The sequence below is a fragment of the Rutilus rutilus genome (genome assembly GCF_951802725.1).
Source record: "Rutilus rutilus genome assembly, chromosome: 8".
In the NCBI taxonomy this organism is placed as follows: Eukaryota; Metazoa; Chordata; class Actinopteri; order Cypriniformes; family Leuciscidae; genus Rutilus; species Rutilus rutilus.
In genome coordinates this window covers 23,633,512-23,705,600 of record NC_140222.1, presented here as the reverse complement: position 1 = coordinate 23,705,600, position 72,089 = coordinate 23,633,512, and the positions used below count along the sequence as shown (strand labels likewise).

Below are 72,089 nucleotides of genomic sequence, written 5' to 3'. Positions count from 1 at the left end.
CAAGTGCCCAAAACCCTTCCGAAACCAGCAAACTAGACCTACCTGAGTACCTGACAAATGCCCAAAGTCCATCTAAAACTACTATAGCTGACTTTATGCCCCAAAATCCCACTAAAACCAGCAAACTAGACCAGGCTGGGCTGCTCACAAGTATTCAAAGCCTCTCTAAAATAACAAACCAAACCAGCTTGACCAGCTAAAAAGTGCTAAAACCAGCAAACCATACAGCTAGAACATAGCAAACATTCTTAGGTTGTTTTAACCTAAAGTATGTGCAACATTAATAGTGATTGTCATTTGAATATCAAGTAACTTTATCATCTTACAATGATTACAGCGAATGGAAGTGGGAAAACAAGACCATTCAGAAGCAGATGATGCATTTATGGGTTCTTGCCAAATGCGGCAGACCACCCTTAGGCATCTCTGCCCGCTTGAACGGTGAAATCACATTAAAAAAGTCGATTTTTACCCACATCCCTCCATCTCAGGTGAGATGTCTGATCTTATGAGCACATATTCCAAAGCGGATTTAACTGACACATGCCTGGTTAGGTAGCTCCGATAAAGCTCTGCCCACAGGTATGTGTCTCTTTTCATTGTGTAGGCAGGCCGAAATCTCCTCTGAGGCATCCGCGAGTGGAAAGCGCCCGCACAGGCTGTCATATCACATGATTTTTCTTTTTTTTTTTTTACTTAAAGGAAGCAGCCATGTGACTGATCCTCTCCCCACATCTTGGACGGAATGACTCTGGCTGATTATTTCTTGTTGGGGTTTTTTTCGTCTTCATGTGCTTCCTCTCCAAGGAACGACAAGAGAGGGCCGTCGCATCACAACTGAGAAGTCCATGCTGTTTGGCAGAGAGGATTAATCCAGGGCTTACTCTTAGCTCCCGCTCTGTTTATCCATGGTGGAGAAATTGCTATTCATGAAAAAAGCGCAGTATTTCCATGGTTGGCTGAGGCTCCGGGCATCGGTGTGCGCATCTTCCCTGGATGTAAAAAAAAAGAAGAAAAAGAAAAAACAAATTGATTCAGAATCAAGTAAACAGCTCCAAATGTCAACACAATTACTGCAATTGGCATTAGTTTCATTACAGAAGTTGCTCATTCTAGATTGGAATTGTCATGCTTATCGAGACTAATTAAATGCTGCGTCCTGACTGCTTACATGTGGCCTAGAAACGGCTTTTTTTTTCTCACTTGTTTGGATTCAACCAAGTTTCTTTTTTCGTCTTGGAATGGAAAACAAACTGAATCCATTTTTACGCAAGGTATGTTTTTTAAAGGGGTGGTGTGGCGGAAATAGCAGAACCTGATTTCACCAAGTGCAACATGTTCCTGGATCGACATCTTTGTTGATCCTGGAACAACATTCCATTCAGCCAAGCAGATTTGAGGGACAAGTTGATAGTTTATGTCAAGGTTAGGCTTACAACCAGGGTCAGGTGATTCTATATCACTGTTATTCACTTATCTTGTCCCTCTGATTTTAGGGATACGTTATGGGTAGGGTCAGGTTTAGGGTTAGAGTTATGGTTAGGAATACATTTTCGGACAGGAATGTTGGATCAGTACCAACTGCTTGATTACTTGTATTATTGCCCAGATCTAATCTGCTAAATACGACTACAAAACATAAAGGTACTAAGAAATTATAAACATTAACATCATTATTTTAAGGATTCTTTAAAGAAAAATAACGACGAAGACATTTCTTTTTTTAATTACGAATTGTTTACAAAAAGACTAGAACAGTGTATTAAGAAAGTAAAGAGTCAATTTTCATTTCATTAGGGGCTTTCGCACCAGAGGAACCTTTTCATAGTTCCTAGAACTATTGGCGGAAGTACTGGCTTTTTGGCGTGTTCGCACCGCAGGAACTGGGAACGATTTTAGTTCTAGGAACTCCTTTTGGGGGAACTAAATTAGCTCCTACTTCAGAGTAGGGTCTAACCCAGTACAGTAGGAATTACCAGTGACATGTTGATTGGCCAAACGCACGCGAAACACCAGTACCCACCATTTTCAAAAAAGCTGTTTAAACACACAGATTATAGCCTATATTTTACTTTACGAACATGGAAAAAAGTTATAGATGGACCTCTCAACCTTTACGCTAAAGAGAAAACCCAACGCAACTTCGAGGGGACCAAGCGAAACATGATGTATTTCGGCTCAGCTAGCGAAATTGGAAATCAATCACACAGCAAACGCTAATGCTTTTTCATAAACTGTCAATTTTTTTTTGTTTAACAGTTCTATCTAATAATGTATTAGACAGGACTGTTAAACAGATCATAAACTAATGATGATGGAGAGCTTCGTGAAAAATAAATGTCCGCTGCACCGTCAAAATAAAAGTCACAACAACAAGACACTTATGTAGAAGTTTTACTTCTGAAACATTCTAGAAACTAAAAGAGCATGAAAGAATTCTAATCTTATAATAAGGTTTGTCCTTATATGACTTAATATAATAAAATATAAACCACATCAAATATAGCTCTAGAGAGTGGCCAATTTCCTTAGGCAGTTCTTTTCGTTTTGCCTCTCCAATCCGAAGCACTCTGAGCTGTCTGAGTCACCTTTACATCTCATCTGCGGCGGTTCTCCGGGGCCACAACCGTTTTTCTCTTGGGTTCAGCCTGGTCCTACCTCCTCTCCGACCTTCACAGGCCTCCCAGGCCTCAACGTCATCTCCAACATTAGCTGGAGAAAAATTAGTCCCCCCTCCTCTGTAGTCAGCTCATTTTTCTTGTGCTGTCAGAACGTATGCGGGCGTGCTGTCTCGGCCGGGTGTATACCTAAAGTACGTTCGGCCTTTATTTAATCTTAATAAGCTCATATCAGCTAGGCCTGGGTCGTATAAACTCAGACACAGTTTTTGGCAGGGTGACTGCGTTTCTTTTGCACTCTGATCTTCTGAATGCAGTTCTTAGAAACTGATGTTTCAGGGCTCAATATAAGTTTGACTTGATGGCATAAGCCAAGTGTTATTTCACTGTAAAAAAAAATTATTTAATGTAAAAAATAAAAATGAAAAAAAAAGATACATATTGACACACACACATACTGTACATATATATACTTTTTTACAAACTGTATGTGTTTTTGCACCAGTAACAAATGTTGGCAGGTTACATAAAAAGTACAACTAGGCCTGCAGATAAAAAAACATATATATATATAGTTGAGCCTTGCTCTTAGTTTTTCGTTTCTTTCATGCTGTTATCTGTTGTCTCCACTCTTGTTGGCTTAGTTGTCTCCTTTTTTGTCCCGATTGTACTGATAATAGCTCACCAGTGTCAAGAACACTTCGTTCCCTGCCTTGGATCACGGGTATCCAGGCTGCTGTTGAGCTCTTAAACTGATAACGTCATGTACAATATTCAGTCTGGGATGTATTCTTCAAACACTCAAGAGTTCTTTATATCCCTGTCACTTCCTCTCCAGCTAAAATATGCTAATATGAACTCTGCGATCTTGATGTTCTTCTTTGACAGGTACACAAAATGATTGTTCTCATCCATGCTGATTTTGTTCCCTATTTCACAGCTTAAGAAAGAAAATGCTACGCTTAACTGTGTTAAGGAACATATATACAACAATGATTCTTTCAAACTCTAAACTCTAAGTTTTAAGGCTTTTAGTACATGTATATTAGCTTGGAGGCTTTATTTGCTAGTGCAGTGGTTCTCAACTCCAGTCCTCGTGACCCACTGCTCTGCACATTTTGTATGTCTCTCTTATCTGACACACTCAGTTCAGTTCATGGAGTCTCTCCTAATGAGCTGATGATCTGGTTCAGGTGTGTTAAATAAGGGAGACATACAAAATGTGCAGAGCAGTGGGTCACGAGGACTGGAGTTGAGAACCACTGTGCTAGTGTATTCTTAAAGGAGAATTCTTTTTTGTAAATTTAGAGTGTTGTCAGTACAGAGAACAACGACAAAAATCGGTGTTGCCTACACCGTGTTATCCTCTTTTTAAAATTGGCAATTTTGACTTAAATGGGGCAAGTTTTAAACCTGCTTTTAGCCTCTTAACATCCTTGATGTGTCATTACAAGTGCCCAGCCATGTGAGTGCTTCCTTCCCGAGTGAACACGGTGAATCTGACTGCAGTAGATGTGAAAGATATGAATAAAAGTGATGTTAATTCAGCCAGCGCACATACCTGTATTTACTTCCTGTTTTCGGTCGAAATCCACAGTAGTCGATTGTCGAGTTCACGCGCGTGATCATAGGTAACTAAGCAACCGTATGAGTTCGACAATCGACTACTGTGGACTTCGACCGAAAACAGGAAGTAAATACAGGTATGTGCGCTGGCTGAAGAGGCTAAAAGCAGGTTTAAAACTTGCCCCATTTAAGTCAGCAGGGTGCAAATTTTAAAAAGAGGATAACACGGTGTAGGCAACACCGATTTTTGTCGTTGTTCTCTGTACTGACAGCACTCCAAATTTACAAAAAAATGAGCTCAATGTTAAAATTGACCGGAGTTCTCCTTTAAAGATTCACAAACTTATAGCAAATACATATTAAAGGGTTAGTTCACCCTAAAATGATCATTTGTCATCATAAAAAGGTCATCATTTACCCACCCTGGTGCTGTTGTAATGATAATTGGCCATTGGTCTTCTGTACACGTTTTGTGAGATTCTATTAGACTTATATATATATATATAAAAAAGAAAACAGGACGTGATGTCACAAGATGCGACTCTAAAAAGGACAGAATGCTGAAGCATACCTGTTTTTTCTTGTCATAGACCAGCAGATCTTCGTTTGTGTGCAACAGAGGAATTCCTGCCGCCGTTTTGATTTCTTTAGACATTTTATAAATGTTTCACGAATTCTCAGCTGGTCAAAATGCCATCATATGTGCGCACATACAATGAGCACATTTAGCCCAGCACACAGTTTTGGATGTTCAGTAAGTTCCATCGCAACATATATATATATATATATATATATATATATATATATATATACATTGCCAAGCTTTTCTGCAATACTGAATCCCCAAGGGAAGTGATTAAAAAAAATTAGATGGGATGATAAATTATATTTCTATTAAATTATATTTCAATAATTTTGTTTTCACTCAAAACTTTTGCATTCCCTTGAGAAATGTTTCAGTCGCTCACACAAGCTTTGTTTTTTCTCCCACCTCTATTTCAACCCGATTTAATGAAATGCGTCTCTATAGCACACATTGTATTTATCATGCAATTTATACACAAAAATTAGGTAGGATTAGTGATGTGGGGTACGTGCAAATTATATGCTTGGGTAGGATTAGTGGTGTGGGGTACGTGCGTATTACACCATATGCACGTAAAAACAAATTTTCGCGTATAAATTGCACGATAAATACAAATGCCTGCAATGGAGACGCATTTCATGAGTTCAGGCTGATTATTTTCATCATAAATGTTTTACAAGTGGATTCAAAGTTTCTTGGCGAATGCAAAAAAGTGAATCTACTGCTGCAATACACTTAAAATGATGACTAAACAAACATCCACTTTAATCCAAACGCGATTTAATATATACCACTGCACCTGGCTAATGCATTTCCAATCAGAGCCCACACATCAACTCCTCCTTCGTTCATATTGAGTTAATTTTACAAGTCATTTATCAACCGAAGTCCTGAAAGAGTCCTACATTCCTATTCTCATTCCATTAAACAGCATTATAAGCAGAACTTAATGCAACGTTTAATCAGCAATGCAGTTCACTGTGCGCAAAGTAGTTCAAGTTCTTTGGCAGACGCATCAAGATGAAACAGCTGAGGTTATCAGAGTTTGGAGTGGCTCCCGGAATGAAATGTAATGACAGAGAATTCTTCATTCAAGCCGACAGTATAACTTTGCATTATACATGTTTATTTGTGAAGAAATTGCTGATAAGTCTTTGAATTTAAGCTGGGGCCGAATTCATTAAACAGATAAAACACATTTACATGTGGTATTTCAATACAAAGACCCTACAGTATGTAAATTAAACTTATTATACACTTTATTCACAAAACTGAGTGCTAGCATGAGGCAATTAGCTGTGCGCTAACAAAACTCAGTACTATTAGCGCTATACGGAAAGTGCTAAAAAATTATTTGGTGGCCGAACATCACAAAAAACACATCTAAGATTATAAATTACAACCAACATTTACAACAATCTAAGTGAAACACTGGCTATTAGCGGTTTTCTGAGGTGTTTCCACACAGGTGTGTGGCAGGAACGAACAGGTGGTGTTTTGTCTACTGTGAAACCATTCATCATGAGTGACCAATGACTCGCACACACTGACCAGACACACCACTGCAGAATTTCATCCGCACCAGATGAGGAAGTAGGAAAATGGGTTCGCCAGCTAGTTTCTGAAACAAAAGATTATTTCCTTCTAACTTTTCTGTATCCTGCTGCAGTACTACAGTGGCATTTTGATATACAATGTGGTACTAAACAGCTTTTTTGTTAATAGTACTTTTTGGTCAAATTACATTAGCATGTTTATTAGGATTAGCATATTAGCCTCCCTACAAAACTATACTTTTTGTATAAAGTTTTGTAATCAAACAATATCATGGTTTATATCAATGGCAATTGACAGAGTAAGATACCAAATAAGTTTTGTGTGAGAGCTACTAATATGCAAATTCTAAGAAACATGCTAATAAAATTTTTTAAAAAGGATGTAAAATCACCTAAAAATAGCTTCTCTGTGCATATGGCTAACCACGTTCATGTCCCGTTAGAATTACTGTAATTGCGAGATAACTTGGAGATCCTACACAGTTCACATCTTTAGACTAAATTATTCGTTTCTATGGCAATGCTCAAAGGAAACTACTTAATTACTACATTAATCAGGCGCTGTATTCTCTCGCAAAATATTGAGGGCCCACCAGGTAACATCAGCTATAATAAAATGACACATGAAATGCTAATATATGTAAAGATAGATCCCTGGGGGTACAGTTAACTACTGGTACCCCTGTGGTTTGTTCTATTTATTGCTGGTTGGAAACTTCCATAAAATTCAGTTTCCAACTAGTAATTACAACTTTGACAAAAGGCTTTTTTATTGTTGTTTGTAAAGGAATTGTTCAGCCATGTTTAAAAATTGTCATCATTTACATCAATATCTAAGTGCAAAAGGTATTCAAAAGCTTCAAACTTAAAAGAGATAGCTTTTTTTCATTCTCATCCTCACATAAAGCTTTTGAATGAATTTAGAAATGTGGAATATAGCCGTTTTAGCTTTTCCCCCCCAATTAAACAAAACATGTTACACTTTATTTTGATAGTCCACTTTAGACTTTAGTTAATTTAACTACATTGGTTACCTATACGCTACAGAATTCAATACAAAGCGTTGTTGTATGTTTTTAAGTCTCTGCATGGTATAGCGCCTGAGTATGTTACTGATTTAATCAGCCGCTGTCAATCTAGTAGATCTCTGCGCTCAAATGATCAATTGCTTCTCATGGTTCCGCGATCCCGTTTAAAATGTAAAGGTGATCGGGCATTTTCTGTTGCAGCTCCTAGGCTCTGGAATGACCTTCCTCTGTCTGTAAAAACGTGTCCTTCATTGGGTGTTTTTCAGAGTGCGCTCAAAACTTATTTGTTTTCTTTAGCATTTGATAATGCTTTGTAAGTGTGTCATTTGTTTGTATTGTTTTTATGTTTTTGTTTTTATTTTCTCTTTTTATACCTTCTGTACAGCACTTTGGTTCCACTTGTGGTGTTGAAAGTGCTTTATAAATAAAGTTGAGTTGAGTTGAGTAGACATTCTTCTAACTATAAGTAACTTTGCACTACATGTCAACTGACTCTCATTAGAGTATTAGCAGACTGTTAAGTTAAGGGTTCGGGTTAGTAGATTTAGTTGGCATGTAGTTGCAAAGTTACTTATAGTCAGTAGAATGTCTGTTGGGGAACATCAAAATAAAGTGTTAGCAGATAAGCAGACAGTCTACTAATACTCTAATGACTGCTAGTTGACATGTAATTGCAAAGTTACATATAGTTAGCAGAATGTCTAAAGTGGACCATCGAAATAAAGTGTTATCAAAACATTTATTAAGCCCGATATGGTTTTGTTGTATGGAAAAGAGCAGCTTGAACTTTCTGCAAAACATCTCCTTTTGTGTTCCACTGAATAAAAGCAAGTCATATGGTTTGGAACAACACGAGGGTGAGTAAATGATGACAGCATTTTCATTTTAGGGCTAACTAACTCCTTAACAATGTGTTCTGGAGATCTAGAGTGGGAGAATTTGTATTCTCTCCACTGAACTGCTGTGCATTTTCTGTAAACAATGTTTCTGCATAATGACCGTTTCAATAAAGCTACGATTAAAAACTCACTATCACTTGTTTTCCATTCACCCACAAGAGATGAATACCTGTGGAAATTACCCACCGTATCATCCTGGTCTCTAATAACAGGCTCTCTCGCAGAATTTTCTTTTTTTTTAAATGAAAGCCGGATCTCAGGGGAGTTTATATCCTGCTGTGGGCGGCTATGTCCTCTGCACACGAGTGAAAACACTGGCCCTGCCGCAGGCTAAGCTCTGAGCATCTCTCTTGAAATTGCAGTTTGTATTTACAGTGCCCAACAGATCAAGCCCGGGAACATGAAGCAAATGTCCGATCCTTGTTCTGTGCTCTTTAACTGCTGCTGGCAGGTGAGGCATTAGATCAAGCATTCTTCATTCAGCCCCTGTTCATGAATTCGGGTTTGATGCGAGGTGACTTTCCCACAAATCTCTGGTCTGATTTATTTTCCAAGATTGAAACAGTGACCTGAAGTAATCTTTAATAAAGGATTTCTACTGTAGTCCAACTACATATTCTATAGGACAGAAAATTGCAGATTATATATCTTTAATCATTTACATTTTTTATTTAAATAATAAAGGATTAAAAGGGAGGGAAAAAAGAAATAAGATTGTTAAAAGAAGTTTTAGGTCTAATTGTAGTTGTAAAGTAATGCAAACTTATCTGCAAATAATATTTTATTAATATATTATGTAGAAAATGCAAAACATTCCTTGTCTTCTCACATTCAGTTATGAACTACATGAAGCAAGTAAAACATAGCATATTTTCCCCCATCATTTTCTATAGTTTAATATGCTTACCTTTTGTCCAACACCAATAATAATCACTAATGTTTGAAACCTTTCTCTGACAGATAGCAGTAACATTAACGTTAGCTAACATTATCGTTGATTAGCTACAATAGTTACCAGTTGACAGCTACTGTGGCTAATGGCATGTTAATGGCATGATGGAAGCCAGCAGTTTGGTCAAGGTTTGGCTACACAGTAAACGTAATATTAAAGCTTAAATTTCCAAAGCCTCTTTTTTTTGTTTGTTGTATAAAAAATGTCAAACATTTTTCAAATTTGCAGTTAAGTATTAATCATTTTTATTAATGCGAAAACGTAAATTGCATGATGTAATTTGGTTGCATTTATTTTCGCTATCATTTCTAGAACATTTTTTCAAATGCAACTGCAACCAAAATTTCGAGGTAGTAATTTCACATATTGCTCCACTAGAGTTGTACATGAGGGTAAGTCTCGTGCTGTTTACACGACACCGTTTTGAACTAAAAACGTAAAACTTTTATGCGTTTTGGCCATTCGTTTACACGACGTTGTTTTGGGTGCCTGAAACCCAAACTTTTGAAAACGGGTTTCAAAGTGCAAGTTTTTGAAAACGGTCTACAACAAAGACGATGATGTCATGCACATGCGTATTACATCAATCTATAGTGTTTCATCAAATCTGATGGCCTGGCAGCAGAATACAGCGTATTTAGTCGTTTTCGCGGATCCGTGTGAATGGGGATCGTTTTGACAATTGTGTCGTCTGTACACAGAAAACTCAAAGGAAAAACGTATCTGTTTTAATCATATTGTTGTGTAAACGTACCCTAAAGCCTGTTGGCTCTAGTTGGACGCCGTCTGGGTTTTTTTGGGCCGATTCAACATGTTGAATTGGCGTCGGAAAAAGGAAAAAGGAAACTCTGATTGAACGAGTCAGTGCACGAGAATAATAGCAAAACAGTGAGCAAAGAATTCAAAACGGTACAGAAGGCTGTTCTAATGTTACATCTTACCTGAGTGTTCCTTGGCGAATATTTCAATATTAACATGAGCGGAGTGGAAGTGTTTAGCAGAATTGATATTAAAAATGGTAAGCACGCACTGCTTTGTTTACGGTTTGTGTATTTGCATCTGCATCTGGTTCACCTCGTTATCTCAGGGAAGTGAAGTTACGTTAGTAACCGAAAGGTTTTTTTTTTTTTTTTTTCTGGAATGTTCTTTTGTGCCCACTAGGTAGCTAGTATACTCACAATTACATTTTCGTTACAATTTTCACAATTACATTACAAAACACAATCTATCTCAAATTGTGTTTAAAAGTCCTTAAAGGGATACTTCACCTCTGGGAAGATGAATGTGTATTTAAAATAGGTCATTTAAGTAGAAGAAATGTGAAGAAATTTTTGAATTTGGAGCTTTCTAGACTGAGAAAAGCCAGAAAATGTATTTTTGGCTTATGTGGATGAAAGACAACAACTCCCAGAATGCACTTGCTTCGCTGCCCTAGGAGGCCACGCCTACCGGTAAGAGTGCGCAGTTGTTGAAAACAACAAAGCTAGCCTACGTGATGAGTTTGCGAGGGATTTAGAGATCGTCCAAAATGTCCGGGATTCGGCTTTTGCGTTCTACAGTCGCCATTCATCATGTTTACTGTGGCGAGCAGGACGAGGCTGACGGCCGCGGGAGAACAGCGCGAGGCCGGTGGCATGATTACTGAGACGCGCCGGGTCTCCCATCTCTCACGGAGGAGCGGGAATTTTTCTTAGCAATGGTAAAACGCACATCAACCGATCACTTGTTTAGCGTTCATGTAAACACTACATTCAAATTCACCAATCGGAATGAATTCAGTTAGATTGAAAGGTGTGCATGTAAACAATGAATGGCGACCGCAGAAAGCAAAAGCTGAATCCCGGATATTTTGAACGATCTCGTCCGCCGGACAAGTCCGGGAAAAGGAGGATGGTTACTTACTCAGCTTTCTCCTACTATTCAGCTTTCTCCACAGGACAAGAGCTTGCTAGCTTAACTTCCAAAGAAAGGCTGACTGTGTGTACATTCTGTGAGTGAGATCCCACCCTGTATGGGCGGGCTGAAAACATGCGGAACAACGCCTTCTACTGGCTGTAGTCTTCAGCCTCTGGCCAGAAAATCCTCAGATGACGCAAAATTACGATTTTTGCGTCATCGGAGGATTTTTTCCAGACAAAAAATACATAAATCTCTTGTCTCAGGGTCATATGAGGGTGGAAAGCATGGTAATTCGAAAATACTACAGGTTTTCTACTAATACAAAGCTTAATGCTAAATCCTGAAGTAACCCTTTAATGTCAGCCAAGATTTTCCTAAGAAATCAATCAAGCTTTGATAAACAAACTGATCTGAGCTAAACTTTTACTATCGACAATATTTCACTCTTCAGTGGAACCAAAAAGAAGTTGTTCAGCAAAACATTAAGGCACTTTTCCCACATAGCAACAGTAGACGATGACCAGTAGCTGTGAAGATCCTAAAGGGAAACGAAAAAAATCATAAAATAGTCCATTTGATTTACTGCTATAACTGTATGTCTTATTTGCATCTACTTTATTCCACCTTAAGAACTTAAGTAGAAACAACTGAGACAAAGTTTTATAAATGAAAAATAACTGATTAAGGCTCCATTAAGAGCCATGAAAGAGCAATAAAATGTTCCTCTGGGTTTAGATGGTCCCCTGAGAACTATTTCCCAATACTAAAAGCTTTAATGTCTTTTTAAAAGCCATGAAGAACAATACTCCCAGCATGCCATAAATACTTCTTAATCTTTAGGCGACGTTTCACCCTTGTTGGGAAGAAAGGATATTTTTCTTTATAGTCATAAACATGCGGTCTGCCGGCCTGGCGAGACAGATTGATTGATCAATGGTCATAATGAGATGTTGGTGTGATTAGTGACCGGACGGGCATCTGGCCGCTCCAGATGTCTCGCACCCAGCAGCATCTGATAGATTCTAGCCAGCTCATTGCTCTGCCTCTCTCTCCAGGAACACACCATTTCTGTCAGCATCTCACGTACACCCCGAGTTCGCCACCGATCGTGCTCACACACAGTCACAGATTCTCACTTGGGCTTGCTTTCTCTTTTCTCAGTAGCTACACATACATTTTTAGGACAAACTGCAAGATGATCTGTGAAATGAAAAAAGATGGTTTCATATTCCACAATTTTGCAAAGCTGATGTGGGAAACTGAAGCTATGGGGAGTAAAATGTGTGTGTGTATGTGTGTGTGAGAGAATCAAGGACAGGTCTATCATTATCTGCACTGTAACAGGACCATCATTCATTTGGGAACAGCACATACTGAGCCAATCAAGTTGGATCTGATTTAAAATTGAAATCAGTCAAACATTAAAGCCAACCATGGTAAAACATACTATATATGGGTATTGCATATTTATTATGCCATTGGTTTTTGGTGCCTAATTTTACACTTTTATATCAACTATCAGTGGTGATACAGTATTGACATACTAATCAAAAACTACGAGTACCAATACGGTTTTTTTTTTTTGTATACTGCCCTCTTAAAAAGTACTGTGCAAGTAGCATGGTATAGATATAGTATCAGATTGTAAAACCAAGGTATTTTGTACTACCATGTTTCTAATATCAATATACTATGACAAGGTACTTCCAAGAATACCATGGTATTATGATGGTAAACATCCGATAGTACAATAACACTTGTCTGTGTGTGTCTTGGAGCACAATACAATGTTTTTATATAGAAAAATATCTGTGTTTAAAAACTGTCATTCAAATGTGAAGCTTTGGAGCACAGACTTAAGTTCGGTCTCATTTAAAAAAAAAGAGAAACTCTTTTCAAAGAAAATTAGACAAAGACAAGTTTAAGAATTCTTTTATAAACATTATTTTCTATCAAATATAGATTTTGTAATACATGTTGAACTCAATTTGAGATTATCAAAAAAAAAAAAAAAAAAAAAAAAGCTTTCAGTAAGATTTTTTTTTTTTTTTTTTTAAATGTTAATTTTGAAGCCTTGCCAACAGAATGAATGCCTTTTAACAAAGACTGCATCATTTTATAGTTAAATGTCCCTGGGTTTAAAAAATTCATTTTTAATGGTTTCAATAGGGACATTTTTGTGCTTAAGGTCCTAAATTCAGTCAGCTTTATTTTACTGATAAAGTGTGTGTGTAGTCTATATAAAATCTGGGGTGTAACATAATCCCTCCTCCATTTTCTTTGTGTCTTTCAAATATAGGGTGCCCCAAATCCAGCCCTGGGGGGCCACTGTCCTGCAAAGTTTAGCTCTATCTGCAATTTACTGACTCGGAAGACCTTGTTAGCTTGTTCAGGTGTGTTTGATTAGGGTTGGAATTAAACTCTGATGAGCAGTGGCCCTTTAGGACCAGATATGAGGAACCCCTACAGGATACTTTTCTTATTGTTTTTGTTCTCCACCCCTGTACATTTATGAGAACATGGTGCAATGTCTCGATGTTATTAATGATATCAAACTACCCGAAACAAATAGGCCTCAGTACTTGGTAACCTTCAGATCCTTGTCTGGGTGAGAGATTCTTAAACATGATGAAAAACATTTGAAGACGCACACTTACTTAAACATTTCGATTCTACCTGTTTGAGGCATCTAAATATTGCCATTTGTGTTATCAGCGCTATTCAGCGGTCCCCGGGGAACCTCCTCTATCAGGGGTAGCGAATGACAAGATAAACAGTTGAACAGGACAGGCAGGGATTGATTGCGCGTTTGTGCGATTAAAGCGAGACAGAGGTACATGCAGTCGGGAGGCAATTCGAAAATGGTAATGAAATTTAATGATGCGTGAAGATGGGTTTGGCTTTTTTGTCAGTGAAGAACACAAGAAATAAATGCTTGGCACTAAAGCGATTCGTAGCTGTGGGAAATGGTTGACCAGGGTTGTCGTCAGAGGGAAGGACAAATGGGAACGTTGTTCCGGGTTCTGTGACCCATCAATATAAACGTCGCATGCATGTGGTCACACACGCAGGCTATACATTTAGACATGCTGTGGATCTCCTGAGATGTTTTTTTAATGCATTTGGCAGAGTTGAATTCATTTACAGGATATCTCTGGGACAAAGCAACACCTCTTAAGTGAATGAAAGTCATTGATTTTAATGAAAGTGTGGACCTGCACTGGCAATACCAGATTATACTTTGATAGAACTTCTTAATACCCTTTGAAGGTCAGAAAGCAGCCAGGGGGTTTATCATTAAACTGATCAAATTGAAATCAATATATTATAAGCTAACGAAAATCCAGTTAAAAAAAGGAGGAATATTCTTTGAAGGGAAAACCTGGGAATCTGTCATTAACTCACCCTCATATTGTCTAATGTTTTTGGTCTTCGGTGGAAAGTAAAAGGAGATATTTAACAAAATGTTCACGCTCCTTTTTTCTATATGAGAAAAGCAGATGGTGATCAGGAGCTGTGAAGATGCTAAAAAATGTAAGTCATAAAAATACCCCAATTGCAGCAGTTACATGCAAAGTATCTTCTCTTGTGTTCCAATCCAAGCAATTATATTTCTTATAAATATACTGTATATGTTTTAAAACATTGCAATAATGACTTTGTATGTAATGTTATGTATTCATTTCTATTATGTTGTCTATTGAGCATTATGTCTAATTTATAAATCCAGATATATCTAAATATACTTAAAACACGATTGTTTTAGAAGCCACAATGCATAAGTTATGATGACTTGTTTTGTAACATTCACAAAGTATCTTTAATATACAGTAGCCTAAGTGTATTTTGTCTTTCTGCATGGCAGATTTTTTTATATAAGTAATTATTTTTTAATAATAAAAAGTAATATGAAATACACTTGACATCAATCTATACGTTATGCAGCGTTGCAATATTTTTTACTTAAAAACAAGTAAAACTCATTAATAAGCCATTTTGCAGTGCACATAATTTGTCTGATCAAAAATCACACTGAAAAAGATACCTGTTTCATAAACAAATGACCTAAAATATTGATTTCAGCAGTAATTTGGAAGATTCCTTGTTCCTGGTGATAAGGCCTCTACAAGGTTTATGAACCACCTTCTTCACATTAAGTTTGAAAATGACAGTCGACTGATGATACACTCAATTATGATACTCAGATACTAACCTTTCACAATCTTTCTGCCGCAGTGGAGACTTATATGCACATTATAGCATCATTAAGCTTTCGGGACACAAGCAATGTCAGCTTCAGTAAAACCGAAGGCCTTGTTTTTCACAGAGTTGTTTTGCTGGAGACATTATCTCCACTAATTATGGAGACTATAGCTGAAAGGTTGCTTCACTGCCACATAAAGATAAAACAAATGGAAATGCACAAAATGCATGACAACACATTAATAATGTTGTGGTTCTCTGTGGCAGCCTGTCCAAGGAGACGTTTATATTGCATTGAAACATAAAAATAATGCATGATAATGGGACAAACATAACAAGGCTATGTATTCAGACTATTCACAGCACTGCATTGTGGGTAAAGGTGCACCCTTGTTCAGCAAATGAACATCGATGACTTACCAACCCTGGATTCTTACCACCTGCTGCATGCATGGTTACATCTTGCAAAATTACACAATCAACATGACCAGCCATTGATTTGAATGTCTTGTAAGAAGTTCTCAGACCGCCGTGTTCAATAGGGATGAAATGGTAAAATGAGGGAGCTGATGAAGAATTGATTAGTTTTAAACGGTGAGACTGATATTGTGTTATTGGAACGCTATGATCACTGCCGTCTGTTTTTCGAGATGCCTGCGCCCCCGGGGAGCTGATGTTCCCTGTGCTATAATGGTTTCCAAACAAGGTTCATTTCATCAGGGCAAGGAACATTAAATATATGACAGCCGTAATGTAGCAAATCTGAAAGCTGTGGTGCTTTATATAAGGTTTAAGTTGCAATTTCCGTTGCGCAAGTGGCTGTAAATTGTAGCTTACTCGTTTATGTCAACATGAAATCAAAATTGATTCTATTTACTATTTTTTGTTGTTCAGTTGAACATTATTCAAGAGTAAAATAATGGTAGTTGTTGCAATCTTTCATCAAAATGTCCTGCTACATTATCTCTTATTTCTCTTATTTTTTAACCACCACATGGAAAAAGCTATTCGTTAGCATTGCCATTCATCTCAAATGGTAGTTGAACTGGTAACTAGAAAATGTTATAGAGAATAAAATTATTTACATTTCTTTTGAAGCTTGAGAAAAAGCAGAACCACCAAATTATTGGTATTGGCGCTGACAGATTTCATAGAAACTATTGCAACGGAATGGCACACCAATTCTGTATCATTCTACAACTTAAGTTGTGCGCTGTATGTTTACACAAACTTCCTTCTCCATCTTCATCTGTCTAAAACATCCGTATCTAACGATGCCCCAGCCGTGATTTCAGCAGCTCTGAAAAAGCTGGGTGTCTATGAGCCACTGGCAGGATTAATTTCTCAGGTCATCACTTACAGCGTGAGACGCTCGCAAGAAAGCTCCAGGCAAGGACAGAGTAAACTCTAGGGAGACATGGAGAGAGAGAGTGTGAAAGAGAGATAGAGTGGGTGAGATGTCGAAATGTGTGAGTGTGTTTGTGTGAAACCATAAGCTGCTCTCCATCATACTAAAGACCAAGGGAAAATTGAAGAGGTCATCGGTCCAGACCCGAAGTCAGCCAGAATTCTTCAACGGTGACGCCATGGTAGAACCATCCAATTCGTCATCTTTCGGCTAATTGCACAGAAATGCTTATTTATTCCCCAAGTGATCCTAAAAAAAAGAGTCAGAAAACCATAGCTAAAATTACAGAGAGTAATTTCATAGCTAAAAGAGTACAGGGAGATGTTAGGTTAATAAGAACATTTGGACATTTTCTGAAGAACAAGTTCTTGCAAATGCAAAACCAGAGGTGTCAAAAGTATTCACATTCATTACTCAGGTAGAAGTATAGATACTAGGGTTTAAAAAGACTTCTGTAGAAGTTGAAGTATCAACTCAAGCTTTTTACTCAAGTAAAAGTATAAAAGTAAAAGTAATGTAAGGAAAAAAATGCAATTAATGCTCTCTCTCTCTCTCTCTCTCTCTCTCTAAATCAATATTTGACGCGATTTGCCCCGATTTCTCCCTCGCTTACCGCATCTAGGTTTCCTTCGGAGGAGTTTTGGCGCTTCGCACAACCAATTGTGACTACAGCCTCTCACAAGTTAGAAAGAAAACACAACGCCAATCAGTTTAGCGATGTGTATTCAGGAGGCGGGACTCAGATCTAAACCGTTTGTGTAATTGGCCAATTTTTTTTTTAACAACGACAAGCCGGAATGAAAACAAGCCGAAATTAAATAGGAGTAACGAGGCTATTTTTAAAATGTAAGGAGTAGAAAGTACAGATAATTGCGTGAAAATGTAAGGAGTAGAAGTAAAAAGTCGTCTGAATAATAATTACTCCAGTAAAGTATAGATACCCCAAATTTCTACTTAAGTAAGGTAACAAAGTATTTGTACTTCGTTACTTGACACCTCTGTGCAAAACCCACCATCAAAATGCTAAGACTGGCAGTCAGGGTGTTGCTATTTGGTCGCTAGGATGTTCAGGGTGGTTGTTAGGTGGTTACTTGCTGGCTTGAGTCAAAAGAGCCCACAAAGAGCCAAATCTATGATATACTCGCCCCTAGATATGGGTCGGGTCCCTCTTTCAATGCAAGTCAATGAGATTTTTTTTGGCCTTTCTAGGTCACATAAAAAAGTAAAAGCATGTATCCTCACAATTTGTCATTCATTCCTGTAGTTAAAATGCTATGGAACAAATTAGATCAGAAAGATACTCTTTGCATATACTGACAAAAATATCTGTTAATGCGATGTTTTGGTCTATTTCTGTTCAGAACTCTAGTTACCTTTAAATATCTGTTGCCATTAAACCAGGTACTGGCATTCAAGTAGCTATACTTATTTACACATAACTAGCTCAGCAAAATTCTCTTAAAACTATTGCTCTGCCAACAGTAGTTGACCTGGAAGAACAAACTGACTGGACAAGAAATCTGTTTACACCAATGTCCACATTTGCGGTAACTTGCAAAGCATAGCGAATTGCACTCGATTTTGGAATTCCATAATGTAAAATTGAACCTGAATCGATTAAAGTGTGTTTTTATAGAGTTTTTTTCTGGTCTTATGCACCAAAGTTGATATTTCAGGTTAGCAGTTTTCAAAAACCTGTAACCTTAACTGAGCAATAGTAAAAGTACTATTTATCTTAGCAAGCAGAGGTTGATAAAATTAGTTTAAGCCCCTGAACCCAACCCAATGTTGTGTAAATCACATTAAGCACACCCTCACAGGTCAGTGCTAGCTTAAGGATTAGCACTGTGATGTGAATATATGCAAATCTACAGGGTCCCGCTTGTTTTTTACCTTAAAATCTGGAATGGACAAGTGTCATCTGTGGGGGATCTCTGGGGCATCAGTGGTCTCCTCTGTGCTGTCAATCTCTGATCGTACTGGCTGCCCTTTTTGCCCTTATGTATTCATTTTGCCTGTCCTGAAGGCGTAAAAATGAAAAAGAGAAATGAGAAGAATAAAGTGACAGATTAATTTATTGACCAGGCATCCTCCTCTCGGCTCACACCTCTCCGTCTATCGTCGCCCCAGGTGTCGTTGTTGCCAGCCGCGTGATGGTCTGACGCCAAGTGACTAAGAGGTGATGCGCGGGCAGAAATTGAGAGCGATGGTCATTCATCACGTAGGGGTAAAAACCAGCACCTCTTTCCCCCTGAGACAGCAGCAGGTGATAGGAAAGAAAAAAAACAGGCTGAGCTTTTTTACGTTGTCTGGCCCACATATCCCATAATGCTGTTGGCTTTGTTAACATCAGCCGTGCAGGGGAGAGTTGGGTCATCTTTATCTCGGAGTGTTCCTGTATCCTGTTTTGGAACGTCTTTATTATGGCGGTGTTCTCCATCTCGACCTCTCGTATATATCACGCCCTTGTCTTTCTGCTGCTTTAGGTTGATGTAAAGGGTCTTGTGGTTACCACATGGACCATGGTTTGATGGACAGTATCTGTTTAATGCAGGAAAAGAATGATATATCATACTGCCAAGCTTTTAAATAATGTTTACACATTTGACAGGTACTGCACACTGGGATTGACTGTTGCCAGTCTTCTATTACTGCCAAATGGGAAATAAATTCTATTTGGATTAAAGGAATAGTTCACTAAAAAAGGAAGATTGTTATTTACTCACCTTCATATGAGAGGGTCCAAAAAACACCATAAAGGTATCAAGAAATGGTCCATACTCATACTCTTCCAAGTCTTCAGAAGACATGGCTTTGTTTGAGGAACAAATCAGAATTTAAAGTCACAATGTATAGAAAGATCATTTCTTCCATGTCGTGACACAAATACGAGTGAAACAGATTATTGTAGAAATGTAGGATTTGGTTTGATCGATCAGTTGTTGATTGGATGGAAGAGCTTGATCTAAGAGTTGAGATATGAATGTGAGCTTGCAATCCATTGTATGAAAGTACAAAGGTTTGAGGACAAAATTATTGGAGAGGTCCAGAGACTTCCAGTCGTTTCACAGAGTTGACATTTTGATAAAAAAAAAGAAAAAAGTATCAGGTCAAAAAGATCAGTCACATACTCTATTAGTGACATGCGTTTAGAAAATCAATTACAAATCTTATTTGATTTTGGCATTTTCAAACCAAACCAGTTTTAAACACCATTAAAATGACTGCATTAACAATTTATAAGATTTAACTGTAGCCTAAAACAATATGATATTTTATATACAATTGGAAATTAGATAATTATCCTGTGCTGGATCGGTTATATGAGCTGAAATGGAAGTTATTGAAGTTTGATGAACAATTATGAAGACAAACAATCTTTAGAACATGCACTAATGAAACATCCAGAATAAGACCAGGAATAAATGTTTGGCTGAAGCCGCTGCACCAAACCTTTCTATACATTACAGAATTTAAAAAATAGTACATCGTTATGTTGTATTTTATCTAAATGCACATCTAAACTTCTACTGTATCTTTGAATAATGTGAAATATTAAGTCACATTAATAAGTCAAGGCAGAACAAGGCCGCAACTTTCAAATCTCGCATTACACCTCATTCATGAAACACGAGCAGAAGGAATTTCTGCGTGAATAATTCGTAAAATTCATTATTATGTAATGCACCGATTTATGTGTGAATGGCTTTACAGAGGATATATGGATAAATTTGTTCTGCTTGTGTTTTATAAATGATGTCCAATGAGTTGCTGCATTACTTCCACAAGCATACAGAATCTGATAACAAGGTATACTAATTCTCTTCAGAGTGCAAGATTGAAAAGATGATGAAAGAAAGGACGGTGCCTAGCTCTAGGTTCAAAGATTTCATTTTTGAGCAGCAGGTCTAGCGAAAGATGCCGAGATGTAGCAGGCGAGCAGACAAGAGGCAAAAAGTTTGACATCCGCTTCTTCCGAGTTTCAATCAAGACGTGTTGCTGTAAGCAGGAGAGAGAATGAAAGAGGGTGAGTGAGAGAAAGATACCTAACCTGGCCAAGCCATGATGGATGAGTCCAATTGCTCCCCCTCATCAATCAACAAATGCTGCAGCACTGTAAAAAAAAAAAAAAAATCCAGGGTATCAACGGAATCAACGGAGAACAGGGAGGATGTGGTGAATGGGGAATTTTATGGGATCCATCTATTTGAATCTTCACACCCTGATTGCTTCTTTTCTCTCACAAACACACACACACATTTGATTTCCATTGCTGTTTGGAAATGCATACTATTCTTACTACTCTTATATATATATATATATATATATATATATATATATATATACGGAATATACAGTACGGTATTCAATACTTAGTATGGTAGTATTCCATTCCAAACATAGCGCCACACAAACATTTTTTCATGGCTTTTTTTTCTAAATAGCAAATTACCATACTACTTGTACTATTTCTCCAGTCTGGAAATTTCTGTATACATAAAATATCCTGCTTGACAAAATGTGTATAATGTGCACCGTTTCTCTTAATATTTTTACAATACTAGGCAGTACACAGTATATACTGCACAGTATTCAGTAAGTAGCAATCTAGTATTCATTCTGAACACAGATGATCTGCATCTTGTAAACTGAACAATTTCTTTCATTCGGCTCAATTGTAGAGGTAAATTGAGGTAAATGCTTACCTCAAGGCTGTGAAATCTTATATTATTTAGCTAAAGGACTATATCACAAAGTGTATTATATCCTTTATGTATCACCTTTATTAAAATTAATAAATAAATAAATACAGTGATTTAAATTGTACTGTCATGGCCCATCGCAAGATCATCCCTTTTCAAGCCATTTCACAGGAAGGTCACTTTGCACGGTGCATCCGCTCAATATCAATAAAAAGAAGCTCAATATATTTTCTACATGTGAAACCGTCATCCAGTAAATGGTAAAAGAGAAAATGGACCTTGTCACAAAATGGTAGCCCTTAAAGGTGAAGTTCATATGAAATCAATGTGGGCCGTGGACATGAACAGATAGGAACACACAAATCAACATGTTTATACCGGCCCTGAGTGGCCGGATCTTGCACTGTATCATGCTATAAATAAGACTGATGTAAAATTAGAATGTGTGCAGTATATATTTTAATACTTTGTTTCTCCCACCCCAAAACATTTGAGCAAAATGCAGCATTAAAAAAATAAAAAATAAAAATAATAATAATAATAATAATAATAATAATAATAATATATATATATATATATTAAAGAGTTTAAAGAGTTAGTTCACACAAAAATTTTAATTCCATCATCTTATACTCACCCTCATTTTAATCCAAACACATGCTGCACCATTTGGCACTATGACATCCTGGGAATATATTGACAAAAACTGCACAGAAGCTTCAATCTTTATTTAACATTATTTAAAATATGACTACACAGAATGTTCAAAACAGTTATTCACATGACACAGCACAAGTTCAACAAAATTACCCGAAAAAAGCTAAATATGGTACAATGACAGCGATACCAAGATAATTAGATAAGTAAGTAGGCCTACCATGGTGTTGATTGATTAATAATGGTATTAATGCCAACAAAATTGTGTAGGCTACTGAAAAAAGATTTCTTGTTCTATAAGTGTTTTGTGAAGATGTCTTTACCAGAGTTGTGCAGTAACGACCTTCTTTGTCGACGGCAGGATGCATTTACATCATAATGTATCTCTGTTTCACTGAGGGAGAAACCGCGCCAAACGATTCAATATGTGTGATGCGTCCGGTCAAATGATTCAGTGCTTTGTTGTCCGAATCATTTCTGAATCACAAAAACGATTCAGACCATGTGATTCAGACAGGCTCCTAGCAGGTTTGACTGATTCATAGCACTGTATATAAAAATATGAATCAAATGACAATAAGGGCGTAGAGAAAACATGACGGCACACGATTTGACTCTCTGTCTCTGGGGGGAAAATTATGTTTCTCTAATGTCATGGAGGTTCTTAATCGAAGACAAGCTTGATTTAGAATTTATTGTAAAAAATAAATATATTCCACTTTCCATCCAACGCTCGTGTAACTCGTTGTTCCAAACGATTCCGTCCACTAGTTAGCTGTTCGAATCATCCAAACCGAATCACTCATTTATCCCGATTCAGACCGTTTTGCTTGACAAATCACAAATTACAACTCCAAATGATAGATTGAGTGCGTGAGTTAGCTTTCAGAATCATAATGAATCTAAACCTGTTCAAACAGTTTTCCTTTGACAGATTATTTTATTATAGAGCTCAAAAATAGTAATTTATTGACGAATTGGTCGTCCAGTTTGTTTCTGAAAAGCTGAGAGGAAATGCGCGGCAAAATGTTTTTGGTTTGTAAACACTGCAATCTTCGGTAGTCAGACAAGGATTGATCAGTATTTTACTCGTGACACTGGTGACAGCCAACATTACAACATTGGCATTCAGGAAACATCAAGTTGAACGACAAGATGGTGAGTAAATGATGGGATTTTTTTTATGAGCTGACGCTGATAATTGGAGAGGTAAGAAAACTTCAGAGCATTTTGAAAGTTTGAATAAAGCCTCACGAGGTGTTTGACTATTTCTTGGTAGTGAGGACTGTGAGCATAATGTCCAAACAGGCTGTGTTGTGAAAATAGGCCTGCAGCCCCGAGCTCTGTCCCAAAGCTTGTTGCGGCAGGTGTCCGTGTGATTGATTGCATTGTTCTGTCCACATTTGTCTGATAATAGCAGTGTACTTGCTTGGGGGAAAAAGTTAAAAATATAAAGTTTGATTCCGGACTAGGGTATTGAAGGCGTCACCTTGAGATTTGAATAGCCTAAGTTTTCTCTCATGCATTGGGTAAATAAAAGAATGTCACGTGCAACTGGTCGAATTATCCTTGTCAGTAGAACGCTGGTGATGGCCATTGACATGAGGCCAAAATATTACATTTAATAGGCTACATGCCTTTATTTACAATGTTAAATGTTTCATAGTATTTTCACTTTTTTCGGTTGATGTAAAAAAAAAAAAAAAAAAAAAAGTTTCACAACTATCACACTTAACTATCTAACAGAATAAAAGAACTAACAGCGAAAAAAAAAAAATATATATATATAGGTAAAATACATATGAATGCAAATTAATTAAAGTTTTTAAGTAGCCTATATGTGTGTATATATATATATATAATTTAATTTTAAGAAAGGAAAAAAAATATATGGAATATGTTTAAAGTCTTTGCTCATTGACTGTAGACAGTGATCTTGCATAATACTGCTAATTGCTAATAATACTGCTAGCTTTAGCTATATTAGCAACCAATACCACTGAGTTTCTGCGTCTTTAGTGATTCAGGCCCTGTCACAAATGTAACCTTAATCCCTTGCGATCCTTTTCCGAGTCCACATTTTCGCTTTGACTGTTGGGTAGAAGTCTGCTGTGGAGCTTTTTTCCCCTCACAAAAGTGCGCATTTAGGGCGCATGTCGGCCGCAACGGGGGCACTCGCAATCACCCTTCTGAAACCTAAAATGACAAATGGGACACCCTACGGTCTTGTGCATGCGGCGGTTATTGTTAATTCACAATTCAAATGACATGTGCACTTTTGTGAGGTGAAAAAAAAGTGACTGAGGCCCTGTCCCAAATGGCATACTTCATGTATGAAGCTTTCAGTGTCCATGTCCCGGGAGTTGCCAGCTTATGCAACACGTGAGGTAAGTTGTAACTTACGCATGGCTGATGCAACCAGCCCCAAGGTCAAAAAGGTGGAAAAAGGAGTACCTCATCTTCAAAAAGCTTACTTCTCTTCACGTAACCCAGCGTTATAACTCTCTTCAAAAGATGAAGCAATTCAACCGTTGGGTTAAACGATCAACATGAGAAGTGTTTTGGAAAGGCAGTGAGTCTGTCTAACAGTGTTTACACATCATAGATAGCCAAATAAGGGATTGGTCTCAGTTCATCAGGGCTAGATGAGGTTTATACTGCCAAGTCTTTCTATACTGCCAGATTCTACTCACTTTCACTGTCTGCTCCCCTTTGAATGTCAGCGATCATTTACAGTTATTTATGAACGTGTCAACCTCTTAAGAAGTGACACAAGCCATAAATTGCTACTGTATTTTGTTAGCGACGGAAAAAGGTTTGTGGATGCCTGTCATGGAGATTAATTTATTTTATCGGCCCCAAAGAGGGGTTCGAATTAGTGTGGTTTGAAGTGGGGGGTGTTTGGCTCGATTTTCATGCAATCTATGTACACATGCCAATGTTATGCCTATTTTTTTTGTATTATATATATATATATATATATATATATATATATATATATATATATACACATACATATATAAATATTTTCAACATTGATGCATAATGAACGTTTCTTGTGCAGCAAATCAGCATTTAGAAGGATCATGTGTCACTAAAGACTGGAGTAATGATGCTGAAAATTCAGCTTTGCAGCACAGGAATAAATTACATTTTAAAATATATTAAAATAGAAAACAGTTAGGCTAGGCTATTTTAAATTGTAATAATATTTCACAAAAACTATATATATATATATATATATATATACAATTATTTTTATTTTTTTTGTATTTATTTTTTTTTGTATTTTTTATCAAATAAATGCAGACATGGTGAGCATAAGACTTCTTTTAAAAACATTAAAACTCTTACCGATCCCAAACTTTTGAACTGCAGTGTATATGCAAACACGTTTCTGCTTTGCATACATTAAAATTCAGAATTTTTTTGGCTATTTTGAGATCCTATTTGGATTAGAAAAAATATATACAATTCACTAAATTGTGTCACTCGGTCGCTCCCAAATGTCAATTGTTGGATGTCAACTTTGTTACACTTGACTTCTCAGATAACTGCTTTACCAAAAGAAAAAGTGAGCCGACACTGAATTCTTGAGTTTGGGGATGGTGACAGCAAGGAAAAGTGGCAAAGCGAGGGAAAACCAACAGGGATATAAGGAGGTAGTAGACAGCAGTAAGAATACTCAATGTGATAAACTGTAAAAAAAAAAGTCACAAATGAAAAGCTGTTTCATGTGTCTTATCAGAAACACACCTGCGTCAGTGACAACTGTGTGACAGCACCGCGGTGATAAATGAGTGTATTTAAATAGCAAATGAGGGATGAGACAAACACATGAAGGTCACTGGCTTACGTCTAACGCTGAACCTGGTTACCCCCATTATAATTGCTTCTCTCAGCCAACGTTTCTCATGAATATTAAGCGGGATTTAACGTAGACACTCCCCCACCCCTCCCAAAAAATCCAGCAGCAATCTTATCTCGACATCGTTTTACATCGAAACGCTTTTCCATTTGCATAGAGCAACAATGCATGAAGATAAATGACACTTTGGTCGTTGCCGAACATATATGGGTTCAACTCACAAAAGCATGTCTAGGTAACATTTCGTCTCCAAATCAAAAGGAAAGAATTGCAAGGCACAATGTTTTTTATAAATAGCATTTCTATTTTGTTTTCCCTTTTTTTGGTGTTGTAAGCATAAATAAACACATTATAATTCCCATTATGCTCAATGGTGATTCTTATTGCTGTGATTACTATAATTGTTCATGTATTATAAATAGAAATACTTAAATATAATTTGTTACTTTTTTAACATTCCTATACTCATAACTTGGAGGATATATATATATATATACAGTGCAATGCATAAGTGAATACACCCATGCTAAAGTTGACTAAAAAGAGGAATAAAAAATCATATTTTGGAAATTGAACTTAATGCCTTAATTTAAAAAATTAGGAAAAATCCAACCTTTAAGGACACCAATTTTCTTTGTGAATGAATAATGTATCGTAAATAAATAAATGTTCTTCCTTAAAATACATGGTGCATAAGTGTGTACACCCCTATGTTAAATTCCCATAGAGGCAGGCAGATTTTTATTTTTAAGTATTTAAAAAAAAAAAAATGTTAGGATACTATGCATCCTGATAAAGTTCCCTTGGCCTTTGGAATTAAAATAGCCCCACATCATCACATAGCCTTCACCATACTTAGAGATTGGCATGGGGTACTTTCCATAAGATCATCTCTCAATGCAAATCAAACTAGCTTTTAGGCTAACTGAAATAAAACCATGCCAATCTCTAGGTATGGTGAAGGCTATGTGATGATGTGGGGCTATTTTAATTCCAAAGGCCAAGGGAACTTTATCAGGATGCATAGTATACTAAAAAAAAATTAAAAAAAATACTTAAAAATAAAAATCTGCCTGCCTCTATGGGAATTTAACATAGGGGTGTACTCACTTATGCACCATGTATTTTAAGGAAGAACATTTATTTATTTACGATACATTATTCATTCACAAAGAAAATTGGTGTCCTTAAAGGTTGGATTTTTCCTAATTTTTTAAATTAAGGCATTAAGTTCAATTTCCAAAATATGATTTTTTATTCCTCTTTTTAGTCAACTTTAGCATGGGTGTATTCACTTATGCATAGCACTGTATATATATATATATATAGTACCAGTCAAAAGTTTGGAAACATTACTATTTTTAATGTTTTTGAAAGAAGTCTCTTATGCTCATCAAGCCTGCAGTTAAAAAAAAAAAAAAACTGTAATATTATGAAATATTATTACAATTTAAAATAATGGTTCTCTTTTTTAATATACTTTAAAATGTAATTTATTTTTGTGATGCAAAGCTGAATTTTCATCAGCTGATTTATGATCAATGTTGGAAACAGTTGTGCTGCTTAATATTTTTTTTATAACCTGAGATACTTTTTTCAGGATTATTTGATGAATAAAAAGTTAAAAAGAACTGTATTTATTTAGAATAGAAATCTTTTGTAACAATATGCACTACCGTTCAAAAGAACCCCTTTTTTTAAGAAATTAGTACTTTAATTCAACAAGGATGCGTTAAATTGATAAAAGGTGATGGTAACGATTTATATTGTTAGAAATGTTTTTATTTTGAATAAATGCTGTTTTTATGAATAAATGCTGTTAACGTTTTACTCATCAATGAATCCTGAAAAAAGTATTCCAAAAAAATATATTAAACAGCACAACTGTTTCCATCATTGATAATAACTGAGTATCAAATCATCATATTAGAATGATTTCTGAAGGATCATAAGACACCAAAGACTGGAGTACTTGCTGATGAAAATTCAGCTTTGCATCACAAAAATAAATTACATTTTAAAATATATTAAAAAAGAGAACCATTATTTTAAATTGTAATAATATTTCATAATATTATTTTTTTCTCTTTTTTTTTTTTTTTACTGCAGGCTTGATGAGCATAAGAGACTTCTTTCAAAAACATTAAAAATAGTAATGTTTCCAAACTTTTGACTGGTACTGTATATACAGTATATGAAGAGTTCAGATGCAAAAGCCTCTAAGTGCCATCTGAAATTTTCTTCTAGAATTATCATTTTTATCAAGCTTGTATATTTAAATTCAGTAATTTCACTTAAATGGCTATGAAAATTACCTATTAATTGCCATTTAAGTGAAATTACTGACCTTAAATATACAAGCTTGAAAAAATTTCAGATGGCACTTAGAGGCTTTTGCATCTGAACTCTTCATACTGTATATATATATACATATATAAAGCTAAATATTGTAGCTTTTTCTGGTGGTGAAATAGGTTAATATTGAGTTGAATTTGTGAGTCGTGGGTTACACATATATTTCATAATAAATCTATTAGGGCTGTCCCTGATTCCTCTATTATTATCCAAAGTTAAATGAATAATTTCACCAGTATTTAATTTGCTTGGCTGTTCAAGCAGTGTTAGTTGCGTGAATCCTTTTTTAAAATGCTACTCTCAGATAGATCAGTGCATAAACTTGTTCAAGGACCGCTTCAGAGACAGAAACATCACCTGTGTCTCCTGTAATCAATGAAAGAAAAATCATTTTTCATGGAACACGACTCAGCCATTAATTTGCACGTCAGGGTCAAGATCTCAACTCGGAAGGCATTGATGGAAGGTATAAGAAAACAAGTGGCTTTTTAGTATGTTCAGTACATCAATATTAGACCCAGACTGAAAACACGTTTGATTTCTGCCACACTCTAGAATATAAAACTCAGCTCAGGATGTACAGACCAGCTTGGAGGCAAAAACCTTAGAAATACGCCAATGGCATGTAGCTGCCATGACCAGGCCTTCGTTAAAACTGCAACACGTTCCAGTAGTAACACAGACAGACAGGAAGAAAGGGGGGCAGGCAAGAAAACATTGTTGGAACATCTGACGTTCTGTGGGGAATTCTGAATAAAACAACATACAGTAACACAACATTTCAAGACCACCAACAAGCTAGCAAAACACATACACCCAAAGAAGCAAAAGAAATTTCAGCTAATGCCAAGTTTGTGTCTCCAATTTTAGTTGAAATGTTTGTTATGTGATGATCTTTAAAAACTTGAAGTCTTGAAAAAGCCATAGACAGTGTTGCCAGATTGGGCGGGTTCCCGCCCAATTGGGCGGTTTTGAATTTGATTGTGCGGGTAAAAAAGGTTTTGGGCGGGTGGACAAAATTTGGGCTGGTTTGGGGTCAGTTCGGCGGTTTTCAAACATCTACATTTTAAAGTCTAATTGATTAAAAAACTAAACTAAAGTGTGCATGTAGTCCATAAAATCAGTCATCATGACATTACTGTACACACACGCGCGCCCATGCAGAGTCAGCTGGCGTTAGTGTTGACATCACCAACGAGCACGCACTTTTAGCCAATCAGTGATCAGCTGGCAGATGCGATTGAGCGCGATAAGTTGTAGCTGTATATTCAAGTGATCGCCCTATGCCAAAGTGATAGGCTAGCTATAGCCTACTAAACAGTAAGTTTTATCTACACAGTTAAGAGTAAGATAGTGAGCAACTCTAAAAACGTACACCTGGTGGGAGATAGATGGTGAATATAACTCTGAGGAGAGCACAGTTGAATGACTTGAAATTAAATGAAATATGGGACGTGAAATATGTCCATGGCCATGTGCACACTAACCTAACCTTACCAGAGACATCGGCAACTTTTACACCGTCCAGATTGCACTATACTCGACCCTGACAGCTGCTGAAAAAGGTTTGAATCAACGATGAATGAGTTTGACTGCTAAATTCTGCGTTATGTTCTGCAATGTGTACTTCCGAGGGTTAAAGTAATCGGTTCATTTTTTGATTGCCGTTTTGACAGTGTCCATCTGGACATTTTAGTCATATTGGCTAATTCTCCTTTATTATTGCCCTGTTTTGATCTGTTTTCCTGGAATTTTTATTTTTTATTTTATTTTATCATTGTTATTTTGTTTTAAAGAGATACAAATTGTGGTTATCAACCTTGAATGACATGGTAATGAATTTATATCATATTATTTTGGCGGCAGTAAAATTTTGGGCGGTTTTTTCTTGTAGTGGGCGGGTTTTGGTGAGCTTTTGGGCTGGAAATCACCGTCCCAATCTGGCAACACTGGCCATAGACTTTATATTGGGTTCTTAACCCCCATGCTGTATGGTGTTGGCATATGGCAACATACTCTGTGTTCATTTCCTTGCCACTGTCTCTTTAAGAAAACATTCTCGTGTTTTTTGTTGGAATGAGAAGACCTTAGTTTAGCCAATGATGTGCTTTGGTTAAGTCACATGACATGCAGTTGTTTTCTGTGGCGCGATTTTTTTTGACAGACTGCCGTCTCTTGTCGGTAGTTGCTGAAAACAAACTAAAACATCAGCCCATTTCACATACACCAAAAAATCGGAAACATCACCGCAGGTAAGTTATGATGACAATATTCACCACTCAGGAAATTTGAGTTTTTATGAAATAATTTTTTGGTAAATCGATCAAATGTCCTGTGCAATAGTGGAATGACATTATTGCAATAGTTTGGCTAGCTAGAAAGGTCAGCTGCAATGAATCTGTTAAGCTGTAACAATAACAACATTAATGCTAGTGATATAATGTTGATTAGTCATATGTTAAGGACTGCCAAGGCATTTTTATTATGGAAAAAATGTTGTTGCCATATGGCAACATAGCATAAAGTACCTTAAAACAATATTTTTTCCTTCTTTTTTTTTTTACAGCACTTCCAAGTTAAGCCATTCTAAGAAAAGATTCTCTATCATAATGCGTGCGGTAGAGGGTTAATCATTCATTTCTGCTGCGTTTCAAATGCCTTTTAAAGTGGTACTTATTTTTGACCACCTGGAAAGAACTGGATTGTGAAATGTGGGCATTAAAATAGAAGGACTTGGTAAAGTCATTCGAAGACAAAAGTCGTTTTAGACTTAGTCGCAATTTTAATTTTTATTTGATTGCTGAAGTTTTACTTGAGCTCAACTTTACTTTTTTAAGGGGCAATTTATATGCATTTGAAGCATTCAAGTCAAGCCTTTTTTTTTGTGATAAGCCTCAAACCATTTTTTGACTCCTAATTTTGGATTATTGGTAAATTGCAGCAGCAGGATTTGTTAAAGTGAAGCGCTAAACCACTCCTCACCTTCTCAAGGTTGGCGTTTCAACATGAAAGCAGAAACGTTAGGAAGAAACCGCCATTGCTTTGCTCTTGATTGACACTTCCCTTTGAAAACCTAAATATCAACAGCTGCATTCAAATGCCTTTTTGTGCATATTGACCTCATACACCTGGGTAGAAAACTGTAAAATGACATCTTTTTTTACGATGAGATGCAAGGACAAATGAGACTATTGGCGTGCAAACAGGCAGCAAGCAACCCCTAAACTCATTCCTGATTTAGAGGTGCGACTGCCCCCGTCATTTAGGCTATAAAGAGATGTGTAAAAGTCAAACGCATTTCTTAAAGTAGCGGCATTTTAACAGCATCCATTATTCATTTGACTGCTTTAAATTATTAATCTATTCATAAGGAGACTCAATTATACTCTGAAAACAGAAGCTGAGCCAATTCACGGTTTTCTTTTTTAAGAGATGACCTACATTAAAAAGCGTTCATGTTCTTATTATTTTATCTTTGTAGTATAACGCTATTCACCGCATTCATAATGCATCTCTCATAATGAAAATACAGACATGTCTTAAGCAGATGGAAGAAAATGCATTTCTTAGAGGCTGCATACCGTGTAGGCATTTTCAAAGAAATAACATGAATGCGTTTCGCTTTAACATGCTATTCTTTTGGCGTTTGTGACTATTATCATTAATTTAAGATGTTTTTCTTTGCTTCGATGTGCAAGAGTCATCTATGATTCATACTTCACAGATGAACATCGTATGGCTCTGCTGTATAGTTTGCCTCATTCAACACTAGAAATGAAAACATTCACAGGGCATTTATATTTGCAATTTTTCATTATAAAAATATATGATACTTTCAATGCATAAAGTCAAATCTGCTGCTGACCATTTGGTCTGAATAATGAATATTCACATTTTCGGAACCCAATCAACTCAACAGCGTTATCAAAAATACATGAGAACGTATCTTCCAAAGAGTGGCTTGCTAAATCAGCTTATGTATTTTGATTATCTGATTTCCCAAATTGATGTTAGATTTAATGCAATGCGCATTAAGTGCATTAACTGTACATGTTAAGTGCCTTACTGTAATGAAGTTGGCATACTTTTCATGTCCTACTAAAACTGATTTTATCAATATTATGTGTGCGAATTGATTTCTACAATTTGTAGAAGTTTAACTTGTGATGTTTCTGTTCTCTGGCCTGGTAATTTAAATAATCGTATGTTTAATATTGATTTAGGGGTGTTTATTTGGTAGTACTTTAATGATTTTTGTGAACTAACAATAACCTTCTTTTTTTTCAGCATTTATTAATATGTTTACTGATAAAAATAAATGGTTAATTCATTCATGTGAAATTGAGATTAATAAAGGTTGTAAACGTATTGTTGAATAAATGCATTATAAAAGTACCTGTTAAAAGGTCAGTTCACTCAAAATTTAAATAACCTTGACATTTACTCACCCTCAAGCCATCCTAGATGTATATGACTTTCTTCTTTCAGCCAAACACAATCGGAGTTATATAAAAAAATACTTTTTTTTTTTACAAGCTTTATAATGGGAGTGAAGCCCACAAATGTCCATCCGTCATTTGTTACACAATATCTACAATCAAATATTACTTCACAACTAATTTTTTTGGGTGGTTACTGGGGCATTCTCCATTGAACATGCATAAGTCTGAAGACGAGACTTTTCTTATTGACTTTTTATTTTATTTATTTTATTAGGACCTTACTGAACTGATAATGCTAAACCTATTATGCAAATTGGCAAAGTTGGTCTTTTGAAGAATAGAGCATATTTCAAAATTCATTTGGCTCTGCTGATTAAGGAATTATAGCTGTGGTTTTTGAGGGAGGAGGTTTTCGGCCCAGTGAACACCACAGTCTGTTAATGGTGAACAATGTAGTGTTTTAAGAGTAATTTCACAGATCTGCTCTCTGAAGCATTGAGAGCGGTAACTAGGTCTGAACCTTTTACTCCGTCTGGCCTGTGAAAGTTAAAAAGCTGTAATAAAATTAATCAAGCAATCGTTACCTTGATGATAACCTTTCTTTGATATTTCAGCCAGCCCATTGGAATATGGTAATATTAATAATTTCAGTGTTTGATTTTTTTTATATAAATTTTTTTTTTAAGTTATATTTGGGCTTTTTTGCCTTTATTTAGATAGGACAGTAGAAGGACAGATAGGAAATCACGGGAAAGGAGAGAAGGGAATCGGATTGGGAAAGGACCTCAAGCCGGGACTCGAACTCGGGTCGCCCGAAGTGCAACTGTTACTGCACCATATGTCGGAGCACTCAAACGTGTTTGATTTTTTTTTGTTGTTGTTGTTTTTTTTTTTGTTTTTTTAAGTACTAATTCAGATATTGTGTTGGATCACCACATCCAATGTAAATCCAGTGTAAAAAAAAAAAAAGTGTACAGAGTAAAACTGGTTTATAATCACTGTTTTGTTGTCAGGCAGTAAAACTTATAAAATATTTAACATTTCAAATTGGAACATTTATTTTTAGGAGGGAAGGGTACGTTGAATCTAAAAACATTTAGCGTCTTGTCAGTTTTGGATGTGCTGTGACAAATCCAAGCGTAAAATAAGACCTGACATGAGTGTGTTTACAGCGTGTGAATCGGGATAAATGATCTTCCACTTGAGACTTTATAACAAATATTCTGGTTTATGTAGAGATGTCCATCATTCCCTAGAGAGTTTGATATGTATTTTATGTAGTGCTTGATCAAATAGACTTCATGTCTTTGAGCGTGTTGCTTTCATCTCTGCTGGAGTCCTGATCATCAGAAATTCACACTGAGACTCTCTCGTTCTTTGGTTTCACGCCATCGTGTTTGTTTCTTTATGTATAAAGTTTAGCTTTGGCCCCACGGTCTTGTAGTAATTCGATCTTGGTGCAGAGACAGAAAGAAATAGAGAGATGAAGTTTGAGACTGGTAGCTAATTCCCAGGAGGCCGTTGTGCCCCACGTCGCAGCCACAGTGTCGCCAAACCTCTCTCTGACATTTGAGACCTCACTGCACTCGCTTACAGGTCTACATCTACACACACTTCATACACATACGCCTACAGTAAACCAAGCAGAACAGTTATTAAATAGACTTTTACATTTTCTAAAGAACTTGAGTGCTGCTTGCATTTACGAAAACCACAGTTCAAGCCAAGGGTCCAAGTCAATAGGGCCGACCTTCAAATCTCAATGACATTCTGATCTCTAGATATTGCTCCCTCATTCAATGGAAGTCTATTGTTTTTTTTTCGTCAGGTGAAAGTCTTAAAGTCCAACTGAAATCAAAATTGACCCTATTTACTTTGTTAGCGCATATTACTAGTCTTGTGGTGAACAATTAATCCGTGCAAGTTAATACACAGAAAAAAATAGTTTGCCGTCGTAATCTTTAATCAAAGTCTGAAAAGTTGCTTCCGGTCTGGAATGGCGTTCCTTCTCTGATGACGTAGGTTTGACAGCTTGGTTTGGAAAACGCTTAACCACTCCCCTCAAACCGTTAGTCTGTAATGAGCGAGAGATGGAGAGGAGGAGCGCTAGAGTAAAACCCTGCCCTCTGTTCAATATTCCTTTTCACTGGGAAATACGTCACAACACTGGAGAAAAGTCGTTTGCAACTTCCGGTTCACGCGGACTTTAATTCCGATTACTTATAAAAGAAGATAAAATAAAAATGTATACTTCATTCATTCACTTCATTCACCTACACTTTCCACGTTCATTAATTCCTAAAAATAAAAAATAACCTACAAATTTATTTCACAAAAATGGTTGATACACAAGTACCATCCAACTTTACTTGACGTACACATACATTGTAAGAATATCACCAACACTGATGAATAAACAACATAAGATAAGGCTATTAAATAGCAGTCCCAAACTAGTTTTTGTTAATACAATACAGTTGGTATGAGCCTCCAGTCTAGGGATGGCGAAAACTAAAAAAATTCTTGACCGACCACCGAGCCTCATTAGCCGGTTGAAACCGGTTAACCGATTAGTTTAAAATATCTCTATTTGAAATAACAGCCATTTCGAGCCGCGCCTGCAATTTCGCAACTCTGTCGCATCTCTCTGCCGCATCTCTCACGTCACTTTTTTTTAAATCCCCTACAGTGCGAAACATGAGTCCCGCAAACGCGGCGCCGAGGAGCTTGTATGTAATCGGAGGACAAATGGCTCCTTAGTTTCGAAATGGTTTGGGTACAAGGTGATCGCTTTGAAAATAAAGGCGTTTGTCTAGCGTTGGAAGCTAATTTGAAACATTGCCGCGGCAAATTTAAGAAAATGACAGCTCCGAAGAGATGCCGCTTTAGTTTTAGGTAGTGCTAACAATAATAAAGAAAGATGATGATCATCATCACCTTATCTGTTACCACTGAAATCAAGCACTGTATCACACAAGTTGCAACTTACATCTGTGTCATTCTTTTTGGTGAAATGGTCCCACACACTACTTTTCTTTGCACGCTTCATCCTGTCGTCTGCCCTGGCTCTAACCTTGAGTGTTTTAGCCTGTAGCCTTGTGAGCGCGCGCGAACCCAAATGCTGTGACTTCACGCCAAATGTTTTTATTGGTTTATTAAGTACAAACAGGCGAGTTATGAAAAATTGAGTGTGAGGGATTTGTTCACTTCACACAAAAAGATCTTGGAATGAGATGGCTAACTGTAGTAGCGTTTAGTCCACTGTCTATAATAGCCTAATTTAGAGATCGCTTTTTTTTTTTTAACCGACTACCGACAACTTTTATCGGTTAACGTTGATACGGTCAACCATCGGTCAAACGGTCATCGGTTAACATCCCTACTCCAGTCATTAAAAAATATCTAATATAACACAAAATGAAAATTAAGCGGTATTTTGGGGTTGCGGAAACAACAGTTACCATGGTAAATCCACAATACTAACATGACCTGTTAATTAATCATACGTAAACGGCTCCTGGTGAATAGAATGAACATCAACCAAGTTACAAGTTATGTAATTTATTGGAACTTTTTGGTAATATGACTTACGAGTTGACAACGTAACTACGACGTTGCATGCTCATTTATTTTGTTCTTTATATATAGTGAAGTGATACACAGCGTGCTTGCAATTGAAGAGTACGCACGACAAGCATAGTATATGTTGGACAGGAAATTTCATTTTTCTGAGGTGAGAGACTTTAATTTGTAACAAGTTACGAAAATAACGTTAAATGATGACACTAACATAAAGCCTGACAACATCAGCAGATAGCTCACTGAATCAGGACAAAGCGTTTTTCTCTGGCACTCTTGACTTAAACTCTGTCTGACAGAAGAGTCAACAGCTTTCACACACGCCTTTCAAAATAAGTCTCTATTCAGAAAAAATTGCTTTTTTGCATGTAAAATTTCACTGAAATGTTGTTAATGTGACCGCAACTTTACTTGCTTAGCAAGGTTGTCTTTATAATGTCGCTCCACCTTCACATAAGATGTAAAAGGGAACATTTTGTATGCTAAAGTCAACTCTTGTGGTAATGCTGAGAATGTGACTTCGGTTGAGAAACGCAATTAAGTTTTTGGAACGTAACGATGTAGCTTGTGTACACGTCCGTGTGTAGAAATCGTTTCAAAACTTTCGGATTTTATTTTATTCACATGTTGTGTGTAAATGCAATTATGCTTGGCTAAATGCTACGATTCAAACGATAGAGACACCTGGACAAACAAAACATGTCTGCTCCACTTCTCTGTAGTTCTTTTAGAAACCCTGTATTTTAAGGAATCTACTGGTGTGTGGTCATTTTTTAAATGGAAATCAAAATGATGTTTGACTACCTAAAGTTTATGTTTGTGAAGGTCAAGCGAAGGGTTAAGTGAAGTCAGTAACTTCTGGGCTTGTCTTTACATTATAAAGGGAAAAGAACTGAGTTGGGCTGATCCGAAGTTGTGTGTTACAATCCATAAACCTCGAGCTACAACACCAAGGTTAGTAAGAGTGTAGCACAGTTTCAAAACATCCCTGTTTGTCTAACCTACTTTCTTCTCGTATTTTTCTTGTTTCAAACCCCATTTGAGGTTTATTTTTTCTCATTCCCATGTATTTCATCATTTAGAGACAATAGTCCATTGGTCCTCCAGTCTGGAAGAGTTAGAGTCTGTTGAAAGTAAAACAAACATCAAATTGCCAGGGGAATAAATGCCAAGCCAAGCAACTGCCATTGAGATGAATGGGAATGTTAACATATAACTCCAGGTATTATAGACCTCCGGGATCTTCACTCACCCCGTCACACCATATTCCCAATTCATAACTTACACAACCCCCCCCCCCCCCCCCCCCCATCCTCTAGGGAACCATTCCACCTTTGGTCCTTTTCATCTGGGAATGGGGGAAATGAGTTTCAGATCAATAACTGGAATGGGAACGGAAGTACACTAGTGGTGGGGTGGTTTTAGATCTTTATTAGAGAGTCATTTACCAACATACCATCACTGGGCGTGTGTATGGAGGGTGGAGGGACCCGGCGGGGTGACACTGAGCTGACAGACTGAATTTGTTGAGTCAGTGGAGCAAAGAAATTATGTCTGATAACTGAAATTGAAACAGCCTCCCTGCTCAGTGTTCCTTATTCTCTCCATCTCTCCAATGAGCTCAAGATTTTCTTTCGACTTTTCGCTCCAAATACCGTGCTAGTTGGATGCTGCAGAAATACGAAGGAACTTAGAGGCCTGTAGTTGCATTGAAAAACTGACAAGCGTGAAAGTCATGGTAGAAAGTGAGATGTCTCGATGTCATTACACCTGCAGCTGGATTCTCTATGGTATCGCCACACTGTGGTAACCTTTGTGGGTGTTGCAGTTACCTGATTTGCATCTTTTGTATTAGTGCATTTCTACTTTGAAGCCATTCACTTGCCACTTTTGCTTTAGTTTGTGTAGGGCCCTGAGAAATGTTCATTTTATTTATTTTAACTCCGTGAAGTACATTCTGTTGGTAACAATGCATGATGGTAATATAATGTAATATATTTTCATCAGATTAAACCGAACTTTTGAAATCATAGGGTCCTACAGTACACCTGCAGCTGGACTTTCTGCGGTATCACCATACCGATTGCATTCAGTTTTTTTGGACACGTTGCACCGTGATTTGCATCTTTTGCATTAGTGAAATCCCGCTTTGAAGCCATACACTTTCTTGATTTTCTCACTGTTTTAGTTTGTGTTAAATGAGTCTTTAAGTCCATCATTTGAAGTCAAAGATATTAGCTCTGTCCCCAAAGATTTACTTGATGTGGATTTATGGCCTTTCTTGTGGCTTTTTCACACTTCTGTGAAGTTCAAAGAGTGGGAGGTTGTCCCCTTTGACATTTAATGATTCAAAAGGGTGCCAGTGAGCGCCTCATTTGTGCCCTTGACGTACCCTGGATGTGTCTGTTAAGTCTGTACTAGTGTTGAATTCATGAGAGTCTACTACCCAACAGTCCATGTCCCAACAGGGTGCAAACTCCGAGAATGACCAAAGGGCTGAGAGTGCAATTTAGGTCTGGACAAAGGTTTTTTAATGTGGATTTATCTCAAGCTTATCCTCCAAATGTACTCTAAATAGGCTGTACTTGTTTGCTCTGCCTTTGAAAAAAGAACCTAATATAGCCAGGACACATCTGTAACTGCAACATTTAGAACATATATCAAATAAAAAAAGAATTAGACCTACTAACACAAGTATAGATCTAATTCATTGCACCCCAAAATCTGATGTTTTGCATTGCAACATTGTTTCCATTGTATTTCATTATTATGAATTATTTCTATTACCGTATTATATTTTTTGTAATTCTCATTCATCAGAATTCATAATTCTCATTAGATTCTCAACTGGCAGTGGCATACATTAATTAGGCTACATGTAGTACCGTGTAACTACGCAACCCGGTCACACTAAATGCGTCTCTATAGCACGCATTGTGTTTATCGCGTAATTTATACGCGGAAATAAGTTTTTACGTGCATATGATACGCATGGGTAGGTTTAGTAGTGATGTGGGGTACGTATGTATTATAAGGGGTGAGTGTGTATTGCACGCAATAAAGTGAGTATCATATGCACACTAAAACTGCGTATCATATGCACGTAAAAAACGTTAAAAACATTTTCGCATACTCATGAGATCAGCATATTCAGACACGCATTTTCATGAGATCAGGCTGAACTAAGTCACACCTTAAAATAAAGTGTTAGCAAAAACTACTTACTATAGTAATAACAGTAAATTATGCATAATTACAAGTAACTGATCCTAAACCTAACCCCGTAACTATAGTAATTGCATGTTGTTAATTAATATTGCTCAGTACTTATACAATGTAACTACGTCACCTTAAAATAAAGTGTGACCTAGTTTTTTCCCCTTTGAAAGTTAATAATGTAATGATAATGCCAATAATGCAAAACATCTCACTGTCAATGTCCTAAAAATCATCTTGTTTTTCTTGTTCAATTTAAACTTTTTTGCCCAAACATGTTGTTGACCAGGTTTTGTGAAGTCCTATAGCTTTTTGTTCCCACTGATTTTGCCACTCACTAGCGTAACTATAAATTATGTGGGAGGAATTGATTAAATGTTTAAATTTCAGTGGTACTATTGTAGCCGATGTGATTTCGGGTTATTTGGAAAATGAATGGGTGAAGGTACAATAACAACAGTCGGAACAGTTTGCCATTCCACGATTACATAACCTTATACTTTAATCGGTTGTCAGATTTTGCACCTTTAGGTTTTTAGAACTTCACATGCATTTTGGCAACTTCTTGACATACTTTCTGCCTCCTGCATACAAATAAGCTTGACCTGGTTCGCCAGTCTTCGCAGGCTGACTGCGTTTTGTTCCACTGCTTTGACGCTGAGAGTTGTGTGAGCTGACGGGGCCGACGCTGACGCTGGCGCTGTCAGAGCCTCCCTACCTACTTAAAAGTAAATGCTTCTTTCATTTAACATAATTTCTCTGCCACTTTCCCTCCATTAATTCTGTCAGGAATGGTGAATTGCTGTAGAGCCTCAACCAATCAAACGTCACTGCAAACGTATGTAGATCTCTCATGAGATTGACACACCGCTAAAGGAAGGACGGAAGAGCTGTTTGATACATTTTTAGAATGACGCTTGTCTAAAAACCTCTTACGACGACTAACACATACTTTCACTGACCACAAAAGCTTGTCTTTCATGGTGGATAAAAAGGTAGAGAACAAAAATAAAACGAGGAACCATGTCAAGAAATAATGCTATGCCAGTGGTCCTCTTTTCACAATGGGAAAATGTGATAAAAAAATAAATGTATTTACTCTATTTTTGTGTTGTAAAGTGTTTTCTTTATTCTATTTCAGTGGAACATACATAATACAAAACATACAACATACAAAGCAGCTTTTTAATTATTTTACAATTTTAATCAAATATATTTATGACTTCTGGGCTTAATTGTCTTGAAAGTATCACAATGCAAATAAGCTTAATTTTTTGCTTTATTTAGTAAATTAGTGATGTGAAAATATGTGAGCCTGTTAAGTGTATAAATTGGATGATTCGCTAAATTAACTCCTTGTTGATTTGTACAGTCAGTTTAATGGTGGAACTACAAGCTTTGGAGGTTTCGGGTGAAGGAAAACGTCTCAAACATGGCACACTACATCTGATTGGAGGGTGGGAAAATAGCTGCCAAGGTGAGCTGGTTTATTGCACAACTGGAATTGATGTCGGGCGTCTCGGTATGTAAAACTTAAATCGAATTGTGGGGGCAGCGCTGGTCCTCAAAATTACATAACATAAATTCAGCTCTATAAAGCTATCAGGTGAGAGTGGTGAAGGTTTACAGTATATTGAAGCTTCCAAAAAACTTGGAGAAGTTTTTGTCATTGTCCTTTTTTTCAGTTCTCATATGGATAACTGTGTCAAAGCAATTGGAAGTGTAAGGGTTGATTTAGATGTCTCCGCCTCAACTTGGACATTTGTGGCCTTTTGGGGCTAGTTCTGCAAACGATTAAGCTAAACAACTAAAACGAAAAATGCAGTAAAGATTACTGGCCTAGAAGGTTCTACAAATTATGTCTTGTTGATTCTAATTACTCTCATCCTACTGAATATTAAAGGTGACCAGTTAAATCCATTTTATGGTTAAAAGGTATTAGACATGTTTTAGTCACAGTCACGCTGGTTTTAGCTTTGGCTACATTATCAGTGTGAGAATCCTCCAATAATAACCAGTAAAGTACTTATATTATCCATCTAAAATGAGTTTTGGAAAGGCCGAGCTGTTTTTGTGTCTGTATGATGTGAAGTTTTGTGTCTGAAGTGATGATGTGGTTTAAAATTAATATCAATGAATAAAAGAAATTGCATGTCCTGCTGCAAGATATTAAAAAAAACATTTTAAGATGTTTTCAGACATGTTTTTCACTGATACCAGCTGTGCATTCTCTCTCTATTCTCTCCGACTGCAACACACAACCTACTTCTCTCATTCACTCGTCTCATTCGCTCCGGTTGAATAGTGTTGGTGTTGGCCTGAATATCGGTATGGGGTTGCGGATATTGTGCATAATTTTACTCATTCCCACAGGTTTCACGCTCACACCAAAAGTAGGCATGTGACGGTATCACGTTGCGATAATTGCTGAAGGTATTATCACAATATTGAAATAAGTTGCAAAAAAATAATAATTTGTCATACTATAACAGGTTTAAAAACTTTTTTCTTATAACAAATAGAACTGAACATTTAAATACAATAAAAGCATACACACATTTTTTTTTTTTTATAAAGTAAACAAATGTTTCAAACAGATTAACTTCTTACACCCTGAAGGCATTTTTAATGATTTCACATCTAAGTGGCATACTTAAAAGTAATGGCTTATAATTCTACAAAAAAAGAAAAGAAAAGAAAAAAAAGATGTGAACAAGTGCGTGGTCTCATTTGATAGAAAACCTTTCACATAAAAAAAAAGAAAAGATTTTGATCATGTTTGGGCTAGGTTCTTATGTTACATCACTGCTGAGAAAACCCTAGAAAAAGTGATGCAATTTATTGATTTATTTTGTTATTATTGATGATTGACATGATGACTATTAGAAAGTATATATGGATGCTCATAAGATCAAGTTTGAACATAACCATGTGACCTGCATCTGGGCCAAATGTTGTGTTGATATCTCAAAGCAATCAAAAGTTACGGCATTTGGAACCATGGCAGCCTTTATCAAAAGTCCAAAAACCTCTCTAAACAAGTGATCTGGGTGTTTTACTGAACATAAGAACTACTTACATGTGTAACGCCACAAAGCATATCAATATTTATAATTACACAGAATAGTAAGAATTAAGATCCTTATTTATGAGTGATGATGTTCCAGCGCTGTTTCAGCTGTGTGCTCAAATTCTATGGCATACGGTAAATCAAGACCTGTCAATCTGAGTGGTTGATCCAATCCAAGCGCTCTCCGGCTGTAAAACAGTGTCTCGACCCACCATACCCGAGATCCAGTTTCCATTGGTTGAGCTTTCAAATGACCTTGGAAAACACTGCGTCAAGTTCGTGACGCGATCAGATCCCGGAAGTCGTAGCTTTAGCCAAGTAGCATGTCAGTGTCACTCCATGAGGATTTTTTTAGGATCTACGCATCATGTTATGAATCGAGTTTGAACCTGCTCTAAATAAAGAGGTGCGATTTACTATGGTTTACTAATGTTTGGCGAAGTTACAAAGCAGAACTTGGCTCAAAAGCCTCATCTGTACACTGTTTACATGCGCGTCGGCGGAAACTTTTTACGGGTTTAAGTCATCAATTTGCGATCGGTTCATGAGGTCGGCCAAATTTAGTGTCTACTGATCGAGTCATAGAATGTAATTATCGGCCAATCGATTAGAGCATCCCTAGTACAAAAATTCCCTTTAGCCTCTCAATTAATATTAGGTTATAACTGCATATTGATTATAAAAGAGTTAGCAAATGTTTAAAATGGTTTTAAATGGAGTACATTTCTTGTTTTTGGTACATGCACTACGGTGTTCTGTGGATTACCTTAAAGTATAATGCAAATGCCATGTTATATCAAAGAACCATGCGATCACCATCTCTGTACTGTACTACAACCAGAGAATGAAATGCACACAAATCGATATCGAAGTGGACAGACACGCTTCCTCTTCTACCACCCACAGCGTAGGGCTGGCGTCAAATGCTGGAAGACTATCTGCCACAGACCCGCACCCCTGGCGTCTCAAATACAGCCAACCACTCAACATATCGAGCGTCTGAGTGCCATGAGAGTAGCTAACATATCACGAACACATTCTATACTTCTACACACACACACATTTCAGTCTCTCATTGCTTGAAGCTATTACCGTGCAGCATAGCCTCTCTACCCTTCATTACACTAGAGATCTCCACGGACCGCCGTGTGATGTATTGCATGTTTGTTCACACGTCTTCTACCGTAACGCTCCCCAAATCAGACACATTTATTGGGCGCGGGCTACAATTACTGGTAGGACCAGCAAGCAAAACCCACCTGCTCTAAAGAACCCATCAGTTCCAGACCAAGATGGATTCATCAAAAGTATTTAGAGCGTCAGAGAGAGTAGAAAGGATGTAGAGGCCAGATAGAGAACGATGAAGATGAGGATGAATCTCAACTCACATTTCACAAAGCCATTACTGGGCAATCTGCCCCTGCAATTTCTTCAATCTCACCCAATCAGACCCTGGCGGGGTAAGAGAGAGCTTGATGATGACTCACATTGCTAATGTGAAGATGAGTTTCTCCCCGTGTGTGTGTGATGGTGGGTGGGAAAATGTTTCAGACATCTAAACGTCTCTGATCTGGAGTGTTATTTTGGCTGTGAATCAAGAGAAGCTCATTTATTTTAAATTTACTTCAAGCGGCTCTTGATTTCCAGCCAAAACAACAATTGTTGATGTTTAATACGTTTTTGCAATACAGAGACTCAGCAGTATGCAGATAATAAATATTTTCTACAGTGTGTTGTTGTTTGGTCTCGGTAGATCTTAGTCTGGTGTTTTTAATTTGCGAAGTACCGTTCGTTCAAAGGGATTATACGGGTTATAAAATGCGTTTTAAAAAGTTTTCTGAAGTTGCTTTGCCACTGGAAGCATTTTTAAAAAGACGCTAAGTATCACAGAATGATCCCATCATGAACAAAAAATGTGACCTATCGTACACCCCCAAAACACCAATATATGACTCGTCGCATGGTATCCTTTTGTGTTACTTTTGCGTCTTTTTTAAAAAGCGTGATGCCGGTCGTTATTCACTGCCTTTATATGGACGAGCACAAGGATTTTTTTATTTTCTGATCTCTCCTTTTGTGGTCCATAAAAGAAAGAGGGGCATTACAGCCCGTTCTCATCCCAAGGCGTCATATACTGACGCTTTTGACATTTCGTCTACATCGAACGCACATGGCACCCTTTAGCGTCAATATGAGACGCAGATAGATATGGGCCAGAAGGCACCTCCTAGCGGTCTAACCCTAACCCTACCCCAGACCTAAACCTACCCATAACCGAACAAAGCTCTGTGCATGTCATATTGACGCTAAAGGGTGCCATGTGCGTTCGATGTAGACGAAATGTCAAAAGCGTCAGTATATGACGCCCTAGGATGAGAATGCGTTGGGCATTAGAACACCAGGTTGAGTAAATAATGACTTCATTTCAATTTTTAGGGTGACATATCCTTTTAAGTACACAGTCTTATACCTTTGTCTTTTTGTCTGATCCCCCCATTCCCAAGTTTGTAATGTTGTGATTCAGCTCGCAGCTGATTGGTTTGATTCATGGCATATAACTTTAACTAAGACATTTTTTAAATCAAAAGAAGACTTTCAAATGAACTGGAAAAATACTTGGGGAACTAAGGTCACTGAAAAAGTGTTGACAATTTGGCCATTGCTACATATAACGTATATAATCTGGCAAAATTAAGAATGTAGCAGGATTAGCGATGTATTTGTATAGTTGTATTAGCTTTGAACCATTTCAAGATTGCAATGACATGACAAATCAAGCTTGCGTAGCTAAAAGAACAGCTAGAATATATATATAGAATAGTTTATTTGTTATATTTAAGTGTTGGACTCCAGTATGAAAACAGCATGTATGTTTCGATTGAGTGACCTCCACTAGACTGGTGTAGTTCATATTTTTGTTTATCATGTTGACTAAAACAAATTATGCTTCCCTTGCAAACCAACATATTGCTCAAAACCATAAAGGGAAAAATGGTTGCATCACATATGTTATGCTAAATATTGTTGTGCACAAGTTCAAGAGAGCGATTCATTTTCTACAGTGTTTTTCAAATCCCTGATGGACGTATAAAAGTTGTGTATGTCTTGGCCCCGACTTTGAGTTGTTTGTGAAGGTGTCAGACAGAATATCTCAATTTCTATCACTCCGCACCATCCACTAGGATATTTTTTCAGAGCGTCGCGCACACATATACACAACGCGCACACTTACACACCTCACACACCTCACACTTCAGTGTGACACCTATCACACCAATCTCTGCCCTTCATCTACTTTCTCGTCCCTTTGACCCTCGTCTCATCCCATATTGTCCTTCAGCAACTGTGAGATTGTGTGTGTGCGGTGTGGTGTAATCTCTAAGTATGATACCGCAGGAAAAAAATAAAACTGTTGTTTGAAATCTCTCCCGACTGGAGGGGTTTACCAATCTCAGGCGCCTCGCAGAATTTTCCTGTCAGATCACTGCCATCCCCGTGACCTTAAAGTAGCCCTTGGGTGCTGAGGCATGTAGCTGTGAAATAGTCCTTGACAATTAGATGTGCACGCACACGCAAACTGGCACTTTCTTTCATATCCAGGTTTAATTGCATGTGGACGGTCATTACGAGATGTCTTAAAGGGCAAGCCTGCACGTCTTCAATAATAAATGTGACGCATTGTGAGGTACACCACGGTCATTATGAGACCAAAACCGTGATGGTTGGTTCTTTTCAAGTGTGTGGAATTGAAAATGTCAATCTGCTTCGACAAATACTATAAAGCGGAATTACTTGTATTACTTCACTTGAAATTATTGACCAAGCTCAGAACTTTATATAATTGTAACATTATTTTAAACCTTATTCCTGACGACCTCACTGCGTTTTGAATTATGGGTGGCACTTCTGGTTTGGGGAACTTCCATTCAAAAAGGCTGAAACGAATCATTTCAAATCATAAGGTTGCCCTACAAATAAAGCTGATCTGTCAGTTTGACTGGATGAGCTGTCAATTTTCCCTTATGATTTATTAACGTTATACTTGGTATTTTAATGTGACATGTCATGTTATAACAAGAATATCTATGGCAAGAGCTCTTTTCAGTCGCTGCTTTCTTTTCCTCATGATTATTTTCTTTTTTTCCCTTTGCAATCCGCTGTAAAAGTATGAAAAGGGACAACATATACTGCACATTTGTGGTCTGTTCTCCCGAATGTAATATACGATAGATTCCATTAATAATTCACTGGAATGTGCTATGGAAGTCAACGGGGTCCATTAACTGTCTGGTTAACAATATTCTACAAAATATCATCTTTTGTGTTCAGCAGAAGAAAGAAATTCATACAGGTTTGGAACAACTTGAGGCTAAGTAAATGATGACAGAATTTTCATTTTTGGGTGAATTATCCCTTAAAGCCAAGTGCACACTGTACAATTTCTAGTCCTTTACGACTTTAGACTGTACGAACGTGATCCCGTCATGTCACAATGTGGGATTTCAGTTATCTTCAGACAGTCAGAGTTTTACATCAATCCGTGACATGTTTGATCAGTCTCTAGCCTTCATTTTGTTCATGGCTTGTCCTGAAAAGAAAAAAAGAGAAAATGATGTTTGTGGAGCAAGACAGCAAGTGTTGTTTTGTTGTGCTAACTGCGTCATCAGGTTCTGTGCTCCTATCCGTTTTTGCTTGACAGAATTTCATCTGAGGTAAAATGGTTTGCAATGGTCATAAAAGTGAACATGTCAAACTAGCGATCAAAGACCTCCGATTTTGGCCTAGGATCAGAGGACATTTTTTAGGATTCGTAAAATTTGTCTCAAATTGTACCGTGTGAAGTGCGTACCCGACTTTTTATATGACATTTATCTGTGTAAAACCAATGTATTTTATATTATGCTGGAAGTAATCGCCTCTAGTTTGCAGTTTGCACGAACATCAGAGCGGAGAAATTGGTGATGGTTAAGGATCTTGGCTGCTGATGTGAAGGTTGTAGGTTCAGTTCCACGTAGCAGGGGACCCTGAAACCCAAGAGTCAGTGAGATCATTGCTGTGCTCCATCACCATTGGGCTCTTGAGCAAGGCACTTAACCCAAGGTTGCTCCTGCGGGACTGATTCTCCCAGCAATTAGTGTATCGTGAGTCACTTTGGATGAAAAGCATCTGCTAAATGGCGAGTAAATGAACATCGGCACTCAAGTTCCCAAGACCCGTGTTGAGACCTTAATAATGCTGCAACAGACTGTTAAATTGTTGCATTAGATTGTGACGTTTCTTGGAAAAGTGGTGTTTTTTTAAAGGGGTCATATAATGGTACATGCACTTTTACAAGTTGATTGCACTGAAATGTCTGTTGGCAGTGCCTGTACACAACCATCCTATCATGATTAAAATCCATCCAGTGGTTTTGTTTTAATCTCCTTATATGTTTGACCATCTATGAAATCAAGCCGTTCGATATTGTGACGTCATAAGATCGTACGCCCCTCCCGCGATTGTGATTGACAGCCGTGCTTCAACACAAGACCCGCCCTGAGCAAGCTGTGACAGCCTTCGTCATAGTAGTCCGCCATTGTTGAAATGCTGGAGTAGAATGGCGTCTACACGATTGTGGTGTTCTGTTCTTAGATGTAATAAGGAACACAGCAGTCATTTGGATGTTCCTAAATCTGAGCCGTTATAGATGCAGTGGCTGAGTTTTGTTTTTGAAGCGATATGCCCAAAGGATTGACGCAGGGATTCCCTCACGGGGATTCCCCACGATCCTCCATGCTTTCATGTTTATGCGAATCATTTCACACCAGACAGCTTTACAAACGAGAAAAAACGGATCGGTACCAACGTGTTACTGCTGAACCTCCAGAAGATGTGAGTGTAATGTTTTATTAACCTTTATATTAGTATTTATATTAATCTTTGCGAAATTTGCAAACCTTGCTGCAGGCTTCACGATGAATGCATCTAAGGTTTACACTCAGGGTACATTACAGCATGTTTTCTATGTACGACGTTCTCAATATAATTCATAATCCCACTTTTATAATGAACAACGCGTGGTTATTGTGTTACAAACGGTGTACGCACAGAACAGAGGGGCGGGGTGAGCAAAGCTCATTATCATTTAAAGACACATGCACTGAAATGGCGTGCTGAAAACAGAGCTGTTTTTGACCAGGTAAAATTAGTGTTTTCTTACAATACTAATGAGAATTTTTAATTAAAGTATATTACAAACTTTTAATTTAGACCCTAAAGAATCATATTAGCTTGTACAAAAATGGCATTATATGACCCCTTTAAACGCACTACAACCTCACATTCCTCAGAATTCACATTCCAGAAGAAAGTCATACAGGTTTGGAATGACATGAGGGTGAGTAAATGATGACAGCATTTTCCTTTTTTGTGTGAACTATCTGAAGATCCCCTGGGTTCAGTGAACACAGAGTGGTTTTAATACAAAGCCGAACACTGAAAGGTCAAATGAGATAAAAGTAAGTCAACTTGAAGATGTTGGCGTCTTACAGTGAGTCACCTTCTCTCAGATGACAGCCTTGAATTTGAGAGGAGGTGTGTGTGATAGCTGGAGTTGGAGAGTGAACAAGTAGAAAAAAACTCTTAATTTCTCTGGCCTGTTCCTAATCCTTTTGAGGTCACATGGATTTCCATTTCTTCTTTAAAATTCCCCACCAATTCCCCCCTCAGTTTCATCCAATTTGAATGAAGTTTGGCTTCTATAATCTCTAGACACTCCTGGTAAAGCATAAAAAGCATGTTTATCTACCGAAATATATGTATGTATTTACACTCTGTTTTGTTTAGATTTAGTTTTTCCTTTTGTTTTATTTTGTTTCAGTGAAACAAATTTTTTTTGGTCAGTTTTTCGTTTTTTGCCGAAAATTGTCCTTTTAAATTTAGTTGGTGTCATCATGACATTCATTAATATGTATGTATTTATTAATTAATTTATTAGATTTTTTTAAACCTCTTTAATTTGTTTTAGTTAATCCTTTTATTTTGTTTGTTTTTGTGTTGGTCTTTCTTTTTCTTTTGCCAAAAAATATCCTTTAAATTGAATCAGTCGTCATGTCTTATTCATTCAAATTTATGTATTAATTAATTATTCGATTTTTTTTTTTTTAAACAGCTCCATTTTGTTTTATTTTGTGTGTGTGTGTTGATCGTTTTATTTTATTTTGCCAAAAATTGTTCTTTAAATTGAATTAATGTCATCATATATTATATTATATTATATTATATTATATTATATTATATTATATTATATTATATTATATTATATTATAAAGGGCACTATGGTATAATATACTTAATTCAATACATTCATAATGTTGATAATAACTATAGTTAGTACTAGTTGTTTATTAATAGGATTATTAGCTGATATTAATATTATATATTATCTGAAGACATACATTTACTGCATGTTTTAACCTGCTATCAAAGCATTTTAGTTAATCAATTTAGTCATCAATAACAACAATTTAACTTTTTTTAACTAGTAATTTTATTTACAAGGTTAACGCACCAAAAAACAAGATGATATCAAGAGAGTGACAGATTGCACAAGGAAAAAAAGGCTTCCCAACATGGTTTCGATTCCGTTATCAAAATATGGAATAATGGAACACACTATTTTATCATCTGCTCGACTTCCAGGCCCTTCTCTCTCAGATGAACGAGTGATTATAACCACGTCGGCAGAAGCCAAATAGGGATCCATAGACTAGACAAATGTATACACAGCTGATCCCTCAACGCTGGGGAAAAGCGCAGAACCTCCGCATTGTGGTAAATAATTGAGCGCTGCGTGATTAATTATGCATTATGAAATACACTGTCAAAGCAGAAAGTTTTATTTTGTACCCAAATACATAGAGCAATGCTGTTTTTTGTTGTTTTTTTGGATCTGGGTCAAAATGTTTAACAAACGCAGCCTTATCTAGCGAGCGCCGCATCGCTGTGGGTCTGACTGGTGGTCGGGGTGTCAATCGGTGACTAATTGTTGCGAACGAATCCGATTTCCCAGGAGCTCTTAACACTTTTGAGCTCCATTTCCCTGGATTTCTTATATGCCAGGTGCCTCAAGTTCGTTAATTTATTGAAAAGATTCTAATTAACTGGTTCTAGAGGGGGAAAGCAATGTCGCAGGAAGATTTATAGGTTGTGCAATACAGCTGGAAGGCGGCCCGTCAGAGCCACTCTACATAAAACTGCTCTGAACTGAAGCCTGCGCTCTTTGTTCGTCGCACATTCACGTCTGCTAAATACGTGGGCAATTACATTATTCTGAGGTAATTACCGTAAATTTAACCGCCTAAGGAAACAGCAGCTCTTTCTACATAAATGCCCATTTTTAGCGTAGGCCTGTAGGAGTATATGAACTGCTGGTTTCCAACTGAGCAAAATAGGTTGCAGATCAATTACTAATTAAATACCAGTTGAGACTAATTGGTTTCAAAGTACCGAGCCACAAAATTGGAGAGTCGTAGAGCTGCGGATCACGAAACTGTCAACACGTGTGACACGAAAACCAGCTTAACGTGTTTTCCATGCTGTCTCTATTTTAAGCACGGCTTTTGATCAATACGCAGACTCCCCCAAAGTGTCCTGTTTGGGGTAGACATCATTCACGGCGGACCCCGTAGACTGTTCCAGTTGTACATCCTGCTCGCGGGTACCAGCTTGAAGGATGATGTCATTACAAAACTATGTCATATTCCTTCCATTTTGTAAACAAGTGGTGCTATGAACTGGGCGTGCAAGTGTTGCAGTCCTTTGGCGTTATGTGGGACAAGTTTGGGACTCGTTCCTCGTGCACACCACATCATACATGACCCAGGAAGACCTAAAAGATAATGGTGTGAATGTCGACATGTCAATGTCTGTAAGAAGATTTGTCTTAAGTGTTTGTTTGGGTTGATTTCAAATATCAACAGTGTTTCTCAGAAATCGCTTACTGCAACTTTAATTGACCTGCATCTTTTAGAACAAATAATTTAATTAAAAAAAAACAATATTCATCCAATTTCTCATCGTTTTAATGATAACAAAATATGTTTTATACATACATTATATATTAAAAATAGATGTATAATCTAAAGACACTTTTGGTAAAGATATTATTTTATTGTTTTATTATATTTAATTTTTTGTTTCAGTGTACAAAAAGAGTTTTTGTTGTAGATTTAGTATACAATAATAACTCTGATTGAAGCATGTAAAAGTAAATTTAAAGTTTTTGTTGTTGTTCTTTTTTTTTTTTACGTGCCAGAAAGTCCCACACTGAGATGATCAGGGTGGCTTTTGCGGTGCTAAATTGAGAGGAAAGTGGAACGGCTGGCAACCGGGAAAAGGCCTGGTCTGGTTTTGTTTGATAGTTTGGACTGATATGCATTTTCTCAGCGTGAGGAAACTAAGGCTCTCATTGTCAGAAGCAGAGCAATCAGAAAAGACGACAGACCCACTGAGAACCGCAGGTAAGCAGGACGCAATAACCCTCAAAATAAAGCTCAACACCCGCATGTCTCCTTTGAATATAGACCGGTGACTGGACTCTACTTCAACTCCGTGAAAATGAAACCACTGGGATAAAGACCTGCTCCCTCAGAATGCCCCACAAATTGTGATACGCCACATCTCCACCATTCACCATTTGCTCAGGAAAGGTGTGGAAAACGAAATGTCTTTTCCCTTCAATGAACTCTCTGCCGCAATTACCACTGCAGTTTAGAGAATGAATGCTGACTTCATACCCTTCGGGCTTTTAAAAGGAGAAAATTATATACTCAGAGCTCATAAGCTCTAAATGCATAAAAAAATTACTTTCCCATAAATTACTTGCGTCATCATTACAAATGGTTTCATTCCCAGGCGTAACAATGGAGGCAGTTTAAACTGGAATGCTATAGCTTCAGTCCGGTTCTCGCGTGGTGTGAAGATTAATAAGAGATTAGTTATTGGAAAGGACAAATCATTGTCTAATTGTCTAAAGGGAAAATGCCACGTCTTCCTGAATGCTGAGAGATGATTGATGATTTTTGTTCCCAAAAAGAGCACAAAAAACCCCCACCAAAACGATGTTTTCTTGCATTTCTAAAAAGCTAAACAGAAGGCAATGGTATCACACAAAATGCGAAATATTTTTTCATAGATTGACAACTGTTTCAACTTGACGCGACATTTTAAATACATCACTTTGATTGCGAGAAAGACCAGCAAGATGCTTCCTAATGGTCAAAGACGTCCATCTAGCACATATTTACATGGACACATTTTTCTGATGGACATGAGAATGCATTCTGTTAGAAAAGCCCTTAAAAGCAAGAATGTAACATATGTTTAGGATTAGAGAGGACCAAATGTTAGTAACAAATCAGACAATACACATCTAATACAACGTTTATGTAATGTTCTAACATAACGTTATAATCTAATGTAACGTAATCAACGTTTGTTTCAATGTAGCTATGGCCATGCCTAAAATACGCTAAAAGTATTCCATGTGATGTTATGATGATTTTGTGTCACGAACAAATACAATTTTAAGTCGTTATTAATAGAAAATTCTCCAGAATGATTCCAGACACTACTGGTGTTTTGTAATCAAAGACAATGTGCTATTTTGACTTGAACTAACTATGGCTAACTAGGGAAAGATTTTCAGTGTAGTTTTTGAATTACGTTAACAATGCATTTATGGTGCTATTTTGTCATTTTTGGAGCTTGACAGGGCTTGGTGACCAGTATAAGAGCAGCATTAACATTCTTCAAACCATCTTCTTTTGTTTTCCACGGACGAAAGAAACCAATACGGGTTTGGTAGGAAATGAAGGTGTTTAAATGATGACAGCATTTTCATTTTGGCGTGAAACATTTCTTTAATGCCACATCTGCGTCTACAGTAATACAAAACATCATGCTTGAATCATCCGATCTGTTCTGCATCTCAGTCCAAAGAAGAGTAGACATCTAATCGAAGGATCTGAATTAATCAGTTAACAGGACAGATTCGTCAATTTGAGGCAGACTGACGAGATGGATCTTGGGAGTTCGGGACACATCGATCAGATGGTGTAAATAAAACTAATTATGCACTTTTTTTTCATCCATTGTTTGTTTTAGCGTCACAGTGGTGCAAAATAAGCTACATTATGCACCTAGCAGGAGGTATAGCAGAGGCCATCTGCACCCCTCGGCAAAACAGTACAGGGGGGGGGGGAGAAAAAATGAGAAGATGACTAAAATTCTAATTCATTCTTTAAACATGCAGAACCTAGCCAGGAGGCCATCACAGTGCAGTTTATGTAGTGTAAATGAATAACATGGGGATAATTTGGGCAGTTATTCTGCGCTTACATGGCATAAGATGATAAACTCTTGTGTGCTCAGCATTTTGAAACCCTTGTTAGATGTGTTGGCTGTCAGATCTGTATTCGCTGTAGATAAACTCTCAGACGCGATCCTAAATCCGAACCATGATTTTTCTCTTTAGCTTTAGATTTGAGTTAGAATGGCAGTCCATGTGTTTGTGAAAGGTGTATGATCACACAGTATGGTGCAGACCACCTACCAACTGACAGCTGGCTGTAGAGCAATTTTGAAGTAATTTAAGACTCAAGATTGTTATAATAAAGCAAAATCTAACACTCGGTAGAGGCACAGAAATCCCATAGACCATTGACAGAGAAACATGATCCATATCTAGAGACCTGAATATCATAGACACTTGAGGGTGAGCTCTTATTATAACCACCCAGAAATTCCTAGCAACCACATAGCAACCAGGATTGGGAAGTTCAGAATTGAAGAATTGGCCACTTTTTAGTTTGTGAGTTGGAATTGGAATTGAATTGGCCACGCCCGCAGGAAGCTGAATCAGAATTTCAAAACAAGGCTTGTCTAGCAAATATTCAAAGTTTGTCTTGACAAGCTTTGGGTTTGGTGTTTTTTTTTTTCAGTTGGCCACACCCCACAGGAAGTTGATTCAGAAGGTTTTTTTTTTTTTTTTTTTTTTTTTTTTTTAAATTACACAAGATTTTGTCAAGCCAATATTCAAAGTTTGTCTTGGAAAACCTTTGCTTTTCTGGTTAAACTTAAACATATATATATATATGTATGTATGTATATACATATGTATGTATATGTATATGTATATTATTTATATACAGTGAGGAAAATAAGTATTTGAACACCCTGTTGTTTTGCAAGTTCTCCCACTTAGAAATCATGGAGGGGTCTGAAATTGTCATCGTAGGTGCATGTCCACTGTGAGAGACATAATCTAAAAAAAAAATCCAGAAATCACATTGTATGATTTTTTAACTTTTTATTTGTATGATACAGCTGCAAATAAGTATTTGAACACCTGAGAAAATCAATGTTAATATTTGGTACAGTAGCCTTTGTTTGCAATTACAGAGGTCAAACGTTTCCTGTAGTTTTTCACCAGGTTTGCACACACTGCAGGAGGGATTTTGGCCCACTCCTCCACACAGATCTTCTCTAGATCAGTCAGGTTTCTGGGCTGTCGCTGAGAGACACGGAGTTTGAGCTCCCTCCAAAGATTCTCTATTGGGTTTAGGTCTGGAGACTGGCTAGGCCACGCCAGAACCTTGATATGCTTCTTACAGAGCCACTCCTTAGTTATCCTGGCTGTGTGCTTCGGGTCATTGTCATGTTGGAAGACCCAGCCTCGACCCATCTTCAATGCTCTAACTGAGGGAAGGAGGTTGTTCCCCAAAATCTCGCAATACATAGCCCCGGTCATCCTCTCCTTAATACAGTGCAGTCGCCCTGTCCCATGTGCAGAAAAACACCCCCAAAGCATGATGCTACCACCCCCATGCTTCACAGTAGGGATGGTGTTCTTGGGATGGTACTCATCATTCTTCTTCCTCCAAACACGTTTAGTAGAATTATGACCAAAAAGTTCTATTTTGGTCTCATCTGACCACATGACTTTCTCCCATGAGTCCTCTGGATCATCCAAATGGTCATTGGCAAACTTAAGACGGGCCTTGACATGTGCTGGTTTAAGCAGGGGAACCTTCCGTGCCATGCATGATTTCAAACCATGACGTCTTAGTGTATTACCAACAGTAACCTTGGAAACGGTGGTCCCAGCTCTTTTCAGGTCATTGACCAGCTCCTCCCGTGTAGTTCTGGGCTGATTTCTCACCTTTCTTAGGATCATTGAGACCCCACGAGGTGAGATCTTGCATGGAGCCCCAGTCCGAGGGAGATTGACAGTCATGTTTAGCTTCTTCCATTTTCTAATGATTGCTCCAACAGTGGACCTTTTTTCACCAAGCTGCTTGGCAATTTCCCCGTAGCCCTTTCCAGCCTTGTGGAGGTGTACAATTTTGTCTCTAGTGTCTTTGGACAGCTCTTTGGTCTTGGCCATGTTAGTAGTTGGATTCTTACTGATTGTATGGGGTGGACAGGTGTCTTATTGCAGCTAACGACCTCAAACAGGTGCATCTAATTTAGGATAATAAATGGAGTGGAGGTGGACATTTTAAAGGCAGACTAACAGGTCTTTGAGGGTCAGAATTCTAGCTGATAGACAGGTGTTCAAATACTTATTTGCAGCTGTATCATACAAATAAATAGTTAAAAAATCATATATTGTGATTTCTGGATTTTTTTTTTTGATTATGTCTCTCACAGTGGACATGCACCTACGATGACAATTTCAGACCCCTCCATGATTTCCAAGTGGGAGAACTTGCAAAATAGCAGGGTGTTCAAATACTTATTTTCCTCACTGTATATATATATATATATATACATATATACATTTTTTTTTTTTTTTTTTTTTTACTTAATTTGAAATAAATCTTGAAATGTAACATTGTTTATTATTATTATTTTATATATTTTTACCTCAATTCAAGTTCAGCGCTGCGTCCAAAATCGCATAATGTCCGAGTAGGTAGGCTACTACATTTGAATTTACTTTGTGACTGGTAGAAAAAGCTTTTTCTGTATAGTGTGAATGTGTGTACTATCAGTATGCATATTAAGTGTATAATTCTCCTGATTAAGTGTGTGACCCTCATGAAATTCAGAATTTCTAGTGCTCAGAAACTTCACAGTGAAAAAGTACTAGAATAATAGTGTCTGTGTGTGCGTGAGAGAGAAAGTGTGAGGATATTGCATCATAGCATTATCTACTTGGAAAAAGACCTCAGAAAGAGATTTATACCCTCTTCATAAAGCACCGTCCCCAAACAAACCGTACAGTTTGTTCTTCTGTTGGAATATCTGGATAGTTTCTGGGGAAAAAATATTTGCTGTTCTATTGCAATATAAGATCAGTTCTGTCTTCACATGCTATACACGCACACATTTTTAACTCATTCTGTTTTAAGTTCTCTATAGACTTAATATTGGAAGCAGAATTTAAATTTGCAGTATTGAATTGCTAACCACTACATCACATATTCAATTAAAGTTTTAAATGTGTTTGTGGATTAGAAAACACATTTAAAAAAACATTTAAAATTAATTTATTTGTAGTCGAGGCATAGTGGAGCACTTGCTCCAATGTGCAAATTCGATTTCTACTCGCAACATTTCTCAATTCCATTCTTGTATTCCCTGTGATTTTTCATCTTCTGTAATGCCTGTATAAATAGAAGAAAGGTAAAAAAAAAAAAAAAAATGTCTGAGTCATGCTACTCAACACAAATTTCGAAGCCAGATTTGAATTCAGATTTCCCATATGAGCACCACAGGTCAATGTGCCATGTGTGTGCCAACTATTTGGCTACATTTCCAACTTAATTTTGGGCTAAAGCGGAAGTCTTAATCTCGCCAGCCATATTCGATTAACTTTTTCCCTGCCAGTCAGCAGCAGCATTTTTGATAATTTTGACAAAGCTTTTATGGCCCCCAGAATATTTTGTCGTATGAATATCTAAACAAACAATATATCAAAAGAAAGAATAGAGCCATTTTATTCTAGCTTCATGCATTCTTTTTTGAACACTTGAATGTTGGTATGTTTCATTGAAAAAAGCTAAATTGCTAAATAAAGCTAAATAAAATGAACAAAAAGCTGAGAAAATCGTGTTTTTTGTCAAAGACTATTTCTGGATCGGATTCAGAAAGATGATAAAAATATAGATGGAGTAGATCATGTACATCAACACCCCCAAAGCTGCACAGTCCTATACCTCTTCATGGGTTGACAATTCATTCAGTAACATTAGGCAGTTTTTATTTTATATGCTATTTAATGTTTAATGCTTACATGTGCTTATGTAATGCTATCATTGCTTGTTTCTGCTGCTTCTTAGCTTGTTTTGGGAGATGTGTAATAGTGCCCTCTACCGTATAACAGTGAACACATGAAAATTCTGTCAATGGCAGGAAAGCGTTGTCATAAATGGTGGAAAAAATTGTCGATGGGGAAGCTTTGTGTCATAAATTATTTCAAATTACGTCAGTGACGGAAGCATTGTCATAAATTATGTAAAATTGCATCAGTGGTGGGGAAGCGTTGTCATAAATGGCGGAAAATTACATCAATGACAGGAGCGTTGTGTCATAAATGACAAAAAATGACAGAAAATTCTGTCAATGACAGGGAAGCGTTGTGTCATAAATGCCGAAAAATTACATCAATGACGGGGAAGCGTTGTGTCAAAAATAACAGAAAATTCTGTCAATGGCAGGGAAGTGTTGTGTCATAAATGACGGAAAATTAAATCAATGACGGGGAAGCGTTGTGTCAAAAATGATGAAAAATTACGTCAGTGACGGGGAAGTGTTGTCATAAATGATGAAAAATTCTGTCAATGGCAGGGAAGCGTTGTGTCATAAATGGCAGAAAAATTACGTCAGTGACGGGGAAGTGTTGTCATAAATGATGAAAAATGTATGTCAATGGTAGGGAAATGTTGTCATAAATGGCGGAAAATTACATAAATCAGTGGTTCCCAATTCCAGTCCTCGTGAGCCACTGCTCTGCACATTTTGTATGTCTCCCTTATTTAACACACCTGAACCAGATCTTCAGCTCATTAGGAGAGACTCCATGAACTGAACTGAGTGTGTCAGATAAGAGAGACATACAAAATGTGCAGAGCAGTGGGTCACGAGGACTGGAATTGGGAACCACTGACATAAATGAAAGGGAAGCATTGTGTCATAAATGGTGGAAAATTACATCAATGACGGGGAAGAGTTGTGTCATAAATGACAGAAAATTACGTCAATGGCAGGGAAGTGTTGTGTAATAAATGACGAAAAATTACGTCAATTACGGGAAGTGTTGTGTCATAAATTATGTAAAATTACATAAATGACGAGGAAGCGTTGTGTCATAAATTACAGAAAATTCTGTCAATGGCAGGGAAGTGTTGTGTCATAAATGACGAAAAATTACATCAATGACGGGGAAGCGTTGTGTCAAAAATGATGAAAAATTACGCCAGTGACGGGGAAGTGTTGTCATAAATGATGAAAAATTCTGTCAATGGTAGGGAAATGTTGTGTCATAAATGGCGGAAAATTACATCAATGACGGGGAAGCGTTGTGTCATAAATGACGGAAAATTCCGTCAATGGCAGGGAAGTGTTGTCATAAATGGTGGAAAATTACATCAATGTCGGGGAAGCGTTGTGTAATAAATGACGAAAAATTACGTCAATTACGGGGAAGTGTTGTGTCATAAATTATGGAAAATTACGTCAATGACGGGGAAGAGTTGTGTCATAAATGACAGAAAATTACGTCAATGGCAGGGAAGTGTTGTGTAATAAATGACGAAAAATTACGTCAATTACGGGAAGTGTTGTGTCATAAATTATGTAAAATTACATAAATGACGAGGAAGCGTTGTGTCATAAATTACAGAAAATTCTGTCAATGGCAGGGAAGTGTTGTGTCATAAATGACGAAAAATTACATCAATGACGGGGAAGCGTTGTGTCAAAAATGATGAAAAATTACGCCAGTGACGGGGAAGTGTTGTCATAAATGATGAAAAATTCTGTCAATGGTAGGGAAATGTTGTGTCATAAATGGCGGAAAATTACATCAATGACGGGGAAGCGTTGTGTCATAAATGACGGAAAATTCCGTCAATGGCAGGGAAGTGTTGTCATAAATGGTGGAAAATTACATCAATGTCGGGGAAGCGTTGTGTAATAAATGACGAAAAATTACGTCAATTACGGGGAAGTGTTGTGTCATAAATTATGGAAAATTACGTCAATGACGGGGAAGCGTTGTGTCATAAATGACAGAAAATTCTGTCAATGGCAGGGAAGTGTTCTGTCATAAATGACGGAAAATTCCGTCAATGGCAGGGAAGTGTTGTGTCAAATTATGTATAATTCCCTCAATGAATTTTAGTAAAAGTAAAAAAAAAAATGTTTGGAAGTGCTGTCATAAGTGATGGAAAACTCCATCAATGGCGGGGAAGCGTTGTCATAAATGACGGAAAATTCCGTCAATGGCAGGGAAGCGTTGCGTCATAAAAGATGGAGAACTCCATCAATGCTGGGGAAGCGTTATCATAAATGACGGAAAATTCTGTCAATGGTGGGGAAGCGTGTCATAAATTATAGAAAATTGAGTTAATTGCGCTGCCCTATTGGACGTTCATCATCAGGTTCCTTCGCAGCAAGGTTTAGTAATAAAAGTCATGGGAAAAGGAAACATTCCTCAGCCATTATTGGATATCTTCACACACAGCCCAGTGACATGCAGAAACATCTCAGAACAAATATTGGCTCTACCGCAGAGGAAGATGCTGCGGCTGACGAGATTTCGTTTATAAAGCACTCTTCTGAACTCCACTGAGATTTCCACTGAGATGTTGCAGAATAATGTAGACAGAACAGATATATAGAAGAAAAACAAATATTTCACAAGTGCTGCTGACACTATTCGTTTTAGCGATAATGGGACTCTCTTTCTTCGTTTTTGTAATGCGTTTCTTTCCAATGACTGTAAGGATCCTACATGAGTCTGAAAACAGCCATAAAACTGCATTACTCTGTTCTCTCATACAGAGAACAAAGTCTGTGGAGTTCAGACAAGGATTGAGGTTATACTGTCCAATCTTTTTCTTTAAATTGAGTGAACATCACGACAGAGAAAACCATTACTTATTTCTTACTTCCAACATTGGTAGCTTGTTTGTTTATTTACGTATCATAGGAAATGTTCATTTTGTCTTGCTCTTCTAAAATAAGAGTGATAGACATAACCAATGTGAACCATCCCGCTGACCTTAGTCAATCTTAAGAGGTTGTTTACATATAGAAGTCTTAAAGGTGCAGCAGCAAAACCTTTTTTTAATTAAATTAAGGTCACATACGACTTGTAAATTTGAGCTTTTTAACATTTACTTGAACTACAAGTTTAAGGTGTCATTGTTACAGTGTAATTATATATTTAAGTGAGTCATATTAATTATCTACATGGGTTAGGATTTGGTTGAGGGTTAGTTGCATGTAATTATGCATGATTTACTGTTATTGCTATGGTAAGTACATGTAACATATGTAACAAGGACACTGTAAAATATAAGGCGTTACCAAAAAAAAGTTTAGTAAAGTTTATTTCAGGCTTTAATTAAACAAACCGTTTTTTGAGTTGTTAAAAAGGTTGACCTATAAAAAAAATGTATCCCCGAAACAACAAACTTTACGCAATAGTAAAAAGCCGAACTTCCTAGCTGCATAAACTCAATCTCACACATTTTTTATACGTTTTTAGCATTATTTTAAGTTTTACTGCAAAATAAATGCAGTAGTACTTTTAAAATGTACTGATAACCACCATAGTAACACCGGTAAAAAAATAATAATTGTGTTTACATACGGTCCTTGCATAAAGTTTGATTCGGGCGTAAAAAAAAAAAAATGTAAATGACAATTTCAATTAGACATCAAAAAAGCAAAACCAGCTTATTTTGTTATTTAACAAGATAAAACCCTAATTTTTACACCTTTAACAAACAAACACTTTTAGCTACTTTAGTTAAACTGTTGACATGTTTACAACTAATAATGTACGTTAATCTGTGCATTAGCCACGTTTGCACATGCATTTGCGAACTTACAGTACAGTATGAAGTGTAGCATGTCTCCGTGAACTCTTGTGCCGCCCACAGCCATGCGGTTCTGTGCCGTTCGGTCGTCTTGCAGTTTCTCAGTTTCAGGGGGGCGGCACTCTCGCGGGTTGATTATCAGCCACAGTCACTGGCTGGGTATGTGTGGATCTTTCCATAGCTGTTTCAGATCGATGAAATTGCAACCTAAGCATTAGGGGAGAGTGGGGTGAGTTGTGCCAGTTTTTACTCAAAGTGACTTTAAAGTGAGGCCATGGTAGTAATGCCTTCAACTTAAGGATGTACATATATTTCAGGATGTGGTGCATCCCTGAGAACAATAACTTTGGATCTGAAATAAATTGTTTCAGAAATATAGCTCTTGGAAAAAAAGTGGTCTCATGGCACAACTTGCCCCTGGTGTGGGGGAAGTTGTGCCTTTGGGGGAATACATTGGGGGTAAATTGTGCCAGTGATTTCTGAAGTAAAACAGAACATTTTAATGTTATGAACCATAATGCTATATGAAAGCAAGATAAATTCAATACAAAATTACTAATTTAAAGTTTATTTTTATTGTCACCCTGGAATACCATAGCATGTGTTTTTCCTATATATGGTCAATTGCATGGATTTTGTATTGAACATAACTCTGGATCACAGTGTCATAGAGACAAGGGGGCAGGCTCATTTTACTCAGACGACCAATAAGTCTCTCAGGATCATTGTGAAGCTATCAAGCTACACCCTAGCAACCATTTAGAGCACCATAGCAACACAATATATGATATTTGTGATATCATTTCAGGCAAAAAGGCTTTGGCAATAGATGCCTGTTGACATAGCGCTGTCTGTCAATTATGTAACATATAAGAATAAAGTGACTAGGCTAATTTCTAAACATCCTGACATAGGCCACTTAAAAACGGAATAAAACTTCTCTTTAATAACATAGAGCAAACTCAAAACTGAAATCAGTGTTAGCTAAATTAAACAAATTTTGGGCAGGCCCAAGTAAAACAATGATGAGGCATGCCCATCTCCTAACTTCTCAAGATTATCCCCTGTGAGTATGTAGGTCTAGGTGGTCTGGATCTGGCACAACTTAACCCAGGCCCTTTGGCACAAATCACCCCGGACCCACAAGTTTGAAAAACTAGCATGATCCAGCAGTTAAGAGCTAACATCATGCTAACTGTATAGACTCATTGTGTAGCCTACTAAAGCACTAAAACATGTGTGAAATGTTTTCAAACTTGTCTATAATTGTTCAGACACTACAATCAAAAAACCTTAATCATATAAATTTTACTTTGAAAGGGAAAAAACTGTTTTTTGCACTAAAATATGCTTAACTCTCATGCCATGTGTCTCCCGTCTTTGGAGGACGAGTAAAAGTGATTGCTTTTCAAAATTATGTGGACACATGACCTATTTCTTCTATGGTTTTCCAGAAAAAAGGGTGGAACTACTTCCCCCCTGGCACAAATCACCCCACTCTCCCCTATGGGCCGGTTTCGTGTCAGCCGTGGCTCTGGCCTGACCGGGACCTTCGATAATGAATTGGCGCTGGTGAAATTCAATCCAAGACGAAGATTAATGTAAGCGCCCGATGCCGGAACGCTTCATTCAGAGCGATGCTGGTACGATTGTACGTCAGGAAGCGGAATTCAAGAAAAGAGCAGATGAAAATTTCATACGACGCCTGAAAAACGGTGGTCTGCCTCATTCTTTGTGCCATTTTCTTTCTTTCTCTCTGTCTGAGAATAATAGATCAGAGCTTGGCACCTGCAGAGTCCTCTGCGGGGTACAGAGGGTCTTCATTTTCATTAAACACAATAGCCCAGGGACTGCATATCCAGCCGGCCTTATCTATTAAGAGAAACATTTTGGCTGGCAAGGTCAGTTCCATTTCTTCTCATTTCCTCTAACAGACAAACAAATAAATAATCTAATGAAACTTCCTTCACAGGTGGGGCATTTATGGATGATCTGTTCTGAGTCGCAAATAAAAATGGAGCAGGGATAGAAGGTGCCTTTTCCTGCAGACTGAATGGTAAATTATATTTAATTGTAATAAATAGTATTCTGTGACACTGGCCTGAAGTAAATCAGAACTTTGAAACCATATAGTCTCACTACAGTCAATCTAAAAAAAAAAATCAAATATGTTTGAAAGCATCTTGCAACCTGAACCTTTTAGAAAAGCACTGGTTCTTCAAAAAACAAAGCAAACAAACAAACACATTTTTTTTTGTAATTTTAATAGATCAATTGATTTGTAAATTAAATTGATACTGTGAAATATTATTATAATACAGGTTTAGCTTTTTAGTAAAAGAATGATGTTTTTGTTATCTGTATATGTTAAATTGCTTTTCAATGTCATTGCTCAATTAGATTATCTTGCATAATTTAACTAAGCATCTACTATAAAATATACTTTATACATACACACAAATTTTATTTATATATATATATATGTATGTACAGTATATGTATGTATGTGTGTGTGTGTATATATATATATATATATATATATATATATATATATATACACACACACACACACACACACACACACACACACACACATGTCTGGTTCACTATCTTTGTGGGGACTCTCCATAGACGTAATGGTTTTTATACAGTACAAACTGTATATTCTGTCCCCTTACACTAACCCTACCCCTAAACCTACCCATCACAGGAAACATTCTGCATTTTTACATTCTCAAAACAACTCATCCTGTGTGATTTATAAGCCTTTTGAAAAGTGTGTGTCGACAATGTAGGTGATCTCAGGTTTTACTATTCTTATGGGGACATTTGGTCCCCACAATGTTATATAAACAAGGGCACACACACACACACACACACACACACACACACACACACACACACACACACATCATATATATACACTCACCTAAAGGATTATTAGGAACACCTGTTCAATTTCTCATTAATGCAATTATCTAATCAACCAATGACATGGCAGTTGCTTCAATGCATTTAGGGGTGTGGTCCTGGTCAAGACAATCTCCTGAACTCCAAACTGAATGTCAGAATGGGAAAGAAAGGTGATTTAAGCAATTTTGAGCGTGGCATGGTTGTTGGTGCCAGACGGGCCGGTCTGAGTATTTCACAATCTGCTCAGTTACTGGGATTTTCACGCACAACCATTTCTAGGGTTTACAAAGAATGGTGTGAAAAGGGAAAAGCATCCAGTATGCGGCAGTCCTGTGGGCGAAAATGCCTTGTTGATGCTAGAGGTCAGAGGAGAATGGGCCGACTGATTCAAGCTGATAGAAGAGCAACTTTGACTGAAATAACCACTCGTTACAACCGAGGTATGCAGCAAAGCATTTGTGAAGCCACAACACGCACAACCTTGAGGCGGATGGGCTACAACAGCAGAAGACCCCACCGGGTACCACTCATCTCCACTACAAATAGGAAAAAGAGGCTACAATTTGCACGAGCTCACCAAAATTGGACAGTTGAAGACGGGAAAAATGTTGCCTGGTCTGATGAGTCTCGATTTCTGTTGAGACATTCAGATGGTAGAGTCAGAATTTGGCGTAAACAGAATGAGAACATGGATCCATCATGCCTTGTTACCACTGTGCAGGCTGGTGGTGGTGGTGTAATGGTGTGGGGGATGTTTTCTTGGCACACTTTAGGCCCCTTAGTGCCAATTGGGCATCGTTTAAATGCCACGGCCTACCTGAGCATTGTTTCTGACCATGTCCATCCCTTTATGACCACCATGTACCCATCCTCTGATGGCTACTTCCAGCAGGATAATGCACCATGTCACAAAGCTCGAATCATTTCAAATTGGTTTCTTGAACATGACAATGAGTTCACTGTACTAAAATGGCCCCCACAGTCACCAGATCTCAACCCAATAGAGCATCTTTGGGATGTGGTGGAACGGGAGCTTCGTGCCCTGGATGTGCATCCCACAAATCTCCATCAACTGCAAGATGCTATCCTATCAATATGGGCCAACATTTCTTAAAGTCCCTGTAAAGTCAAAATTAAGTATGTGTTCTGAGTTTGTCATACCACCGAAAAATGTGTTATTAGCCACCCAGCCCAATTTCAATGATTAAAAAAGCCGCCAAGTAAATAAAATAAGCTATCAAAATCTCGAAAAAATGAGCAGTAGTCTCAGCTCTCAAACGCTGGGGGCGTGTCCGCTGGCTGCGCTGAAACCACGCCCACTCGCGGGAAATATGACTCGCGCACAGCTCGTGCATGTCGGCGCGACGGGAGGATGAAGGCCGAAGCGGACAGCGGGAGATAGTCGGTTCGACCCCATTCACCAGTAACAGCGGATTATCAGTGAATTCCAGTTGTCTCCAACGAAAGTAAACTATCCTGATCTCTACAGAGGCGGTGTGGTGGTGATCATCAGCTCTCCATCAAGGTAACGTTAGCTCTTCTCAAGATAAATCCACCTCCTCTTGATATGATCATTTTTCGGAAATTTAAATAAGGACACCGATCTGTTTTCTAAGTGATTGCATCCAGTGAATACGCATTTACATGACGAAGGCATAGCCAGAGCCGTGGGCATAGTAGCTAGCAAACTGTAGGCTGTCTGATAGTAACTCGCGATTGAGCGATAGGCTTAGTGACTCCGTGCGTCATCAAGTAGGGGCCCAATCAAGCTCAGGGGGTCGCAGTGCGTCATCGAGCCCCCGTTTTAGCCCCGCCCAAAAAATCCGGCTCACAGCAAGGGTGAAAAACTGTTAAACGGTCTAACTCCACAATTTAGTACTTCACAGTTCTCAGTCTTTGTAACATGTTTTAGCAATACATTTCTAGCACTTATAATGTGTTTAGAATTTTTTTGTAGAATTGCCTTTACAGGGACTTTAAGAATGCTTTCAGCACCTTGTTGAATCAATGCCACGTAGAATTAAGGCAGTTCTGAAGGTGAAAGGGGGTCAAACACAGTATTAGTATGGTGTTCCTAATAATCCTTTAGGTGAGTGTATGTGTATGTATGTGTGTGTGTGTGTGTGTGTGTGTATGTATGTATGTATGTATGCATGACCTTCAAGTTGTCCCAAACCTGTATGATTTTCAGTTTTCTGCTGAACACAAAAAAAGTATATTTTGAAGAATATGGGTAATCAAACAGTTGATAGATCCATGACTTCCATAGTTTTTTTTTTTTTTTTCTTCTTCTTCTTCTCCATACTATGGAAGTCAGTGGTTACCCATATTCTTCAAAATATCTTCTTTTGTATTTGTTTTATGTGTCCATCTTCTTGGAACAACTTGAGGGTGAGGAAATGATGACAGAATTTTCATTTTTGGGTGAACTATCCATTTAAATCTTAAAACATGCACTATTTATTTATAGTTTTTCCTTTCTTAATGGATTATACCTATATAGTACAACCATTAATCTGCAAATTATGTACAAAAAATGTAACATGAATAACCTAGAATCAATAATAAAACCAAATAGTTGTATTTTAAAGATTGTACCCAACCCAGTGAGATTTAATTTTCAAACTTTTACTCTTTTATTGTGCAGTCTTTCTTGTGCTCTTTTATTTAAAGGCAGCTGGCAGGAGCAACAGGAGCAGCAGCACTCAGAAGAATTTAAAATACCACACTTGCTACATGCAACAGTTCCCACCTGTGGATTCAGTGAAAATACATCAAAAATACCAGGGTGGAAGTAGAACAGTTATTTTTGTTTCCTTCCAGGTGTCTTTACAACTCCTCTAATACGTTCAGGTGTTCGCCTCTCTCTCACACGTACGCCAGATTGCCCCAGCTGGAAGACTAATTCAAGTACAGCTGGATGGATGGTTTTGAGATCTCTCATATCCATGCTTTATTTGTTCAATATTGAGTAGAGAGCCCGTCTAATGCAACTCTAACCCTCAGTATTTTGGCATACGCCGTCCGCAAAATTTAGATTTCACTCGGATCGGATAGAGGTCATCAGATGAGATGAAGCCCTCCAAAAACCGCAGAAGAGTACACCGGAATGGAGGAACAAAAGCTTTTTATGTTCATGAAGGTATCATCTGGGAGATTTGAGTAATCTTTCAGAGAAATTGTATGTAGCAAGTGTGTTCAAGGAATGGTTTTAAATCTCAATTCCCTTTGAGTGTGTATCCCATAATTCATTGCACTATTCTGACTAATAACTGTTCATGTTCAAGCTATTTTTAACTGATTAAACTTAAACCTAACTCCATACATGATGTGATAAAAGCCATCTTTCCCATTTAAATCTATGTTTTGTCCTATTTATATATGAAAATGCGTTTAATTTGATGTTTCTTCCCTCAAATTGTGAATGACGCCTGAACAGGGGTTTGAAACCGTCATCTTGGACCGCATACTCACCGACTAGTGCCGTTTTGCTGTTTAAATGTATGCATAGTAGCAAAGTGTTTATCCTAAAATTACAGTCATGCCTGGGAAGGAACCGCCATCATCAGCACAAACAATCTAAAGCGCCAAACACAGCAATTACCCATAAACACCTGCTGTGTGGGCCGCTGCTCTGGGAACCAGCAGTGTAGCTGAATTGGTGTATTCTGCATGTGGGAGGGATAGAATCCGCATTGACCCTGTTTGGCTAATGAACGACATCGTCCTCCTCGCACAACTGTACTAACTCTGGGGAGCCCAGGAGGCTGAAGAAGAGAGAGATTTGTCTTTAGTACTGGACCGTGGAAATGGAACTGTTTGTAAGGTCATGGTTAGGGGTTGGTGATATATCACAATCATTTTTTTCAATATCATACAATATCCATATTTATCACGATATTCATTCATTAATGTGGAAGGAAATGCTTTCCACATATTTGTTAGACCTTGAGAATGAATGTAAACATGAAAACCATTAAAGGGTTAGTTCACCCTATTGAAGTTTACTTTGAAAATTGTATCAAGCTTTTAAAATGTAATCAAATGAAAATGTAACAACTAGTTTACAACAAAAATTCCATTTTATTTTTTGTCAAATAAGATGCTGCACAACTATGGAAGCTTGTTTCCGCCACAGAAAAAAAGGTAAGGTAATTGCGACTTCATCTCAAAATGCGGACCTTTTTCTCACAATTGCGAGTTTACATCTCAGCGTGATATGAAGTCGCAATTGTGTGTTACAGTATAAAGTCAGAATTGTGAGAGAAACTTCTGAGGAAAAAGTCAGTATTTTTTTCCTTAAAATTGAACTTTATAACTCACAATTGCGAGTCTATATCTCACAATTCTGGGAAAAGATGTCAGAATTGTGAGATATAAACACAATTGTGTGTTATAAAGTCAGAATTGCGATTTATATAAACTCGCAATTACGAGAGAAAAAAACGTTTTTTATATCACCGCCTTTATATCACGCAATTCTGACTTTATATCTCGCAATTATGAGAAAATTGAGAATTGTGAGATAAAGAGTTGCAATTATCTTTTAAAAACCAAACTTTTATTTTGACGGCTTGTCGTGAAGATTATCCAGTTTTAGTTTCAGTGTGTATAATTTCAGTGTGTGGTATCGTGAAATATAATTGTTCTGTGCAATGGCTGTTTTTAAAGCAGTCGCTGTTGCAAGGAATTATTGTGTCTCTACAGACCCTTTCCAAAAAATTGGAATATAATGGAAAAGTTTACTTATTTCCATAATTCCATTCAAAACTTTAAACTTCCATAGATTATAGATTCAGGGCCCACAACTTAAACAATTTCAAGTATTTAGTTTTTTATTTGTACATAATTTGGGCTTCCAGCTCATAAAACCCACGAAAACAGGATTTAAAAAAATTTGATAATTACATGAAATCGCACAGTGATACCATGGTCATTGAACCAGGTATTGGTTCTTTTGGCAGTGTGGGCAGGTGCAAATCCTGCTGGAAAATGAAGTCAGCATCTCCATAAAGTTTGTCTGCTGAAGGAAGCATGAAGTGCTCTGAAAATGTCCTGGTAGACGGCTGCGTTGAGTGGACAGCACAGTGGACCAACACCAGCCGATGACATGGCTTCCCAAACCTGTCACGTAGCGACTAAAGAAACTCAGGGAGGACTCAATTGCAAAAAGGAAAATAATGTTTATTTACAAAAGAGAAAACAAAACACAAAACAAAACCCACAAAGGGGAAAACATAACTAAATACAAAACAACAACTTCAAAAAGGAACATACCAAACGGGTCACGGGAGAACAGGAGAACATTACAAGACAACGAACCAGCACAAGACTACAAACACAAGGAGGCTAAATAGGGGAACAAACAAAGGAGGGTAACGAACACAACAGGTGGGGCAAATTAACCAATAACTGGATAACAAGATGGGAGGGGCTAAACGACAGACACGAGCACATGGCTCAAAACAATAAAACACCCATGTGCATGACAAGACAGGACAGGCATGTGACATAACCCCCTCCTTAAGGAGCGGCTACCAGACGCTCCACTAGGACGGGAGGGACAGACCAGGGCGGGACGGGAGGGACAGACCAGGGTGGGACGAGAGGGACAGACCAGAGTGGGACGGGAGAGACAGACCAGGGTGGGACGAGAGGGACAGACCAGAGTGGGACGGGAGGGACAGACCAGAGTGGGACGGGAGGGACAGACCAGAGTGGGACGGGAGGGACAGACCAGGGCGGGACGGGAGGGACAGACCAGGGCGGGACGGGAGGGACAGACCAGGGCGGGACGGGAGGGACAGACCAGGGCGGGACGGGAGGGACAGACCAGGGCGGGACGGGAGGGACAGACCAGGGCGGGACGGGAGGGACAGACCAGGGCGGGACGGGAGGGACAGACCAGGGCGGGACGGGAGGGACAGACCAGGGCGGGACGGGAGGGACAGACCAGGGCGGGACGGGAGGGACAGACCAGGGCGGGACGGGAGGGACAGACCAGGGCGGGACGGGAGGGACAGACCAGGGCGGGACGGGAGGGACAGACCAGGGCGGGACGGGAGGGACAGACCAGGGTGGGACGGGAGGGACAGACCGTCCATCGGGCGGCCAGGGAGGAACAGACCGTCCATCGGGCGGCCAGGGCGGAACAGACCGTCCATCGGGCGGCCAGGGCGGAGACTTTCCCTCGGGCGGCCAGGGCGGAGACTTTCCCTCGGGCGGCCAGGGCGGAGACTTTCCCTCGGGCGGCCAGGGCGGAGACTTTCCCTCGGGCGGCCAGGGCGGAGACTTTCCCTCGGGCGGCCAGGGCGGAGACTTTCCCTCGGGCGGCCAGGGCGGAGACTTTCCCTCGGGCGGCCAGGGCGGAGACCTTCCCTCGGGCGGCCAGGGCGGAGACCTTCCCTCGGGCGGCCAGGGCGGAGACCACCCCTCGGGCGGCCAGGGTTCAGGAACTGGAACTGGCACCACCGGCTTGGGGACTGGAACTGGCACTAGAACTGGCACCACCAACTCAGGCACTGGAACTGGAACCACCGGCTCGGGCATTGGAACTGGCACCACCGGCTCGGGCACTGGAACTGGCACCACCGGCTCGGGCACTGGAACCACCGGCTCGGGCACTGGAACCACCGGCTCGGGCACTGGAACTGGCACCACCGGCTCGGGCACTGGAACTGGCACCAACGGCTCGGGCACTGGAACTGGCCCTGGAACTGGCACCACCAACTCAGGCACTGGAACTGGCACTGGAACTGGCACCACCGGCTCGGGCACTGGAACTGGCACCACCGGCTCGGGCACTGGAACTGGCACCACCGGCTCGGGCACTGGAACTGGCACCAACGGCTCGGGCACTGGAACTGGCACCACCGGCTCGGGCACTGGAACTGGCACCACCGGCTCGGGCACTGGAACTGGCACCAACGGCTCGGGCACTGGAACTGGCATCACCGGCTCAGGTTCAGGAACAGGAACAGACACTGGCTCCGGCTCAGGAACAGACACTGGCTCCGGCTCAGGAACAGACACTGGCTCCGGCTCAGGAACAGACACTGGCTCCGGCTCAGGAACAGACACTGGCTCCGGCTCAGGAACAGACACTGGCTCCGGCTCAGGAACAGACACTGGCTCCGGCTCAGGAACAGACACTGGCTCCGGCTCAGGAACAGACACTGGCTCCGGCTCAGGAACAGACACTGGCTCCGGCTCAGGAACAGACACCACCGGCTCAAGTGTGTGCGTAGCCCACACACACCACATGGCTGTGGCCATAATGGCCAGTGTCGCGGTCACTGAGGGCTCAGGCTCAGGAACAGACACCACCGGCTCAGACACAGGCTCGACGGCGGCCATCTTGTCAGGGGACACAGGCTCGGCAGGCGTGACGTGAACAGGCTCGGCGGCGGCCATCTTGTCCGAAGACCCAGGCTCGGCAGATGTGACTTGAACAGGCTCGGCGGCAGCGACGACCATC

At 38.2% G+C, this 72,089-nt stretch overlaps 1 long non-coding RNA gene across 1 annotated transcript; it reads left to right on the top strand.

Moving 5' to 3' along the window:
* The first annotated feature begins 22,946 nt into the window (after positions 1–22,946).
* LOC311294576 lies at positions 22,947–67,967 on the top strand. Its single transcript, XR_014628079.1, has 4 exons — positions 22,947–23,233; positions 63,473–63,600; positions 63,672–63,755; positions 67,286–67,967. It is a non-coding gene; the product is annotated as an uncharacterized lncRNA (long non-coding RNA).
* The last annotated feature ends 4,122 nt before the right edge of the window (positions 67,968–72,089 follow it).